This window comes from Lactuca saligna, chromosome 5, assembly GCF_052625555.1.
Source record: "Lactuca saligna cultivar CGN05327 chromosome 5, ASM5262555v1, whole genome shotgun sequence".
Classification (NCBI taxonomy): Eukaryota; Viridiplantae; Streptophyta; class Magnoliopsida; order Asterales; family Asteraceae; genus Lactuca; species Lactuca saligna.
In genome coordinates, this window is record NC_136421.1 from 103875261 (window position 1) to 103947349 (window position 72089).

The 72089-nt window shown below is 37.9% G+C and overlaps 3 protein-coding genes across 3 annotated transcripts; all 3 read right to left on the reverse strand.

Moving 5' to 3' along the window:
• Positions 1-7322: 7322 nt before the first annotated feature.
• On the reverse strand, positions 7323-8330 carry LOC145045558 (uncharacterized). Its single transcript, XM_078993877.1, has one exon. The coding sequence runs from the start codon at positions 8328-8330 to the stop codon at positions 7323-7325; it is 1008 nt and encodes a 335-aa protein (XP_078850003.1).
• Positions 8331-31167: 22837 nt separating this feature from the next.
• On the reverse strand, positions 31168-33583 carry LOC145045559 (uncharacterized). The gene is made up of 9 exons (XM_078993879.1): positions 33430-33583; positions 32912-33375; positions 32602-32808; positions 32361-32513; positions 32054-32283; positions 31687-31980; positions 31551-31644; positions 31348-31469; positions 31168-31306 (listed from the first exon to the last, which is right to left on the reverse strand). Exons 1-9 carry the CDS (start codon positions 33581-33583, stop codon positions 31168-31170), a joined length of 1857 nt encoding a protein of 618 aa, XP_078850005.1.
• A 2547-nt stretch (positions 33584-36130) lies between these two features.
• Positions 36131-41126, reverse strand: LOC145047731 (Mitochondrial substrate carrier family protein). Its single transcript, XM_078996068.1, has 7 exons — positions 40149-41126; positions 39128-39213; positions 38532-38742; positions 38243-38375; positions 37886-38070; positions 36849-36971; positions 36131-36558 (listed from the first exon to the last, which is right to left on the reverse strand). The coding sequence occupies exons 1-7, from the start codon at positions 40338-40340 to the stop codon at positions 36457-36459; spliced, it is 1032 nt and encodes a 343-aa protein (XP_078852194.1). The 5' UTR covers positions 40341-41126; the 3' UTR covers positions 36131-36456.
• Between the last annotated feature and the right edge of the window lie 30963 nt (positions 41127-72089).

Below are 72089 nucleotides of genomic sequence, written 5' to 3' on the forward strand. Positions count from 1 at the left end.
AATTATAAAGTAGAATGCTATAAAAAGATGGAAATAAACATGCAAAATAGGTGCATAAAATGCACCTATCAAACCTCCCCAAGCTTAGACCTTTCTTGTCCTCAAGAAAGAACAAAATGGAGAATTGGTCTAGAGAAGACGATAGGCGACTAAAAAGAAACTAAGATGAAAAGAATGGAAGGAACGAAAATGACTAAATGGAATTAAGAATGCATGCATGCAATAAAAGAAGAACTAAAGAAAATAACATATGTACAAAAAGATATTTTATTTTTATACATTAATGCAATAAACAAAACAAAACGAACATATTCAATCCAATTAACCTCATTATGTCATACAGTCGAAGGTGTACCTGTCGGGTCTTGAGATGACTTGAGATTAACCCCACAAAGATATATAACAAGTAAAACAAGGTTTTTAGCCATTCCTTAACGCAACTCAACAAAATCAAAAGTTACAACACTTGTTCACTTTTACAGGTATTGGGTTAGCACATGGAACAGATTATGGTCTTACTCTCGTGAAAACATGTGATGCAAAATATGCTCATTTTCATTTTTCAAATCATGACAATGACCGACTCCAGCTATTTGTTGACTGGCAACAATCTTTTTCTAAAAATTCCCTAATATTTACCCAGATTGGTTACATGTTTCAAACCACTTACACCAGTCAAAGTAGTTACGGTCAGTCCCAATGTTTACAACCAAACATTTTTCAAACATATTATTAAATTGAACTATAAGCATAAATATATACAAACTATCTAATTATATTTTTTTGCAAATAAAGCTCATGGCTTCCTTTGAAGTCCGTGTAACGGGCTTCCAACCAACACATCCAAATCAGATGACCTTAGTGTGCTAGATTTAAAGAGATCCCTCGGGTTTACATGCCCGAACCGCAAAGGCCACAGATTAGCTTTATTTGTTATTATTAAGTTCATGACTTTCTATGGAACCCGTGTAGCGAACTTTCAACCCAATCAGTCCCAAACAATTTTGCTTTAGGCAATTAGGTGTAAAACACCCCTTGGAGTTTACTTGTTCGAATCCCAAAGGTCACAGATTAACTTAATAATATTTTTATTTATTTATTTTTATTATTTTTTATTATATATATTTTTTATTTTTTATTTTTTTTATTTTTTAATTTTTATTTATTTATTTATTTATTATTATTATTATTATTATTATTATTATTATTTTTATTTATTTATTTATTTTTTGGGGGGACTGATGTAAACGCACAAAGACCCGTAAGTATAGTCGGAAACAATGTCCCTAAGCAGGGTATTTAGAAGGGAATAGGTAGAAAAGACTTTTTAGAGCGCTGGAGAATTCGAGTCACTGAAATTTTATATTCATTTTATGACTCTTTGAAATTGGAGTTTGGATATGAATGAGCAATAACTCATAAGACCGAACGTGTGTTCCAAGGGCTAAACTATATATGTCTTTATGATGCGGTGTTGATAACTTTATCATTTTTTATTTTGCACGAGTAGCTTCGGGAGATGTGTTCGTGTGAGATTGGTTTGCTTCAAGAGTTTTAATGAAAAACGAACAAGTTCTAATCTCAAGCCACAACTAATCTACCACTTCAACTTATTCAAGAAGATTAGGTTTCTTTAGATTGATTTTTTTTACATGCATGTTGAAACTAAAACCTAGTACAAAGACCCCTCCCCAAGCTTAAGATCAAGCATCGTCCTCGAAGCTCGGAGAGGTTAGGGCAATCTACTAGCCGCAAGGGGCCCAACGCTGCATGAACTGCATGGCTTGTTGTACCGTTTGGGTTAATTGTTGCACGTCATTTCTTAAGACCTTGATCGATTTTTTTTAAGGGACTTGATCAATTCGACGACGTCATTTCTACATCCTGCAGATTTTTTTTTTTTTTTTTTTTTTTTTTTTTTTTTTTTACATGCATGTTGAAACTAAAACCTAGTACAAAGACCCCTCCCCAAGCTTAAGATCAAGCATCGTCCTCGATGCTCGGAGAGGGTAGGGCAATCTACTAGCTGCGAGGGGCCCAACGCTGCATGAACTGCATGGCTTGTTGTACCGTTTGGGTTAATTGTTTCACGTCAGCGCGAATGTCAGCAACAGCTTGATCAAGGTGGTCAAAACGCCTCATGTATATGTCGCGGTACTGAGTTGCCCGCCGGGTGTAGAAATGATGTGCAGTCTCTACTGGGGCAGCAGAAGTGGACCCCCTTGCAGTGGGAGCAGTGGAGTGAGCGGGAGGAATAGGGGTGCTGTCGCTCGGGATGGGCGCGGGAGCGCGTGGGATGGAATTTGCAGAAGTGTTCTTTGGTAGACACCACCGAGTCTTAGTGATGTCCTGCTGGAGTTGGAGAGAGCTGAAATCCCCAGCAGGAACTCGGAGGTGTGGCTCACCTTGCACCAACCATGTGATACTACCATCACCTTCTTTACGGAAGAAAGATGAGGCTACAAGGACATTGGATGTGATGGTATTAGTGCCATGCGTGATTTTCTCGAGGTCCGGGCGCTTGCTCTCAAAAAGCTCGGCACAAACAAGGCGGGTGGCAAGATAGGTGATAATCCCGCCACAATGAATAGAGCCTGAATCGCTAGTAGAGACCTTAAGGAGTTTGGAAGCAAGGAAGGCGCCAAAATGAGGTCTCTTCAAGCTGGTGACCATGCACCAAAGAATTTCTAACTCCATCTTACCGGCTCTGCTAATGTCCTCTTGGGGGGAAGACAAGGTGGGCAATAATTTGGAGAGCCACCCTTAAGACTGGATGGATGATATGAGATGCTTTGGCGGATCGAGCCTCATACACATCAAGTCCTGTGATTTCCTTCCAAAAGGCTTTGGCTTGGGCTTTAAAAAGATTATTCTTCTCTCGCATGTTGCCTAATTTAGGACCATATGTATTGAATTTAGAAATCCCAACAAACCCACTAAGATCGTCTAGACTCGGTTTAAATTGCATACGCATGAGACGAAAAGAGAGACCTTTTGCATTGTCATTGAATTCCAAAGATTGTAAGAATTCAATGGTGGTGTTTTTATATGATTCCATCGGTGCCAAAGTGAGAAGTCTCTCCCAACTGATGTTGCTAAACAATCTATGGACACCATCATAAACGCCTAGTTCTTGGAGAGTGGGAATATCTACAAACCGTTGTTGAGAATATTCGCGGCCCTTGAGGTGAAGGAATCGCTCACGTTGCTCAAGAGAGTCGTGAATGATGGTGGTGACACCATATTTGGATTCCCATTGTTCTTTTGGTTGTGGTTTTTTTCGTTTTGGCATGATGACCAACCGGATTTCTGACAAATGGGTGGCGCCCAAAGATGATAACACAACTAGACAAGCACGAATGAACAATTATATGAAGCACAAGAACGGATTCACAATTATTCCAACCAAAAAGATTTTAAATTCAACGCGTAAAACTTGAGATATGGAAGGAATTTACCGTTTAAGCGATTGGATTTGAGGTGTTGGCTTGTATTATTCACTTCATCTTCAACCTCAAGAAGGCTTGAACTCTTCAATGGTGGAATGTCTAATTGGAGATGAAATCTTCTAATCTTCCTTCCAAAAGCACTTCCCCAAGCTTGGTCTTGAACCCTATACAAGAATTTTTGAAACCCGATACAAGAATTAATTCAAATTATACAAATCAAGAACTAGGGTTTATAGGGTTTATGAAGGAAAATTCGATCTTTTACCCACTAATTGAAGAAATCAATCTTGATAATGAAGATCATGAAGTTAGGAATTGATAGTAACATACCTTTGTGTCTCAATCTTGGATTAATTGGAGAGAAAAAAAATCAAACCCTAGCCTAGGGTTGTGGGGATCGGTCGAGAATTCAGAGGAGAGGGAAGGAGGGAAATACGACCGTGAGAAGAAAGGGAAAAGAAGAATGCACGACTGATTGAAAATCGAATGGCGATGTGTTTACCGCGTCGCACGACCCAAGCTGTCGATCAAGCCAATTGGTTTCGTCCGTGAGTTCTAGCCGTGCCTTTTCTAATGAAGGTTTAGGGTTGTGCGTTTTCTTAAGACCTTGATCGATTTTTTTTAAGGGACTTGATCAATTCACACGGGCCATGTGTTTAGGCCGTGCGTTTTTTTTTTCTGTTTGCAACAATATTCGACGACACGCATGGTCTAGAACCTAGGCCGTGCGTTTTGGCCCTTTACCCATGCGATTTGGAGCCAGCCCGTGCCAAAAAAAAAAATTCTTAAAAACCTCAAAGTGGCAGCATGGGCAAAAATTATGACCATGCGTTTTAGCATAAGACCGTGTGTTTTTGGCTTACCCCGTGCGTTTTCTTTCTGTTAACATGAAATTCACGATTTTTTTTTTGTTTTTTTGTAAACAAAAACATATTTTCTTTGAGCATTAAATAGAAAAGTTATTTGCGTGGAACCCTCGAAAAGACGTAAAAACATTTCAACACGGATGAAATAAATCAAAATAAAGAAAATAGAGAGAAATACTCCCGAGTTGCCTCTCGGTTAGCCGCCCTTGTTTCAAGTCTTTGGCTCGACTTTGCCCTTTAGATTCACTCAGTGTAGTCCGGGCGTTCCAAGCTATCAACCTCCATATCTTTCTCTTGGAAACCTTCATAGAAAACCTTTAACCTATGGCCATTAACTTTGAACACTTTTCCAGTTTTGTTACTCTTAATCTCAACTGCACCATGATCAAATATATTAGTAACAATGAACGGTCCTACCCACCGGGACCGTAACTTACCAGAAAACCATTTAAGTCGAGAGTCATAGAGTAATACCTTTTGACCAATCTCAAAGGTCTTACGGGAGAGGTACTTATCATGGAATGCTTTGGTCTTGTCTTTGTAGATGCGTGAACTCTCGAATGCTTCATTTCTTATCTCCTCCAGCTCTTGGATCTCTAACTTTCGTTGAACACCCGCTTCATCCATCTTCATGTTTAGCTTTTTGACAGCCCAGAAAGCTTTGTGTTCCAGTTCAACAGGGAGGTGGCAAGCTTTTCCAAACACAAGTCTATAAGGTGACATCCCAATTGGAGTTTTATACGCAGTTCGGTATGCCCAAAGTGCATCTTCTAATCTCAAACTCCAATCTTTGCGGTTTGTGTTCACTGTTTTCTCAAGTATGGACTTGATTTCTCTGTTTGACACTTCAGCTTGTCCATTTATTTGCGGGTGATAAGCTGTGGACACCCGATGTTGGACTCCATACTTCTTGAGAACTGATCCAAGAGTTTTGTTGCAGAAGTGTGTGCCCCTGTCACTAATCAAGGCTTTTGGAGTTCCAAACCTACATAAAATGTTAGCCTTGACAAAATCTACAACAACTTTTGCATCATCAGTTCTTGTTGCCTTTGCTTCTACCCATTTGGAAACATAGTCAACAGCCAAAAGGATGTATAAATTCCCAAAGGATGAAGGAAAAGGACCCATAAAGTCAATACCCCATATATCAAATATTTCACAAACCAAGATGGGGGTCAAGGGCATTTGGTTTCGGGAACTCAAAGAACCTGTCATTTGACATCTCTCACAACTTTTACAAAAAGTGTAAGAGTCATGAAAAAGTTGGGGCCAATAAAATCCAGAGTCTAAAATTTTCCTGGCAGTTCTTTGAGGACCAAAATGCCCTCCACAAGCATAACTATGTCAAAAGTTAAGAATAGATTGTACCTCATGTTCTTCAACACATCTTCTTATTACCTAATCTGCACAATGTTTCCAAAGGTACGGCTCATCCCAAATGTACCTTCTCGCTTCTTTTTTGATCTTATCTCTCTGTGACCTTGTGAGCTCGGGTGGGAACTTTCCCGTGACCATGAAGTTACATATATCCGTATACCAAGGTGGTGTTTGGATAGCAAACAAATGCTCGTCCGGGAATGTGTCATGGATGGGAATCGCATCTTCGGGTTGAACTATTCGGCTCAAATGGTCGGTGACTAGGTTCTCTTTCCCGCTTTTATCTTTGATCTCAATATCGAACTCTTGCAAAAGCAGCATCCACCGTATTAACCTCGGCTTCGAATCTTTCTTGGTAAGTAAGTGCTTTATGGCTGCATGGTCCGAGTATATGATCACTTTAGTTACAAGGAGGTATTGCCGGAACTTCTCTAGTGCAAAAACAATAGCGAGCAACTCTTTTTCTGTTGTGGTGTAGTTGCATTGTGCACTATCAAGGGTCTTTGATGCATAGTAGATGACATGGTGTGCTCGACCCACCTTTTGACCCAATACTGCCCCTACAGCCGTGTTGCTCGCGTCACACATGATCTCAAACGGGAGATCCCAACTAGGTGGTTGGATGATTGGAGCAGAGGTGAGTAAATCCTTCAAACAATCGAAGGCATCCTTGCATGGCTGAGTGAACTCAAATTCAGCATCTTTTTGGAGTAGTTGACACATTGGCACTGTAATCTTTGAAAAATCTTTAATGAACCACCGATAGAAACCTGCGTGGCCAAGAAACGAACGAACTTCCCGAACATTTGTCGGGTAAGGAAGACTTTTGATAACATCTATCTTGGCTTTGTCAACTTCCAAGCCTTTTCGAGACACAATATGACCTAGAATCAATCCTTTGTCCACCATGAAATGGCATTTTTCATAGTTAAGTACAAGATCTGTGTCAATGCACCTTTGCAAAATATTTTTTAGATTGCTCAAACATTCATCAAAGGAGTTCCCATAGACTGTGAAGTCATCCATGAAAACTTCAATGATGTTTTCAACATATTCAGAAAAAATGCTCATCATGCATCTCTGAAATGTTGCAGGTGCATTGCATAGACCAAGAGGCATACGCCTATAAGAAAATGTGCCAAAGGGACAAGTGAAGGTGGTTTTCTCTTGGTCTTCCGGGGCTACCGGAATTTGATGAAAACCTGCGAAACCATCCAAGCAACAGTAATGAGATTTACCCGCCAATATCTCTAGCATTTGGTCAATAAATGGCAAAGGAAAATGGTCTTTTCTCGTTGAGGCATTCAACTTTCTATAGTCAATACAAACCCTCCACCCGTTTTGCACACGGGTTGGCACCAAATCTCCCTCAGAATTCTTGACAACTGTGACCCCTGCTTTTTTCGGGACTACTTGAACGGGGCTCACCCATTTACTATCTGAGATAGGGTAAATCATACCTGCATCCAAAAGCTTCATGATTTCTTTCTTTACCACCTCCATCATGGGTGGATTCAGTCTTCTCTGTGCTTCTCGAGTTGGTTTGAAGTCCTCCTCCATGAGGATCTTATGCATGCACAAGGAAGGGCTCAACCCATTTATGTCAGCAATTATCCACCCAATAGCTTTCTTATACTTTTTTCAGCAAAGTCACCAACTCATGTTCTTCTACAATGGACAGCTTGTTGGAGATAATGACAGGCAAAGTATTCTCTTCCCCAAGGTACGCATACTTCAAATGATCTGGAAGAGTCTTCAATTCTAGCTTAGGTGCCTGTACAACAGAAGGAAGAAGTTTTGTGTCAGAAATGGGCAATTTCACATTGCTATTATCATACCTTATTTTCTTCTTTTCTTCCATGCTCTCCACAATTTCCAGCAACTCTTCATCTAACTTGAAATTTTCTGCAATCTCTTTGACTGACTTGCTATCAATATTCCTACTCAAAACTAACTCCAACAAATCATGGTTAGTCAACTCAAAACACTTTTCAGTCAAAGGTTGGATTATATCAACAAAATTTATGCAATGAACATCACTTGGGTACCTCATTGCTTCATAGATATTGAAGTTGATGACCTCCCCATCGAATTCCATGGACAATGTACCATTGTAGACATCAATTTTTGTTCTTGCTGTTTTCATGAATGGTCTACCTAAAAGTATGGAACTCGAGGATGGATGGTCATCATCTCCCATATCAAGCACATAAAAATCTGCAGGAAAGACAAGCTCATTAACTTGCACCAAAACATCCTCTAATACACCTTTTGGGTGTACTATAGAACGATCTGCAAGTTGGATGATTACCCCTGTTTTTGTTAAAGTGCCTATGCCAATAGATTTATAAACAGAATATGGTAAAACATTAATTGAAGCTCCTAAATCTAGCATAGCACGGGGGACATACAAGTTTCCCAATTTGCAAGGAACGGTAAAAACACCTGGATCCTTGCACTTTGGGGGCATCCTTTTCTGCAAAACTGTAGACACATTTTCACTTACTTTCACTGTCTCATTACCTCGCAGTTTATTTTTAGATGTGCAAAGTTCCTTAAGAAACTTAGCATACCTAGGTACCTGTTTGATCGCATCTAAGAGAGGAATGTTGACTTCAACTTTCCGGAACATTGCCATGATTGCACTATCTTCTCTCTTTTTTGTTGCTGCTCAATCTTGATGGAAAAGGTGGTGGTGTGATCTTTGCTTCTTTCTCTTCCGGCTTCTTTTGCTCCACCATTTCTGCTTTCTTTTCATCCTTCTTTGGTGGTTCTTCTATCACCAACTCCTCTTCTTCTTCTTCGGGTATCTTCGGGCCGTCATATTTCTTTCCATTCCTCAAGCTAATTGCACAAGCATTGTGCTTTGGGTTCTTTTCAGTTTGAGGGGGTAGCTTTCCTTGATTCTCCATTTTGCTCACCGATTGAGCAAGTTGTGCCATTTGTTGCTCAAGATTCTTGATGCTTGCCTTGGTCTCTTGCTGAAAACTTTGGGTGCTGGTGGCTAGGCTTTTGACTATGTCTTCTAAGGACATACTTGAGGATCCAGCTTGTTGAGGAAGAGGAGGTTGTTGTTGCCTCGGTTAGTAATTTTGTTGTGGGAATGGAGGCCTTACTTGGTAATGGGGTGGGGGTCTTTGTTGATAACCCATGTTTTGGTTGTTGTTCCACCCTTGATTGCCTCGGGGCTGATCATAAGTTCTTTGATTATGCCCGGAATAGCCTCTTATAACATTTTCTTCTTCATATTCTTCTTCTTGCAATTGAGGACACATATCAGTCGGATGTCCCACTTGAGTGCAAATGCCACAGGGATGGGGTGTGGATTGCACACCTTTGTCCTTAGCAAGCATCATTACCACCTTAGTCAATTCGGATAGTTGAGCTTCAATTTGAGGAGTGTGCACCTCTTTTACACCTCGAGGTGCATCTGTGTACCAATCTTCATCTTGACTAGTATGCTTTGAATCCTCTGCCATGTTTTTTATGAGATCCCGAATCTCCGTTGGGGTCTTGTCAGTCAAAGATCCTCCACTTGAAGCATTAAGAAGTCTTCTTTCCCAAGGAGTCATGCCTTCAATGAATTATTGAAGGATTTGATACTCACTAATACCATGCTTTGGGCAACGGGCACAAAGTTTTTTGAACCTCTCCCAATATGTATGAAAGGCTTCTCTTTTGTGTTGTTTGATCCCAATTATCTCTCTTCTTAGGGCTGAGGCTTTCATTTCTGGGAAGTATTTGTCTAAGAAGAGGCGTGCAAGATCTACCCATGTGTTGACCGTCCCCGGTGGAAGGTCATAAAGCCAATCTTTTGCTGAGTCTTGCACTGCAAAGGGGAATGCCCTAAGCTTGATTTGGTCTTCAGTGACATTGTGCGGTTTCATGCCAACACACACAACATGGAACTCTGTGAGGAACTTGTGGGGATCTTCATTTTCTAAGCCTCTAAAGGTTGGGAGTAAGTGAATGAGACCGGATTTTAATTCAAGGTTTGTGGCTGCCAGATAGGTGATGCAAAGAGGTTGTTGAGTAACCTCTTACCTCGCCCATTGGCGAAGGGTTTGTTCGGGTGGTGGATTTGGAGGTGGATTCCCTCCATGGTTGTCTCCCATGGTATGAGTAGTGGTTGAAGTTTCTGTGGGTGTAGTGTTTGGGTTGTGATGAGTAGGTGAAGAAGGTGGGGTGGTATTTCTAGATGAGGATGGTTGAGGTGAAGGTAATGGACTTTCTGTTTCGGATGCAGACACACTTGAGAGGGTAATATCCTCCAAAATGTTAATGACCGGGGGATTGGAGGATGAAGAAGTACCGGAAACCGATTGCCTCTTACGAAGCTTGGCTTGCTTCCTTAACTTCTTTGCAGTCTTCTCTATCTCCGAGTCAATTGGCAGTGGTATACCTGTATGAAAAGATCTAGGCATAAACAATTAGTAACACCGTGTCCCCGGCAACGGCGCTAATTTGTTAGGTGTGTCAGACCCAACAAATAAAAGGGGTACAATAGACTCCAAATACACTGCTTTAATGCACTAAAAAGTAGTACAAGGCAAGCAGGGTCGAACCACAGAGACACGGGACAAAAGTCTATACCTTTTTGCACAAGGTACTTTGGTCACAAAGAGGGGGTTTGTTTGCAAAAGTAAATAACTAAATAACAATCTACTTTAAAAGCATGCACAAAATGAAATAGATTTGTAAACAAATTGATTGAATGGTTCTAGTTCTAGTTCTCAATGTTGTTGTTCAACTTGATTATGACTTGATGTAATTCAAGATTGCTATTCTATGTTGGTACTGAAAGATATTAACACGCTCTAATAACTCTCGCTTGCCAAATTATCTAACCAAAACACGCTCTTTGATTAGACCTAGCTTTACTAATTCAACCTAAACACGCTCTTAGATTGTATTGAAAAACTGCATTAAGTTTTGTACAAGCTTCCCAACAATGTTCATTTCTTCTCATACGCTCGGAAGTGTGAAAACATGTGATATATGTTTTACAGTAAGAAAACTTATTGCTTGTTACCAATTATTAACTCAATAGAACGATTAGGTGCCCTAAAAGTTAATTAACTGCACAAAAATTCAATTCATGAAAGTGGCCAATCAAACACAAATCAAATTCAAGGATTCTAGTTTAAACAAAAACATAATCACTAGAATAGAATCACAAATCAAACATCAAATCATATGCTTAAAGTCAAGCAATCAACATTTTTTTGAACAAGAACTAGAACTAGGGTTTCTTAGCCACACATGGCTAAGAACAAATCAAACAAGAATAAGATGGAATTGGAATGTTTAATCCTTACAAAAGTGAAATCCAAATGTTTGCAATGATTAAGTCTTCTCCAAAGCTCCAAGAATTCTCCCAAAATTGGCCTAGATCGCCAATAACTGCTCCCAAAACCGTTCTATCCTTCAAAATGACGTCTCCTCCTCTTTTATTAAAGTTCACGTGACATGCCATGAGGCCATGCGTTTTTAGCATGGCCGTGCCTCTTGACCATGTGTTTTTTTTGGCATGGCCCATGCTTTTTGCTAAAATTCCAAAGAGTCTTCATAGTTGGCTCCATCTTCATGTTTTCTGCCATGGAATGACGGGTTCATCTTCTCTTCATGTTCCAAAGCTCTACGCTCCAAACATCCAAGCATCCATGCATCCAAGCTCCACGTTCCATGTTCCATAGTGCCTACAAAATAAATCAGAAATAGTGAAGTACCAGACATACTTAATGAAATATGCAATTACCCTAATAATCAACTAAATGCAAGAATTATAAAGTAGAATGCTATAAAAAGATGGAAATAAACATGCAAAATAGGTGCATAAAATGCACCTATCAGACAACTTTTGTTGTCTCTGATGTATCCCGACTATGAGGACGTTTCCCCTTGTATTTATGAATGATCTTCATGATGAATTAATAGTTGGGGATTTTTAGACGGGGAGTATGGTAGTCTATTTTTTTCTAGATAGGAAGTCGGTGTTATGAATGGACTGTCAAAATTATTGTCTGTGCATCAGCATGGGATTCTTGATGTTAGAGGTGTTTATGATTGGGAGGTTTTCGAGGTATCCATCTGAGGTTCAGCATCTCTTTGAATTTACTTGGCCGTTATCTGGTAGATTATCTTGCATTGTATTATACATTCAAAGGGTCAGGAATGCTATGTATCTGGTTGAGAAAATTTGGATTTTGGTCAGTTTGTTATGTTTGTTGGTAGTAGTTCGAATCCTAAGTAGGGGAGAACTTGGTATTCTGCTTGAAAGATCACCGAACTATTCGAACAGTTGGTTTCGTAATAATAGGTCATATGAATTGGCAGTTCGGTTATGCGAGACTTTGGTTCAAGATTTGGTCAAGTCAGGGTGAAAAATAAGTCTCCATCGTGTATATGCGCTCAAGAAAGCATGGGTTATCTTTGTGTCAAGAAGACTTTGTTCAGGGCACTTGTTGTAGTTAGTGGTTCCTTTCAGGAATGTCGATGTATAGATCGAGAGGCGTTTGGGTCGCTCAAGTTGAGAATCGGTTACTGAAGGATTTGTTATCTCATTGTATAGATTGATATCTATAGTCTAGGATGGGAAGTTGTTGATCTGTAAATCAACTTCATAGTTTGGTATGTTTAGTTTTACATGGGTTTTGTCCAATAGTGACTTGGATCATGGATTAGTTGTCAATGCATTCTTAATCATTGGTAATTTCATTCATCGCCAATATTTAAGGTTCTTTGAAATTTTTGAGCTTTATCATTTGAAGTTCAATGGATACGTCAATCTATTGTCAAAATCTATACATTGTACATTTGATTTTTGGGTTTAGATACCCTCAAATGTTAGTTATGGAATTATTATTCATAGTGGGCTCGGGTTTGGCAGATGTCCTTGGTTATTAGAAGTTTGGATGTTGAGGTAGGTTTGTTTAGTTTTTCATGTGTGGCTTTAGATTTTACGTAGAATTCAATGTTTGCATGTCGTGACGGAAAGGGTGGTATTTTGGATTAATCCGACCAGAGTTGATAGCATTTATATTGGCTTTGGAATTTTTATCGAGCTATGTACGTACTCGCAGGATTTGTTTGGTTTCAATCAAGGTATGGGATCATAGTATTCGGCTATTCATGATGATATTTCAATTAGCGGTTGAGGTTTGTCATTTCGGTTAGATCTACTTGTACCAAACCCGATGGGTAAGGGTAGTGAGGAAGAAGGAGTGAAGTAGGCCTAGGGTTGGTTATGTGTTTTCCCTTGGGGATATTTATGGGTTAAATAAGTTAGCCTAAGAAATCTTGGTTCGAATTACTGTATGGTTCTTTTTAATTGGTTTCCAACCCTTAAATTGGAATAAGAGTGCAACCTCCTATCTCATTCTCTAGTTGTGTGCGACCATGTCTTCACCTAAAATAATTGGACATGTAGTGACTATACCCTTAGCCTTATGGGGCCATTTGTACCTTGATATTTCTACCTTGGTATTATTAATTATACATTGATTAAAATTATTGGGCTTTAGTCATCATATAGTATGGACTTTTCTATCCGATTCACTAAATTAGTAAAAAGATCACTAATTAAATAAGAGGGGGATTAGGGTCTAAAGTAAGGGAGTGATAGAACTCTTACCATGTCATGTAAGATTTTTTTTTAGTTTTTATGGAGTCACTTAAGTGGAGCTTGCCTAGCACAAAAAAGTTAGGGAATGATAATGTGCCATATTAATAGCTTTAATTTTTAGGGGGAAAATTAGAGTCAGTTACATGAATTGTCCCTGTGGTTTGTGGTAATTTGCACGTTTGGTTCCTAACTTTTTTTTTTTTAACTCGGAAGGTCCTTACTTTTTGTTTTTGTTACGAGCTTGATCCTTATCTTAACTAAAGAGACTATTATTTAAATAGGAAAAAATTATGGGATAAATAAGGTAATGTGCGGGGGTGAGGTTGGGGTGTGTGTTTATTTAAATAAATTAAAAAATCAATGGAAAATAGTCTTTTAGGTAAGACAGGGACCAAACGCGTAACAAAAACAAACAATAGGGACCATCCAAGTTAAAAAGAATAAGTTAGGGACCAAACATCCAAATCAACATAAACCATAGGGACCATTCGTGTAATTTACTCTTAAAATTAAGAAATCTAACAAAATAAAAATAAGCAATCATAGCTCACAAACTTTCTCTCTCATATCTCTTCTCACTAGCTGCTTAGCGTGCTCTTCCTGGCACACCCCTTAGCACAAGGCGATGTTGGTGTAGAGCATGCTTAGCATGTCGGGTGATGACGCTTAACACCTCCACTCCTTGAAGACTAATCATTGGTCTACCCTCATATTGTTTCCCAATTTATTAGAAAGATGAGTTAAATGGTTCAGACCAATTTAATGGGATGTTGCATATCTTAATTTGACATAAATCAAACCATTTCAGATTTGATTTAAATAATTTATTTTTTTCTCTTCTTGTTGTCTTTTTGTTGTTGTTTTTGTCTATTAAACTTCTTTTGATTTTGATTTTCTTTTTATCTTTTATTGTTTGTTGTTGTTGTTGTTGTTGTTGTTGTTATTATTATTATTATTATTATTATTATTATTATATGTAGAAAATCGGTACCAATTATACACACACACACACACACACACACACACATATATATATATATATATATATATATATATATATATACCCTTATATTATTTTTATGTTTAAAACAACTCTTATATTATTATTTACGTTTCTAATAAAACCAAACTAAAAAATTTTATGAGAAATAACTGACTAAAAGTATGATATGACATACACATCCCTTATATTTCCTTGATTGTATGTGAAAGCATGTCAAAACCTATATTTATTTCGATTACTTTTGCTCGATTGTGGTCTCCATATGGAATTATACAGTTCATTTTTCCCTCCTAAACTAATTATTTTTATCATAATTAAAATCAATGTTGTATTTAAAAACAAAAATGTAAGTAACATCATATTTGTAGTCTTCGGTTTTTTTTAAAATCCCATATTTTAGTATTTTTTTAATGGTAACTATTAGTATAAGGGTTTTTTTTGCATATAGCCTTGGTTTGAGAGAATTAGATGAACATTTGCGTGAATCCAGACTCAAACTAGGGAACTGCTTTTCAGAAACAACCAAGGAAGGATGTGATGTGTACGGCTAGCTAAAGCCAGATAGTATACTCTGTTATGATATGGTAGAACAACATGCTAATTGTATGATAGGGATATTCAGGAATTACATGATAGAATTGCCTAATGTATGATGCCTTATTTCCTATAGAGTTTTCTTGCTTATTGTTGTATGACTCTGTAGCGCCTAGTTCCTGGTTTTGAAGAAGAAGGGAAGTAGATCCAGAAGAAGGGAAGCCATCCAAGCACCATGGTGTTCTCTCAGCAGTTCCATTGAGATATATCTCATTTTTCCCTTATTTCCATGCTTATTGCTTCATTTAAGACATTCTTGAACCATTCCCCAAGCTTGTATGTGCATAATGTTTCGAAATAAGCCGATTCGTCTCTTGATCCAAGCATAGTTGAGCTCCAGGAGCTCAGATCCACTACCTTTATGAGCCCATATTGCACATAAACCTTATATCTACTCTTTTGGTGCATTTCAAACCCTAAACGCCCCATAGATGGATATTTACATGTAAAGTTGGAAACTTTACGTGTTATTCCTGCTCTAGGAGCCCAGATCTACAAATGACATGGATTGGATTCGAGCAAAATCGCATTTTTAGCTCTTGCATGGAACGGACTCGGCGAGTCGCTCATCTGACTCGGCGAGTCCAGTCGCGAGTCTCCTGGTTTGCCCCCTTTTTGTTATGTCGAGTCGTGAGGTGAGTCCAGGAGGGACTCGGTGAGTTGGAAGCCAAAACTCACCCATAATGGAACTCGGCGAGTCGATTCCCTAACTCGGCGAGTTCAAGGCAATCTCCTTAGATCAAGATCAGACTCGGCAAGTTGTTCATACAACTCGGCAAGTCGCAGCATAAGTGTTCATCGGATGAAGATGAACTCGCCGAGTTGTTCATACAACTCGGCGAGTAGGATGAAGGACTTGAACATCAGTTTGGATGGGGAACTCGTCGAGTCAACGCCTAACTCGACGAGTAGAAACAGAATCCTGGATAGTCGTTTGGATATAGACTCGACGAGTTGGATAGCCAACTCGGTGAGTCGGGTCAACTGGAAGTTGACTCTGACTTTGACTTAGGGCATGGTCGGGGGTAAAAGGGTTATTTCACCCAAAAGGCAGTAAATATTGATTGGTTGAGTATGTTGTGAGAATTACAGCCGGAGGATTTCCAGAGTAGCAATAGCAGCAGACAGTCAGTTCCCACACACACCAGCAGCTATTTCGAGGTGAGTTTCCTTTCAGTAGTAATGGGTCTAAGGCACCAAGGCCGGCCCGTATAGACGAGACGTTAGTATTAGAGTGTGGGTCGAGCCCGTATCTCTTAATTGAGTGATTGCGATATATGCTAGTAGGATAGAGATGTCTATACTTGTTGTCTGTGTGATACTTGTATGATATAAGTTGGCGGTTGAGTGTGGGCTAGGCCCGTATCTCTCCGAGAGTGGAGTGTGGGCTAGTCCAGTATCTCCCAGATAGCAAAGTATGGGCAAGGCCCGTATCTTCACGAGTGTGGGCATGGCTCGTATCTCCCAGAAAGTGAAGTGTGGGCAGGGCCCGTATCTTCACGAGTGTGAGAAAGGGCCCGTATCTCATAGTTGAATGTTGTTGTTGTATGCTTGCATGGGTTGGGGTATTATGGGGGAACTCACTAAGCTTTGTGCTTACGGTTTGCAGTTTGATTTCAGGTACCTCTTCAGCTAAGGGAAAGGAGCCGGCGCGGTAGCAGCACATCACACATACGCCTTTTGTTTTCCGCATTGTAGATTTTCTGGGATGTACTCTGAATTCTGATTATGATGTCACCGATTTTTCAGACATGGATTTTTATCATGAATGTTTGTAATGATGTTTTATGTTTTCACCTAAATTAAAAATGAAATTTTTAACCGGAAATTTTGGGGTGTTACAAGTTGGTATCAGAGCCCTGGTTTGAGGGATTCGGACACACCTTCGGGGGTGTTTGAACTCAAATCGAGGGATTAAAAGATTTTGGAAAGAGAAAATGTTTCTAAAAGGGTTAAGTAAAGGGTTTTAAGAAAGAATAATGTGTGTGATGTGCGCAACCGGCCGAGCTCAAGTAAGTATTCCCCAAAATACCCATACAAGTTTATGTTATGTTTATCAGCTTTTGTAGAACAGCATGCTAGAATAGGAATAAAGATCTAGGAGTGATGCCTTATGTGCCTGCTTTATGTTCTTAAGTATATGAAAAAATTGTATGCTAGTTTAGTGCTCTCTGCGAGGATAGAGTTGCTTGAGATTGTTTTCCTTGTGTCCAAATGTTGTTTGCTTTGTGCTATGTGGGCTTTGAAGTGATGGGAGTGAACTGTTAGGTGAATACGCTAAAGTCACATGTGATCAGGGTCGTATAAACTCAGAGTGTTGGATTTGACCCTATTGCGTAGCTCTTGTTTGAGTCTTAACCGTTGTAGGGATGATTCCCTTACTCGAAGGATTATCCGAGCCTCATCACATGTGATTGTATTCAGGTAATAGTTAATTGGCATCACCAAGAGGCCTTCAAAAGTTGAGGACTGGGTTGGGTGAAGTCAGTGATTAGTGGAAGTGGAAGGGACCTGGTGGAGTTAAGGCAGTCCTTAAAGAAGGTACGGATAGATGTGGAAGGTAGTATGGGCCCATACTACTGAAAGCAGAGGATCCGTACCCGAATCAAGGAAGGCCAAGATAAGACCGGGGAACTTGTAGTGAGTAGGATCCCTCCATGGGTATTAGTATCGCTAATAATTGTTATTTCTTGTATTTCAGAATGGTGGTACTACACCCGAGGCCAGCAGTTGGCAGTTCAGGAGAGGGGTCGGGTTCGGGATCAGGTTCCGAGCCAGTAGATGAGAGGCAGCATGAGTTCATTGCGTTTGAGATCACCAGGGGTATCCTTGAGTCGACCCCCATTATCTTCGGGTCGATCAAGGAAGGGATCATCGAGTTGATGGAGGATCGCCTCAGGGCGTTTAGGAGCGACATGGCATCCGGCCAGTCAGGATCTCGCACATTGTCCTTTAAGGACTTCAGGGGCAGTGGTGCACCGGATTTCCACGGGGTGAAAGACCCCATTGCCACCAGACGATGGATTGCAGACATCGAGTCTGCACAGCTGACTAGCTTCTGCCCCGAGGGGTCGAAGGTGAGGTATGCAATAGGGTGTTTGCGGGATCGAGCTCGAGACTGGTGGGAGTCAGTGGGTGACTCGTTGGGAGCCTCAGCTATCGAGGCTATGACCTGGTCGGACTTTGTGACCAGGTTCAGGGCAGAGTTTGCGCCGGCTGTCGAGCTTCAACAGCTAACCAAGGAGTTTTTGAATATGAGGCAGACGACTGAGACCGTGGCGGAGATCACCGCCAAGTTCCGGGAGAGGGCCTTGTTGGTGCCCCAGTATGCAGGTGACGAGTATATGAGGAGGACCTGTTATCATGATATGATTCGGGCTGACATCCGGGAGCATGTTAGCTTTTCAGCTTGCCCTACCCTGGAGTCCATGATCGCCAGGGCGAGGGAGAGGGAGATTGATTTAGAGCACATTCGGAAGAGGAAACCAGAGGCGGGTCAGGTGATTGGGACTTCAGGAAAGAAGTCCCGGGGATCAGATGGGAGGCCGAAAGGCCAAGGGGGACCGGGCCGCTGCGGGAAATGCGGCAGGACACATGAGGGAGCATGTCAGCGGGGATCAAAAGGCTGCTACAAGTGCGGCAAGGCAGGGCACTTTAGCAGGGATTGTACTACTCCCGTTGCAGCGATACGGACATTTGATTTACTGTGTTTCCACTGCAGCCAGAGGGGCCACAAGAAGGCCAATTGCCCCCAGTTGACAGGTTCAGCGCCAGTAAAGGCGCCAGCCCCAGTGACCCTGCGGATCACCAATGGCCGACAGGGCAAGGCAGAGGCTCCAATGGTGAGGAGCCGAGCATTCCAGCTGACCACCGAGGAGGCACGCGCAGCACCCGATGTGGTGACGGGTATGATTCTTTTCCTTCTTGTTTATTTATATGATGTTATGATATTGAGATGTGCCCGGTATATGTATATGTGTTAGGATCGTTCCATGTGAATGGTATCCCAGTCCAAGTGTTATTTGACTCGGGTGCATCCCGATCATTTGTGTCCCTTGCGCTTAGCAAGAAGTTTCCTGAGTCTTCGGGCATGCTGGATTGCCCTTTGGAAGTAGAGATTGCTGATGATCGATCGGTGCGAGCATCGATGGTATTTCGAGACTGCGTATTGCGGTTGTTCGAGGAGCGCTACTTGGTGGATTTGGTTCCCATTCCGTTGCATGGGAACAAGGTGATCATAGGCATGGACTGGTTGAGCCCTAATGGGGAGGTGATAGATTGTGCGCAGCAGCTAGTGCGAGTCAGGACCCCAGGTGGGGGAGAGTTAGTGATTCATGGCGAGAAGCCACAGCGCGGAACCCGTTGTATGTTTAGCAGCGAGGACTAGACGTTATCTTCAGCAGGGATGTGCAGGATACGTTACGTACGTGATGGATACCCGGGAGGCGGGTAATTCAACCATGAGCGAGGTTCCGGTGGTGCAAGATTTCGCAAATGTTTTCCCAGAGGAGCTTCCTGGGATACCTCCTGAGCGACAGGTGGAGTTCAGGATTGACCTCATTCCTGGTGCGGCCCCGATAGCCAAGGCACCATATCGGTTGGCTCCTCCTGATATGCAGGAGTTGTCTACACAGCTGCAGGAGCTGCTAGACAAGGGATTCATTAAGCCGAGCAGTTCACCCTGGGGAGCCCCGATTCTGTTTGTGAAAGAAAAGGACGGGTCACACCGGATGTGTATAGATTATCGGGAGTTGAATAAGGTAACGGTGAAGAACTATTACCCACTCCTGAGGATTGACCTTTTTGACCAGCTTCAGGGAGCATCTTGGTTCTCCAAGATTGATTTGCGTTCGGGTTATCATCAGATGAGGGTCAAGGAGGAGGATACGCAGAAGACCGCGTTTCGAACGCGCTATAGCCACTATGAGTTCGTGGTGATGCCGTTTGGGCTCACCAATGCTCCTGCCGCGTTCATAGACCTCATGAACCGCGTATGCAGACCGATGTTGGATCGGTCTGTGATAGTCTTTATCGATGACATCTTGGTTTATTCCAAGACGCACAAGGAGCATGAGGAGCATCTGAGGGATGTTTTGGAGACCCTGAGGAGGGAGAGCTTGTATGCCAAGTTCTCCAAGTGTGAGTTTTGGTTACGCGAGGTGCAATTTCTCGGACACCTTGTCAACCAGAACGGGATTCTGGTCGATCCGGCCAAGGTCGAGACCATGATGAGATGGGAGGTTCCGAAGTCTCCATCTGAGATTCGGAGTTTCCTAGGATTGGCGGGCTATTATCGGAGGTTCATTCAGGATTTCTCCAAGATAGTTGTACCCCTGACGCGGTTGATGAAGAAAGCCGTGGTCTTTCGGTGGGGACCCGAGCAGCAGGCAGCATTCGAGACACTGAGACAGAGATTGTTCCAAGCGGAAATCTTAGCCCTGCCAGAGGGCATGGAGGACTTTGTGGTTTATTTTGACGCGTCTATTTCAGGGTTGGGCGCGGTATTGATGCAGAGAGGGCATGTCATTGCCTACGCTTCGAGGCAGCTCAAGCCTCACGAGGCGAACTACTCGATGCATGATTTGGAGTTGGGGGCAGTGGTTTTCGCCCTCAAGATTTGGTGGCATTACCTCTACGGGGTTCAATGTACCATTTACACGGACCACAAGAGTTTGAGGTACCTTATGGATCAGCCGAATCTAAACATGAGGCAGCGTCGATGGTTGGACGTGGTGAAGGATTATGATTGTGAGATTCTTTACCACCCGGGAAAGGCCAACGTGGTGGCCGATGCACTTAGCCACAAGGCGGCGCCGATCAAGGGTATGTGCATGAGGTTGACTATGGTGACTCCCATGTTGGAGCAGATCCGAGAGGCTCAACAGGAGGCTATCAAGGAGGAACATCGGAAGAGCGAACGTGTGGTGGGTCAGGTTTCCTCCTTCGATTATGATAGTCGAGGACTATTGACACTGCACCGCAGGGTGTGGGTGCCGTATCACGGAGGCGTACGCCAGATCTTGATGGAGGAGGCGCACAAGTCCCGATTCTCTATTCATCCTGGGGCGACGAAGATGTATAGGGATCTTCGTCTAGATTATTGGTGTCCCTGCATGAAGCGGGATGTGGCATGGTACGTCGAGCGGTGCTTGACCTGCAGGAAGGTCAAGGCCGAACATCAGAGACCGCATGGGAAGATGCAGCCGTTGGACATCCCGTTGTGGAAATGGGAAGACATCACGATGGATTTTATCACAAAACTTCCCAGGACTGCGCGCGGAGTAGATTCGATTTGGGTCATCGTGGATCGATTGACCAAGAGCGCCCATTTTATTCCGATCCAGGAGAGCATCTCGGCCGAGAAGTTGGCCGATATCTACATCAGAGAGATAGTATCGCGGCACGGGGTGCCGGTGTCAGTGATATCAGATCAAGATGTGCGATTCACTTCCAGATTTTGGAAGAAGTTTCATGATGAGTTGGGCACTCGTTTGCATTTTAGCACCTCCTTTCACCCGCAGAAGGATGGTCAGAGCAAGCGGACCATCCAGACTTTGGAGGATATGTTACGGGCATGTGTGTTAGATTTCGGTGGTAGTTGGGATACCTATCTTCCCTTGGCTGAGTTCTCATACAACAACAGCTACCACACGAGTATTGACCGATCCCCATTCGAGATGTTGTACGGGCGGAGGTGCAGAACCCCGATATGTTGGGGTGAAGTTGGCCAGAGAGTCATGGGGAGCACCGAGGTGGTGCTCGAGACGACCGAGAGGATTCAGCAGGTTCAGAGCAGGCTTCAGACTGCTCAGAGTCGGCAAAAAAGTTATGCCGACAAGCGTCGATCTGACTTGGAGTTCCAAGTCGGGGATATGGTTCTCCTGAAGGTGTCGCCTTGGAAAGGAGTCATTTGATTCAGGAAGCGGGGCAAGCTGGGCCCGAGATTTATCGGACCGTTCAGGGTGGTAGCCCGGGTGGGCAAAGTGGCGTATAGATTGGAGCTGCCAGTCAAGCTCAACCAGATCCACAACACTTTCTATGTCTCTCAGTTGCGGAAGTGTTTAGTGGATGATTCGGCAGTGGTGCCGTTGGAGGATATTCAGGTTGACGACAGCCTGAATTACATTGAGCGCCCAGTCGCGATCCATGAAAGGAAGTCGAAGGATTTGAGGAACAAAAGGGTGGAGTTAGTGAAGGTGCAATGGCAGCACCGAAAGGGTTCGGAGTGGATTTGGGAGCCGGTGGATGAAATGATGGAGCATTACCCCGAGCTGTTCCAGGATCGAGCAGTAGACTTTGAGGACGAAGTCTAAAATAAGTGGGGGAGATTTGTAGCGCCTAGTTCCTGGTTTTGAAGAGGAAGGGAAGTAGATCCAGAAGACGGGAAGTCATCCAAGCACCATTGTGTTCTCTCAGCAGTTCCATTGAGGTATATCTCGTTTTTCCCTTGTTTCCATGCTTATTGCTTCATTTAAGACATTCTTGAGCCATTCCCCAAGCTTGTATGTGCATAATGTTCCGAAATAATCCGATTGGTCTCTTGATCTAAGCATAGTTGAGCTCCAGGAGCTCAGATCCACTACCTTTATGAGCCCATATTGCACATAAACCTTAGATCTACACTTTTGGTGCATTTCAAACCCTAAAAGCCCCATAGATGGATATTTACACATAAAGTTGGAAACTTTACATGTTATTAATGCTCTAGGAGCCCAGATCTACAAATGACATGGATTGGATTCGAGCAAAATCGCATTTTTAGCTCTTGCGTGGAACGGACTCAACAAGTCGCTCATCTGACTTGGCGAGTCCAGTCGTGAGTCTCCGGGTTTGCCCCCTTTTTGTTATGTCGAGTCGTGAGGTGGGTCCAGGAGGAACTCGGTGAGTTGGAAGCCAAAACTCACCCATAATGGAACTCGGCGAGTCGATGCCCTGACTCGGCGAGTTCAAGGCAATTTCCTTAGATCAAGATCAGACTCGGCGAGTTGTTCATACAACTCGGTGAGTCGCAGCATAAGTGTTCATCGGATGAAGATGAACTCGCCGAGTTGTTCATACAACTCGGCGAGTAGGATGAACGACTTGAACATCAGTTTGGATGGGGAACTCGTCGAGTTGGGTCAACTGGAAGTTGACTCTGACTTTGACTTAGGGCATGGTCGGGGGTAAAAGGGTCATTTCACCCAAAAGGCAGTAAATATTGATTGGTTGAGTATGTTGTGGGAATTACAGCCGGAGGATTTCCGGAGTAGCAACAGCAGCAGACAGTCGGTTCCCACACACACCAGCATCTATTTCGAGGTGAGTTTCCTTTCAGTAGTAACGGGTCTAAGGCACCAAGGCCGGCCCATATAGACGAGACGTTAGTATTAAAGTGTGGGTCGAGCCCGTATCTCTTAATTGAGTGATTACGATATATGCTAGCAGGATAGAGCTGTCTATACTTGTTGTCTGTGTGATACTTGTATGATATGAGTTGGCGGTTGAGTGTGGGCTAGGCCCGTATCTCTCCGAGAGTGGAGTGTGGGCTAGGCTCGTATCTCCTAGATAGCAAAGTGTGGGCAAGGCCCGTATCTTCACGAGTGTGGGCATGGCCCGTATCTCCCAGAAAGCAAAGTGTGGGCAGGGCCCGTATCTTCACGAGTGTGGGCAAGGGCCCGTATCTCATAGTTGAATGTTGTTGTTATATGCTTGCATAGTATGGGGTATTATGGGGGAACTCACTAAGCTTTGTGCTTACGGTTTGCAGTTTGATTTCAGGTACCTCTTCAGCTAAGGGAAAGGAGTTGGCGCGGTAGCAGCACATCACACATACGCCTTTTGTTTTCCGCATTGTAGATTTTCTGGGATGTACTCTGAATTCTAATTATGATGTCACCGGTTTTTCAAACATGGATTTTTATCATGAATGTTTGTAATGATGTTTTATGTTTTCACCTAAATTAAAAATGAAATTTTTAACCGGAAATTTTGGGGTGTTACAGACTCTTTCGGGTGTGAATTAACTACTAATTGAATACATAAAGTCTTATGTTGCATGGGTTAAATAATTTTAGAGTGAAGGATTTGGTCATATTGGGCAGCTGTTGTCTGAGTCCAACAGTTGTAGGGTTGAATATTTTAATCTAAGATTATTTAAGTTATTGTCACACCCCCGAACCGGGACGGCGGAAATGTCCGAGGGCGGATGACTTCATCTTGTAATTTCATAAAAAATGTATATAAATGAAACATAGCTGCCATCATCATCATACATTCAAGATAATAACATACATGGTTTACAACATTGTGTTTGTTTATAAAAATTACATCCCAAAATAACAAATGTATAATGAAATTTCAAGAATACATGAGCCCAATAAGAATTTTTTACCCATTAAGGCCCATATATGGGTTTTCGGCCCAAATGATATTAAGTGGAAGGGTTTTCGGCCCAAATAAGGCCCAATGTTGATTGTCGATTCAATGAGCTCAAAAAAATGATTTTCGGCCCAACTATGGCCCAAATATTAGTTCTCGGTTCGTATGAAATTCGGCTAGGGATTTTGGCCCAAAAAGAAGCCCAATAGTGATTTTCGGCCTTACAAAGCTCATTAGGTATTATTTTCGGCCGAAAATAATACCTAATGGAGGTATTTGGCCCACTATGGTCTAAAAGAGATGTCTACGGTTCAATAAGGCCCAATAAGGGTACGGTCCAAAACAATGTTACATACTAGTTTTTAGCCCGTAAGGATCATGTTGAGTGGTTATTGGACCAATAAGGCCCACTAAGATGTTCTTGGTCCATTAAGAGGTTTGGATCGAGAAAACTTGGGTTAAGGCCCAAAGTTGAGTGGATGTAGCTTATTGGGTTAGGTTTTGGGCTTACACGAGGAAGTTTCGAATTGATTCAAAATTTTGGGATGTATAAACTTGTATAGTATTGAAGTTTGGTTTACACAAAAAGTAAGGTTACAAGATTATAAAAAGATAGAAATCCTAACCCTAATTTGCTAGTTGTGACAGTTATGTTGCATATGATTGTATTCATGTAGTAGTTAACTGGCACCAATGTAGGTTGTTTAACAGTTGATGGTAAGGTGAGGTGTGGATTCTATGATAGCCTAGGGTGTATGTAGTGCTCATGATAAGCTTTTAGCAAGTGTTCAAAGTTCCAAGGATGGGTTATGTGTAAGCAGCCGACCGGTTACGGATTGTCTAGCCTTTCTCTAGGGAGTGAGAATAGGATGTATGTGTATTATAGTGTGTGTTGATAGGGTAGTTGTGATGATCTTCTGATACAAATATAGGTAGGTGTGGAAGGTAATATGGCCCCGTACTACCAGAAGCACAGGACTCGTACGCATAACAGGGAAGTCACAATCCCTAGGGTTTCATTATTTATTACAGTTCATATGGTATGAAATGTGCTTTATCTGATTTTTTTGGTTTATTTTTAGTATGGTGTTCACGAAGGAGCTGCAGCGAGTGACCAGGATAGGTCGTGGTTGACTGACGATAAGATTAGGGCCTTGATTTCTTATGAGGTTGTGATTGTTATCCAGGGACAGATACCAGAGCTGTTCGGGTCAATCAAGACCGCCATGATTGAGTAATTTGATGACCGTTACGCCACACTTTATGAGGCTACGTTTGCTGCAGCTACCATGGCCTTTGTGGCCGCTGGGATTCGTGGAGAGATAGCCTTCCAGTACTTGGACTTTAACAATACGAAGCCCCCGATGTTCGATGGGGTTTAGGATCTGATCATTGCTATGAGCGGTTTGTTCGATGTTGAGGGATCTTTCTATACTTGCTCCTGCGCAACTGACCAAAAGGTCAAGTGCGCCCTGAACGTTCTCTAGTTGGGGGTGAAGGATTGGTGGAGGTTAGTTACTAGCTCCTACACTTTGGAGCAGAGGACTGTTGTTTTGTGGGAGCAGTTCTATGAGATGTTTCGCACGAGATATGTTCCATTGGTTGAGATGAAGAGATTGGCCTAGGAGTATCCGGACTTGAGGCAGGGGATTGATTCGGTGACGAAGATCACCAAGATGTTTGCTGAGAGAGCATTGTTTTGTCCTGAATTTGTTGCTTCCGAGCAAGCTCAGATGACCCAGTACTTGAGCATGCTCAAGACAGATATCTGCCAGTTTGTGTCTACTTAACATTATGGTACACTTGCGGAGCTACAGGAAGCCACTAGGATGTGGGAGATTGATTTGGAGATCTAGGTGAGGGAGTAGAGGCAAGCTCTGGTGCAAATGCAGCCTACGACGAAGTGGTTCAAGGCCGCTGATGCGAGATCTGGGAGTCAAAGGGACCGTACTTGTGGCAAGTGCGACAAGGTTCATGAGGGTCCTTGTCGATCTACTTTTGGGTGCCACAAATGTGGCAAGGATGGTTATTATGCCAAGGACTTTCGCCAATAGGTTCTCGCACCGACCACCAGGATCTATTATCATTGTGAGCAGGTTGGTAATATTAAGGCCTACTGTCCTTTGCTCATTGTGGGACCGGTGTAGGCTACAATGCCAATTACTTTGAGGAACACCGATAGGCACCAGGGTAGGGAAGAGCCCCCAAGGGCTCGAGGTCGAGCTTTTCAGCTCACGACAGAGGAGGCCAGGGCAGCGCCAGATGTCGTTAGTGGTATGTTTACATTTATCATTCTGTCAATTATTTTATGGTATGCTTATGTTTATGTTTCTAATATGTACATTCTTAGTGAATTCTTTGCATGATGTTGTGTTATTCGACTCGGGCGCGAGTCGGTCATTTGTATCTTAGTCTTTTAGTAGGGATTTCGATATGACACTTGGCGAACTGGAGTGTCCGTTGTGGGTTTCTATCGCCAACAAACATGGGATTTGTGCATCCAAAGTGTATCAGGGTTGTGTCTTGGAGATCTTGGCGGTTCCTTGTCCGATTGATTTGATTCCTATCCCTATGGGTGATGTATGCGTGATAGTAGGAAAGGATTGTCTGAGTAGGTTTGGTGTTATGATATACTGTGAGGGTCAGCGAGTGGTAGTTCGAACCCCAAGTGAGGGAGAATTGGTCATCTATGGATATGGTACTAGGATTGGGTCAGAGTTTTATTCAGCGTGTTGGATTAGATGTCTAAGCCCATAACTATTATTGGTATGTACTCGACCCGAGAGTAGCATGGTCCATTTGGGTTGCATATCATCAGGATAATTTGTTATGATTGACTCTTGAGAAAAGGTTATATAGGATTTATTAATATATTATAAGTTATAATATATTAATATGAAATCATATGTTTTAATTAGTATTGATCAAGAATTAATTTAGTGATCAAAAGAGACTAATTAAATCTATGGGGACTAATTATGGTAATTAGTTATATTTATATGTGTTGGGCTCATGATCCATGTTGGACCAAGTTTATGTATGGATACATAAAGAGTTGGGCCACATGAACCATGGATCATAACACCCATGGGTATGGGTTTGGGTTAACCCATGACCTTTGGAATTCCACATATAAGTATGTTACTTCATAGCCAAAATCACCACTAATGTATTCTTGGAGGATATGGACGGTTTGGTGTGTATGAAGTCTCTCTCAAGTTTCATCCTTTGTCCATGATGTATTGTGACTTCATTTGAGGCTTCCACACTATTGGGGCTAAGCTCTTAAGGCCAAATACATCAAGACTTCAAGCTACATAAAAGGTATGTTACCCTAACTAGTATCTTATATGGTTTATGTCAAATGCATGTTAGTTATAAGGTTGATGCCTTGGAAACCATTTGTATGTATAATTTGTGAAAACATAGATCCAAGGTATTTAGGGTTGTATATGCACCATAGGATGTTGTAGTATACAAAACCCAACATGGCGGCCAAGGCTCGACAGCATATTCATTATGCTTGTATGGGTTATCTTGCCTATGTGGTTGATACATGGGTTGGGGAGCAGACATCGGTTTCAGATGTGTCAGTTGTTAGGAATTTTGTTGATGTATTTCCGGAGGAGTTACTCGGTGTGCCTCCCAAGAGGCGGGTTGGGTTTAGAATTGACTTAGTGTCAGGTGCAGCTCTGATTGCTAAAGCGTCATACCGTTTTCAAGTCTAAATTATCTCCAATCCTTCCACCATCCCTAAATCGCTATTCTTTGTAGAGTAAATTACACGAATAGTCCCTATGGTTTAGGGTAATTTGCACGTTTGGTCCCTAACTTATTTTTTTAACTTGGAAAGTCCTTACTGTTTGTTTTTGTTACATGCTTGGTCGCTGTCTTACCTAAAAAGACTATTTTTCGCTTGATTTTTTTATTTATTTAAATAAACATACCTTAATCCCACCCACTCACCTTACCTTACTTATCTCACTATTTTTTCTTATTTAACTAATAGTCTTTTTAGGAAAGATAAGGATCAAACGTGAAACAAAAATTAACAGTAGGGTCCAAGCGCATAACAAAAACAAACAGTATGGACCTTTCGAGTTAAAAAAATTAGTTAGGGACCAAGCGTGCAAATTACCCCAAACCATAAGGAGCATTCATGTAATTTACTCTATTTTTTTTAATTTAGAAGGTCGCTACTATTTGTTTTTGTTACGCGTTTGGTCTCTATTTTACCTAAATAGACTATTTTTCCCTTGATTTTTTAATTTATTTAAATAAATAGACCCCATCCCCACCCCTCACCTTACCTATCCTACTATTTTTCCCTATTTATATAATACTCCTTTTAGGCAAGACATTAATGGGTATTTGAAGCGGGGTTTTTTTTGGGTATTTATTGCGGATTTTGAAGACCGGTATTACTTCGAGGGGGAGTTTGGTCTTGATCGTGCGAGCTCGTTGGATATTGAAGCCTGGCCTCCTGTCCTGAATTTGAGGGGGATAATGTTAGGGTGCAAAGTCATGCTTGGATGTATTTGTGCTTTACCCACTTTCTACAACTTCAACTTTTTGAATTTGAATCAAATCTTTTGGAGTTTAATACTTGTGAATTTCTTGGATCACCGGCTTCCGATAAGGAATCATTCCTTCAAACAAATCACAAGAACACAAAATATCATTGGTTTGAACTCCAATCGAGCAAAAAACTTTTTCATCATGAGAATCAACTTGAACTCCCTTTTCTTGAACATCATGAACATCCAGGTATGAAGCAAGAATATTATCATCATATATGCAATCATCAAGAAAAATTCCTTCAACTATTTCATCATCTTTCTTCTTCTTCCTTCTTTCATGAAAAGTTGTTACCAAACGATCAAGCAACGCCTTATGGTAATAAAGATCAATAGGATAGCCATTGAACTTTCCACTTTCGCATTTCTGCTTAGAAATAAGTAAATTTCTTCTGAAATACCCAATTACAAAACAATTGAGAATTTCTTCAAGATTGAATGGCCATGAAAAACCTTCTACAAACCAAACATCATGAACTGTTTCTTCCATCATTGATCAATCAATAGGATATTGAGTTTTTGTAGAGAAAGAAAGTGATTTTTAATGGGTTTTCTAGAGAGAGAAAGTAAAAATCAAGGAGATCTCTAGAGAGAGAAAGTGAATATGAACCAAGTTCTAGTAAGAGAAAGTGGTACAAACAAGTATTCTAGAGAGAGAAAATCAAAAATGGATCAAATCAAGGAAAATTTTGATTTCTAGAACACCAAACACTCTAAACACGAAGCTCAATAATAACATGAAGAATCACCAAATCAAGATTACCATTATGGATCAATTCTTGATTGAATCAAGAACACCTGCTCTGATACCAAATGTAGTGATGTTGATTATGATGACATGTGCGGAATTAGAAAAAATCTAGTGAATCATCATGTAAACTATAAATACATGGAGTAAATAAATATTGTTAAGCTTTCATTAGATCTAGAAAGAACATACAAATGGGTATTGTAAAAATTCTCTCTCTAGTCTAACACTCCAGAATGATTATTACATAAATGAGTGTCATTCACTTCCTATTTATAGGAAAGACAATTATTACACAATACAATTGGGTAAAGCACAAATACATCCAATCGTGACTTTGCACCCTAACAGAATTGGACCAAGCGCATAACAAAAACAAACAGTAGGGACCAAGTACGTAACAAAAACAAATTGTAGGGACCTTTCGAGATAAAAAAAATAAGTTAGGGACCAAGTGCGCAAATTACCTCAAACCATAAGGACCATTCGTGTATTTTACTCTTGGGTAAATTACACCGTTGGTCCCTCGTGCACATGCCATAAAGCATGTTTAGTCCCTATTTCCAAAATTTAACTCGTGTAGTCCCTCGTTGTTATTTATCTTGCACGCTTAGTCCCTATGCACGTTAACTGTTAAATTCTTCCGTTTAAGCTACCCACTTGCCTTGCACGCAGGGGCATTTTTGTCTTTTCAGGGTTTGTGTCCATTCTTAATGCCGTTACACCTTAAATCTTATAAAACACTGCAACCCTCTTTTCCTCTGCTATCCTCTCGTTCATCTCTTCCCCTCGTTCGATCGATTTCTTCCAAATAGATAACAATGATCGATATTAAATGCAATTGTGGAGCCACTGCAGTGATTCACACATCTTATAGCAAAAGAAACCCTGGGAAACTCTATTATGCTTGTACAGTAAAGGTAAGGTTAATGATTTCAATTTCGTTCTTCATCTTCTCTAATTTTGCCCTAATTCTTCATCTACTTTAATTGGTTCAGGGACCATTATGCAAGTTCATAGGATGGGTGAATGATTATGATCAGGATTGTGATTGTATGGCGTTTAGGATGAAACTTGAAGAACAAAATCACAAATTGAAGCTTTACCTAGTTATTAGCTGGGGTTTTTTTGTTTCAGTCCTTATATATAAAGTGTAGGTTTAGTAATGAAGTTGTTAGTATTTTGGTATGTGTATTTTGTAATGTTATTTGTATTAAGAAAAAAACTTCAATTTTATTTACAATATGTTGTGTAATCATAATGTGGTGTTATAGTTGGTGTTCAAATTTAATGAAAATGTGGTATTTGCAACATATGCAATATACCATTCAATACATGTAGCATCCAATATAACAATAAAAATGACAAAAATTTTAATATCCAAGATAACCATTAACCATTAACATAAAGGACATCCAAAATAACAACATAGTGTTATGGCACACAAATAGTTATCCTAGACAGGAACAAAGTATCAAAATACAAAACATAACAACAAAGTAATATGGCAATAAATGCCTAAAAAAAACATAGTTATCCTTCATGATCATGATACCAAACTACAAATTCTCAAAGCATGGGGCTTTTTCCTTTGTTCCCAACTCCATTTTGTACACCACCACTGCTACCTGCTGCACCTTCTTCTGTTGTATTCCCTGCTGCACCTTCTCCTGTTCCATTCCCAGTCTGTGATTTTCCCTTGCAGGTCCTTCCATTATGGCCCACATTTCCACATTTTGTGCATGTTACAGATTTCCATTTTGTGGACAGTCCATCATCTTCTGTTGCAGATCTTCTTCTCTTTTTTTTGGTCTGCCAATAGGGACACGATACTTTGGTGGTATCAACGTGGTAGGACATGTGCTTTTTTCCTACAAAAACCTCCCATTAATAGGTTCAACTTTGAAGACATACATTTCTTTCCAAGTCTTGAGCCAATAAGTTGGGTGTACCCGTGTCTCAGGTATTCCAACATTTTCATTGTTGAGCCTCATATCCCATATAGCTGTTATACTATGTTTGCAGGGTATGCCAGTCAGTTCCCACCTGTTACATGAACAAGTTTGTTGGTCCACATTAACCACATACTGATTAGTACCTTCACTTGTAACCTGGTACTTCCCATTGCCACAGAACACTACCCTACACTGTACCGCCCTTTCTTTAATTTTTTCAAGGGTCTTAGTGGATGTAGGAGTTAATGGGCCATTAGCTTTGTCAATTTCTTTTTGAACCATGACAATTTTCCTCATGATATACTCCCTAATAAACTCCAAGCAACTGATAATTGGCTTATCACGACCCTTCACTATCTTGTTATTCAAACTCTCACACATATTATTCAACAAAGCATCACAATGTGCCCTCCCTAATAAAACACAACTGTATTAGATTATATTTAAAAATTATACACTTATAAACATAATAGTATATACCTGAGAATTAGGATCTGGACCAGTGCTTAGATGGAATAGAATTAAGCCAGTCATATGCTTCACTGTTAAGTTTCTTTAGTTCTTCCATGGCACTGTTGAATTGTGGTATGGTGGTACATGTTGCACATTTCCAAAGACAATCCTTGAATTCCTTTCCCCTCCATTTACGTTTCATGTTCTCATGAAGATGCCTTAGGCAATATCTATGCTCTGCTGCTGGGAAAAGTTTCTCAAGTGCAGGCAATAACCCCTAAATCATCAAAACAGTGAAGTTGCTTATTGAATTGTAAAACATGCAGGTGAAAATGAATGGAGAAATTTATTTACCTTCTGTCTATCTGATATGAAAGTGAAGTTGGATTTTGCATACAAACCAAGATCATCTCCTAAGTTAGTTAAAAACCAAGTCCATGAATTAAAGTTTTCTTCTTCAACAACTGCATATGCCAAAGGGTATGTGTAATTGTTCCCATCTAAACCCTGAATTATCATGTCAAACATAGTAATAAGCAAACAATTAACTATGGTCAAACATTAATCAAATACTAAAATATGATTATGCACATACCACTGTTGTTAGGATCATACCATGGTATGGACCCTTCATGAATGCACCATCAAGCCCTAGTAAATCTCTTTTCCCTGCTGCAAATCCACTTTTCAGTGGACCAAGACAAATGTATACTCGTTCAAATACCCTGGTCTCAGATGCATAACATGGTTCACTTTGCACTTGAAGTTTGACTGTGGTGTTTGGATTTCTACTCTGCACCTCCTGTAAGTAGTCTCTTAGACATGAGTACTGAGCAGCAAAATCTCCCCTAATTGATTCCAGGGCTTTCGTTTTCGCCCTATGCTTTCATGTCTGACAATCCAACTTGGTATTTCTTCTCAAGCATCTCACGTAATGCTCTAAGTGGTATTTCTGGGTTTGCCTCCACTGTGTCAACAATCTGTTCAGAGAGAAACTTGTAGTTGCATGCCCTAATTTTCCTTGTTTGAAGGCATGTATGTTGCTTTTCATAGGTCTTAACAGTCCAGTTAATGTCTTTTTTCCATTTACTCACTAGTAGGACCCATGGGCATTTATGAATAGAACCATCTTTCACTTTCTTTTTCTTTTGACCGGGTTCCACTTTGTCATTACTTTTGTTGGTCCCACCTGTTTCTAATATCCCAAGGTTTGGTATTTTCCCTTTGCAAACCACTCTAATCCTGTTTTTTTCATTCTTGATGAAGTCTAACTCCCTTCTACTCTGTATGGAATGAAGATAAATTTGTTGTTTAACTTCCTTGGCTGTGCTAAAAGTCTGGTGGATGTAAAATGGATCTTTGACAGCAGCTGATTCATTCTTATGTGCTCTTTGTAAATCTTATATCTTCTTCCTTTTTTTACTAGCTTCACCCTCATCTGATGAAGATGCAGATACAAATTCTTTAGTGTTTATAACCTCTAATTCTTCATCACCTTCTACTGGTTCATCTCGATCATTAGGAAAACTTCCAACCCACTCCACTTCTTTGTCAATGTTGAGGTGAAAGTTCTTCATATCAACCTCTGGATCATCTTACAAATTATCTTCATCAACTATGTAATCACTATCTTGATTGTCTTCACTATCTTCATTGTCATCACTATCATGACTGTCTTTACTAGCTTGACTGTCTTCACCTGCTTTTTCACTATTTGGTTCATCTTGTTCCATAGGAGTCCCACCAAAAGGTTCACACCATTCAAATGTATCATCCCAACCATCAACATTAGGATATGTGCTTCCTATCATTGGTTCAGTCAAAGGGCTTTCAATTCTTGGTATATAGGCAGGGGTTGACTCAACTGTTTCACTCAATGTAACAAGGGGTTGTTCCAAGGTTGTTTCAAGTAATGTACTAGGGGGTTCGTCCATAGTTTCTACATTCTCAAAAACAGGGGCTTCTTCACTAGGACAATCCCCTGAATTTGACCATGTCAATAACAAGCTTTTACGACAAAGGGACTCAGGAATTTCGTGTATCTTTATCTTTTCAGGGTTTGGGGACATTTGATACGTATGCAGCTTGGTTTCCCAAAACTCTGTATATACTTCTATCACCTTGTGTTCATAAACGTATGACCTAAAGTGGTTTATATCTTCGTCACAGCCCAAAGCATACAACCCAAAATCTAAATCCCAGGTTGGTCGTTTGAAATGATAGTAAATACTTTTACCTCGTTCCACACAATCAAGCAATTCCATTATCTCGTCCATATCATGCACCGAGAACAAGTCACTATCAATGCCATCAATATATTTCATCTTCCCCTTTATGTATTTGCAGCCTGGAAACTTCGTAAAAACTCCACCATAGTTCAATCGTATCGAGAACATAGATGGATTGTCAGCTGCGAACCCAAAAAAAATATTACATTTTAGGAACTTATAATGGATGATCAACTGAAAATGTAGAAAATTTTACCGTATGAGCTTTGGAGATCATATTCCTCCCATTCTTGCCTAATCCTCCAGTTCACCATCGTAGAAAACTAGGGTTTTCTTGTGCAATGCTAAGGGTCGACGGAGGATGAAATGAGAAATGATCGGTTATCGAAGTCGCGCCATACTGGTTCATGTATACAAACCCTGAAAAGATGAAAATGCCCCTGCGTACAAGGCACGTGGGTAGCTTAAATGGAAGGATTTAACAGTTAACGTGCATAGGGACTAACCGTGCAAGATAAATAACAACGAGGGACTGCACGAGTTAAATTTTGGAAATAGGGACTAAACATGCTTTATGACATATGCACAAGGGACCAATGGTGTAATTTACCCTTTACTCTTTTACTCTTCTTTATATTACTTTTCACCATTCTAACGACTTCAGTCCACTTCCTCTAATCAACAAGATAGTTAAGAGTGCACCACCAAATAAAGTGATACTTACATACCAATGGCAGTCAATTATATCCATTCACACACACAACTTCACCTATAACAATCCAAAACAAACCACCATGGATCGAAATGAAGAAGATATGAAATTTGTTGGTTCTTCGGCATCTTCAAACAATCATTCAAAACCATCTTCTCACCTTAGTCCTACCTCTCACAACCGTCTTCGTAATTTATAGGGAAATCTCCCATAATCTATTCAGGAAAATTGAGAGCAATTCGTTCTTGAATATCGACACCAATTCTTTCCTGCAGAACAGTCCAAAAATGCCTCTTGAGCTTTGTTTTGCAATTGGTTTAAAATATTTTATTTGGTAGTACATTTTACATATATTTTTGTACTTTAACGGTGTTACGATGGTGGAAGTGGGAAGTAGCAATCAAGTTGTAAAAGTACAGTGATTTCGTTCCTCCTCCGTCTTCACCCCCAATTGCCAGAGTAAATTGTTCAAAACCTCAAGCTCAAAGTCAAAATTAAAATCATTCAAAATTGTTTCAAACCTAAAACTCAAAATGTAACCTAAAACCTAAAACTTAAAATGTAAGTTGATATCAAACTTAAAATCGAACCCGAAATCAAACCCTCAATCTACCCTGAAAATTCATACCCACAATCAATACAAAGAGAGTGAGAGGAAATAGATAAGCGGAGAAAGAAGGGAAGCAGTGCTACTGGTGGTGCGGCAGCACTGCCCACGATGGTGATCAAAGGCGCAAGGTACGTTTCCGACGGAGGTACGTTGCCAAATAATGTTGCGAGAAGAAAGGAAGGAGAAGGCGAGAAGCTTGTGCATTTGCTGTGTCAAATTGGAGGGTACCACCATTCCACCCCAATACATTAATGTTTTTAGTATTTTACAACTTGGTCTTTCAGTTATTCACTTAAACAACAACCACTAACAGCTAAATGAACTAACCATGCAAGAAAATGTGAGACAATCCAAATTATTTTTTGAAAATAATGACTAGACATGGTTTCTAACACTTGCACGAGAGACGATTCGTGTAAGTTACTCAAATATTAAATTATTCATTTACATGCTATTGTGTAATTTTATCTTTTTCGGTTAAATTATCAGCTAGTTTTCACCGATAAAGCTTCTAGCTGCTAACTTAACAAACATGGCAAAAAGCTCAAAAATAATAATAATAACAATAATAAAATAATAAAAAACTTTTTGATTTCGAAGTCTAACTTGTGTTCATTTCATCCATAAAAAACTATTTACAAATGGGAACAATTTCCCTAAACACAGATTGTAAGAAGAAACATTCTACACATCGAGTCAACTCCCAAAGCAGCCTTCACCACATAATCAGTCAATTCTGTGTCTCAATCTCTCTCTTTCTTTCAAAGCTTTCAACAGATATCTTCTAATGGAACTTTAAAAGCTTAACTAAGTATAGGCTTCTCATTAAGAAAATATTTTTTTAAATTTCAATAACTGCCTTTTATCAGTCTAAACTTTGCATAAAATGCGTTTGGAAATTTATGCAGCAGAGACAGATTGCGTTTTTTGTCGAGGAGGAATGCGAAGCCATGACTTCATCATGTCATATGCTGTGAAACCAATTGCAACCGAAGGAACAATCTGCCAACAATTGTGCATCTCTGTTAGTGCTTTTTTTAAGCATATTGTTTATTGAGACAGATAAAACTTAAGAGGAAAACCAAAGGCATAAACCAAATCACTTCTTGCTATATATGTACACTCTGAAAAACTAATATTACCACCTGTTTTCCATTTTGAGATGCTGAATATTAGTTGCAATAATTCTTTTTTTGAAAAAATTCTCAAACAAAATGACAATTTCTCATGAGTGAATTAACATTTTCTAGTAAGTATTATAATAGTAATAATAATAAAAGCTCAGTTAAGACCTTGATGTAATTTATGCTGAGGCCAGCAAATAATTGCCTCCATCCTTGTTCAGAGACAATAGTGGTGATCCCCTGCCATGTATTCTTATGTCTACCACCACCAAGGGCTTGCATATTTTCAACCTACAATTAATTATCAAAATCAATCACACACTTTCATTTCTTTTTCTTATTAAGATATTGTACTATAATCATTGATCACTTCTTTTGTTTATTATAGCATCCTACTTTCATTTCTTTCTATTAGGACATTGTAATTTCAAAAAAAAAATGCACTTTGAAAAATCTTCTCATAAAAGACCTTATATTTTGTGTTTTTTCTAGATTAAACCTAATCTTTATTTTTATAATGAAAAAGACCTATTTTTTCATTTTTTCCGAAAAAAAACCCTTAAATTTGTGTTTTTTTTTCAGAAAAAGCCATCAACCTTCTAAATGTTTCCAAATAAATCCTCAACCTTTTTAGTTTTTCCTGAAAAACTCACATTTTACTACTTTTCTTAGAGAAAAATGACTAAAAGGGCAAGATTGGAGAAAAGGAAAAAATGCAAGGTCTTTTTCATAAAAAAAGAATAAAGTTGATGCTTAATCCGGAAAAAAGAAAACCAAAATATAAGGTTTGTTATAAGATTAACCTCCAAAAAAATTGTAAAATGTAAGGTTTTTTTAGAGAAAAACTAAAAAGTTGAGGGTTTTTTTCGAAAAAAAGAAAAGAAGTGTTTTTTGGGAAAAAAAAATGAAAAATTAAAAGGTCTTTTTTAGGCAAAAAATAAACTTGAGGTTTAATCCGGAAAAAACACAAAATATAAGAAAAAATCTACTCAACTAAAACAGTGAAAATTGCTTTGTATTTGGATGAAACTACTATAATCAGGTAGATTATTCATAAGTACAATGCTATCATAGGAAGAAAAGAAAGTAAGATGCTATAATAAAAGAAATTAGATCTTGAAAAATGTAACAAATAAATAATTCCAAGTACATTGCTATTTCATGCATTTAAGTAGGCAAAACAATATATAAAACATAAGTAGTACCTGCATCTGCCTTCTAACAACATCTAAAGGGTACGTGAAGGTTTGTCCAAACAAACCAGCCAAAGCACCACAACACAATCGCATCATGATTGATCTCTGATGCTCTTCAGAAACATGTCTTTTCAGCTTCTCATAAATGTAAAACTTCAATCCAGCATATGGCAGAATACCAATAAGTGTTGGACCTGATTTGCACATACATAATAATAAAAAAAAAAATTTAAAACAAAGATATATAAATGTAAAACATGTCCACATTTTGAAAACTAAAGGAATATTATTCTTTCAAGACTAGTCCATTTCATTCAATCAGACACAACAGATAATCATTTTTTTTTCATTCCATACACAACATACCTACACCTCGATACAACCCACGCATACCACCCTCTGTATACACACTTTGTAAAACATTTCTAATGCCACTGTAGCGAGGCTGTGTAACAACACTTTTACAACCATTTCCCAAACTTGCTTTTTCATCCACAACCTATAATAAAACCATATACAAAAAATATGAAATACATTCCATAACTAGATAAGCCCTTTCAAATAATCCCTATTGTCAAAACGCTTTTTCAATTCGATAACTTCCCAAAAACCAAAAGAAAATACAAAAAGGTTTGATGAAAAAGAAAAAGCTGACTTGATAAGCGAGTTTAGTGCGAGCCAAATCGAGAGGATAAGTGCATAAAACCGCAGTGCCTCCAGCTGCTGAGCCGGCTAAAAGATCTACAACGGGCCCCGTTCCTAATAATCCGGTGTAGTTGTCCAACACCCAACATCTGTACTGCTCGTATGTCATGAAATGCAATGCTGCATATGGAACTATTCGAAGAACACTTGCTCCATTTCCTCTGAAACACACACACACACACACACCAAACATTTACATAATTACATACATTCATGATATAGCATTTTACTTTCATTTCTGTTTTCTACTTTGAAATTTCTACCGAATTATATTTATAGCAATGTAATCCAAATACAAAGCAACTTTTCAAAGTATAATCTATTATGCTTGGGTATATTTTTTTTCAAGTGCAATGTGATAATAAGAAAAAAATTAATAAGGTGTAACGTTATAAGTGGATATATATTTTTCAAAGTACAATGGCTTAAGAAGAAAAAGATTGGAAGTGCGATGTCTTGATAGGAAGAAAATGAGGTGTGATGCTGGATATAGAAATAAATAAATGAATGAAAGAAATGGAAGCAATAATGTGATGCTAGATGTACTTGTAAAATCCTGGAAGCCCTTCATGCTTTAGTAGTCTTTTCAGTGATTGGTAGACTCCAAGAGACTGAAAGCCTTGAGTTCGAGTCTGAATATAGAAATAGAAAAGTTATAATAATATAACAAATACAACAAAATCATGTATGGAAATTTATATTGATGCAATGATGTGTGATTCATCCCTTCTTTCTGTTACTGTTTTTACTGAATCGTAACTTTTTTACTATTAAATTCATGAAGAGTGCAACGAGTGCCAGTTTTCATGATCATCTTATTATGTACTTATGAATTGAAGCTCTAACATGTCATATCAAATTCTGGAGCATAAATTGCAAAGATCACATAAAAAACTCAAGCATGTTACTGGTTAATCAATTTAGGATTTTAACATTGACTCTTTCCAGATAAATACTACCTTTCAAGGTTCAAAAATTGATATCATAAACTTAATGTTTTACATCAGAATTGCCTATGGAATCCAGTTGATCTAATCTGATAAAATTCTGCATCAAATAATCTTCCAAATCTTAAATCCCTTATGCATTTATAGACATTGTAAACTGCTTAATTTTAACATTCAATGAAAGCAAACAGCAAGAGAAAAAATAAAGCCAAAGTGACAAATAGAGATACAAAACAAGTAAATAAACAAAACATAAATCAAGACTACCCTTATATGGAAAGTTGAATCATATCATTCTTGTTTTTTATTTAATAAAACAAGATAATGATTGAAATGGTATTAATGCCATTCAATATATGGTAAAACACATATGCAGCTCCAACATGCCATATTGGATTATAACCTCATTGAACTCAAATACAAACCAGCTTCTACATCTGATAAAATCACAAGTTCCTTATACTAATATGCTACATTGTGAACTTCTCAATTTAACAATCAATGAAAGCAAGCAACTACAGTAAAAATCAAAGAAACACCATTGTAAAAATGAAACTAAAGTGTCATGGAGATTATTAAAAAGAAAAGGTAAACAAACAAAGTATTAATCAAAACCCCACCTGCAATAAGATCTTAATCCTTTCGAGTGGAGCAACAGCAGTTTTAGCAAATGCTCCTGCAGCACCTCCAGCTATTAGTTCCTTGACATACACAGGCAATGTATCTAAATAAGCAACCTCTCTCCCATTAGAAGAACCCTCAACCAATCCTGTCACATTTGTGGATAGTGAAGAACCTTGGGAAGAACCCATCTTGAAGAAATACTCCTAAAATCACAATCTAAAAACCAAACGACCTTTTCTTTTCAAACACTATGAATGTCCCTATTCCCTATCCACCCTGCAATTTGAAATAATCCTTATCCCATCTATCTCTAGCAGTTGGCTCAACCCAATGTAGAGACAACCGCCTGAGCACACACAGAGATATGTTCGCCAGACAATTGTTGTAACCGACGAAAACAACCATATGCATCAAACAGAAAAAAGTAAAAGTAGAATATCAAACCGATCGAATTACCCTAAGACAGAATCAATATTCCATATTGATCTCTGTTGATCTACTTCCCGTAAATCTCTTGCGTGCAATTTAAGAACCAAAAACAACCTTCGGAATAACAAGAAATCGCAATACTCAATTCAGGTTTCTCGACATAAACCTTAGAAACTGAAAATCCTCCAGCTAAAATCGAAATGATCAATAAACAAGAGTCGGCGGAGATAACAAGAGATCCGCAATACCCAATTCAGATTCCTTGATATATAACCTAAGATGTCGATTGATTCTAAGCTGTAGTTGCGTAGGAGAGCAGGTATCTTGATGCATTTAATTTCTTTCAGTTGAGGTGAAATAAGAATCAGATACCCGTTCTCCTTTGGAATGGGAAAGTTGTTACCTTCCTTGAGCCTTCTCTTTACCTTCCTTGAGCCTTCTCTCAAATTGGGAGAGATTTCTTCGTAGATCTACTAGTTTCTGGGAAATTGCATTGGAATTTAGGGTTTAAATAATAAATGTCAATTGGTCAAAATCGTGAGCCCTGTTTTTGAACAGGACGTTTGGATTGTTGACCATTATCTGCCAATCATGTGAACTCTGCCGCAAAAGGGTTTAGCAAATGGACGTCTTTGTTTTTTCTTAGCACAATCTAACCTTTTTTTTTCCTCTTAGATTCATATTTTTCTACTTATTATTCAACTATTTTTTCTACTTATTATTCAACCATGTAGAAACAAGGTACCTATGTTTGAAATTATTAGATAGAAAAAAGAAAAATATTAAATGTCCTTATAGAAAATGCAATGTATTTCGGAATGTAAGTAAAGTTGAATTAATATCATAAGTAAATAAGCATAATACTCTAACATAGATTTTGAATGACTTTTTTTAATACAATATTGAAGTTTTTTGAATGATTTTTTGTATACAACATTGAAGTTTTATTCGTCAGATTATCATCTTTATTTAAAATCAATAATTTTAATCATTATTTATTTTTTACTTTGGATAAAATAACATATAACTAAGCATATGTGCAAAGTGATTCTCGTAAAAACAAACCAGCCTTTGGCAATGATTGGCTTTAGAGATTGCAACAGGGGGCGGGTATTACAAGGGACCCCAATCCCCATTCGCATCCCCGAATTCTCATTCTAATCCTCATCCTCATCCTCATCCCCGTCGGGAAATATAAATAAACCCACATCACCACTCCCAACAGGGATCGGCGATTTCTTTTCTCTTTTAATATGAAAACTTTTACGTAACGATAAACTCTAAATTTCAATTTTACCATCATAAGTTTAAAGATTTTACTAAATATAAAAATATCCACAGATTGCATAAAAAAAATATAAACAAAATTTCTACCAAATTTAAATATATACATGAAAATCAAGTAAAAAAAAATTATCAGAGTTGTATTTGAAGTAAATAGGTAAACAAAATACAAAAAATATATAGGAGTTTAAATTGGATAAAAGAAAAAAAAAGTATAATTTCAACCAACTAATTACTAATGAGTTAGATTATTTGGATCAAATTTTATGTACTGTAAATTGTACTATAAATATATGTTTTGTATAATATATCGGGGGTGGGTCCAGGGTCGGGTATTAGGGGTATTCCCATCCCCACTTTTTTATTCGGGGATTCCTCGGTCAAAATGGGTGCAGGTTTTAAGTTCCCCATCGGGTATGGGGTTTTTTTGTCATCCCTAATTGGTTTTGACTTTTATTTATGAAAAAAAAACAGCTAGAGGATATTTTTATCTTTTGAAATTCAATAGAATTTTGATGTCTAGAGGTGTTAAAGATAATCTTGAAATAAAGGTTCGATATCCGGTATTACTTTCGGTTATGACCACTATTTCTATGATGTGATTACCCAATGATAGCACATGAAGTCTAGTCCAATTATATAAGCAATTTTTCAATCGATGTTTCTTAGTAACATAACCGAAACACTGACTTTTAAAATTAACTTATGGTTTAGCAAACTAGAAATTTTAAGTCCATTTCGAACATCAGGCGAGTATAAAGTCTCATCGAATAGATCGTGAAGAAACTTTGATTGGCAGATCTATATGAATTGGTTTATTCTTTTTCATCTCCAAGGAACAATGAAAGATGACAAACATTTATTATAACGCCCTATTTCTGGTATGTGATTTAAATATCCGTATTTTCCTTCCTTAAGAGGAACTCGACGAGTCTGTAACCCGACTCGTCGAGTAGAGACGGGATTCTCGCATATTCTTAGTTGGCGACTCCACAAGTCCATATTCCAGACTCGGCGAGTCCGCTTGTTTGGATGAAACCCTAAATCCCAGGGTTTGTACCTATTTAAATGTCATTATAGCCTCCCACCCCAACCTTGAGCACCTTTAGAGCATTCCTCTGTAAAACCCTAGTCCCCCTTTGTTGAGCTTAAGTGTTTTGTGATAGTTTGGGAATTGTTGAAGAGAATGAAGGAAAGAAGGTCCAGAGAAGAGAAAGGAGATCCAAGAGCTAGTTTCCATCTGTTTCTCATTCAAGTAATAAAGTTATTACCTTGTGTATTCCTCCATTAAACCTTTTTGTATGCTTGTTATGTCTCTTTTGGGGCCTTTTATGATTCAAACTTGAGATGTGAGCTCTACTTAGGATGGAGACCATAGATCTGGATGTTATTGAGCTCTAGGAACTCTATGTAGCTACCTTTATGCGGAAATAGCCTTGTTCTAAACCCTAAGTGCTTAGTATTGGATGATTTTGGTATTTTAGCCTCATTCTTGTATGCATGCACGTAAAGTTGGAAACTTTACGTGCAAAACCATCCCTAGAAGCCCAGATCTATGAATTCAATGCACTTAAATCTACTAGAATTGGTTGTATTGTAATGGCATGCAGAGGACTTGGCAAGTCGGCGCCGTGACTCAGCGAGTCCATGGAAATCTTCTTGGCCCCAAGATCAGACTCGACGAGTTGTTCATACAACTCGGTGAGTCATAGACAGGCTTGTTCATATGATGAAGGATCACTCGATGAGTTTTTCATACAACTCGGCGAGTCGGATGAAGTTAGACTCGATGTTAGTATCGAAGAAGAACTCGTTGAGTCTTTGCTAAAATCGACGAGTGGAAGCGGGTAGATGTGACAACCGTCAATTTCCGGTCAAGTCAAAGTCAACCGAAGTCAACAAGTCAAACCGTTCGACTCATTTTTCCTGTGGGTACTAGAGTTTATGTTAGGTAAATACTAAACAACTCGCTATTCTAATGAGAGATCATAAATCAAAAAGTGTGAACATCTAGATCTCCTTAACCTAAAACTGTGGTACGTGGCGAGCCAAACCGATAAAACAATGTTGCATACTCATCGGGAGTGTGTAAGATCCTTAAACAATGATTAACAGGGTTTACGGACCTTGCGTGGCGAAGCCGGACACTCATAAATGCCACACACGAAACCTCTCTCAATCGTATTCACTCTATCTCTCTCTATTTAGAATCTCTCCCAAATATCTCTCTGTATGAGAAATCTCTCCAAGAATGTCAAATCTCTCCCAAATCTCTCTAAGTATGTGAAATCTCTCCCAAAACTCTCTTTGTATGAAAAATCTCTCCACGTATGTCAAATCTCTCCCAAATCTCTCTAAGTATGTGAAATCTCTCCCAAAACTCTCTTTGTATGAGAAATCTCTCCAAGAATGTGAAATCTCTCCCAAATCTCTCTGTGTATGAGAAATCTCTCCAAGAATGTGAAATCTCTCCCAAATCTCTCTGTGTATGAGAAATCTCTCCAAGAATGTGAAATCTCTCCCAAATCTCTCTTTGTATGAGAAATCTCTCCAAGAATGTGAAATCTCTCTCAAATCTCTCTTTGTATGAGAAATCTCTCCAAGAATGTGAAATCTCTCCCAAATCTCTCTCAAAAGTTTCCGTAACTTTTTAGAGTCATTCGGGTCATTCCGACCCTTAACCGGGTCAAAAACAGCTTGAAACGGGGTGAAATCGAGTAAAATAGACTTAAGGGCCCGAAACCCCTCTTAGGGACCGAAACCCCTCTTAGGACCGAAACCCTAAGCAGCCGAGACTCAGTAGCCGCATCTGAGAAGAGAAACCTCTCGGACCGAACCTGGGAAGAGAAGCCTCTTGGGTCGAAACTGAGAAGAGAAGCCTCTCGGGCCGAAACTCGCGAGACCGAGTCTATCCTCTCGGTTCCTTCTTCTTCGCACTCTCGGTCTCTCCTCTCGCACTCTCGGTCTCTTCTCTCCACCTCTCGGTCTTCACTTCTAGTCTCGGTTCCAAGCATCAGAGGCGGAGACCTCGACCAGACTTCGGAAATGCGACACTTTTCACCCATTTTGATATTTTTAGCATTTTAAGCTCGTTTCTCGAGATTTTAACGCGGGATTTTCACCCAAACTCGTATTTTAACATAATAAACCCTAAATATTCATAATTAAATCATATTTTCATGAAAATCCTTATTTAAATAATAAAATCTAGTGGATGAATAATTAAGGTGGAATGTTGACTTTGCTTTACCTTATAACACAAGCAACCACTCCCATACCCACTCCATGTCACTATTCACCATCAGCCCATCCCTAGTCACTTCATAAGTCCTTTCTCATTATTTCCAACCATTTCCCACGTTCTAAGAGATGGAGCATCCATCATCTCTCCTCACTTCTCTCATTTGCTCTCATTTCACCAAGGATCCAACTCCACTTTTCTCTCAAACTTTCTCTATCAAATTCAAGATTCAAGGCTGATTATCAAGCTTTCTCACACTCTTGGTAAGTATAATTCATCCTCTCTATGATTATTTCACTTCCTTCTACTCCAATTATAGATTGCTTACACAAATTACATCATTTTGGTGTTAGACTCTCGAAAATCTTCAAGGCATCTTCAAGTGTTCTTGAGTTGAACACTTCCCTAATCCAACATTCATCCACTAAAATCACTCCAGTTGATTTCATACCCCTACATTTTCATGTTTTCTCAAGTTTTCAGGGGGTGGGGGATACAAGTTAAAACACCAAGAACATAACTAAACTTTTCTAACAGCCTTCATCAGAAAAGTTCAACTCCATTCACAGACTGTTTTGGGCAACTTAAACATTTTTGTTTTCAAAACTGTACAAGGTGAAAGTAGTTAAAGTTCTTAGCTTTAAAATGACTACTTGCACATCTCCAGACAATTTTTCTACAATTTATGGTGATTTTTACAAAACTGCCTATCATTTCAAACACCAATCCGGACCAGTCTGTGATTATGGAATTTTTCACCCAACTTGAAAGTCATTAAAAATCATGATAAAAATTATGAGTAAACTAGACACATTTTGGGAACTCTCAGAATTTACGGATTTAGTTTTCGACTTCGTATGATTTTTCTATGACTTTTCTAAAATAGCGCAGAAAGGTTAAAGTTAGTTAACAACATATAAATTTCATAACACTTTGTATTATGTTGAGCAAAGTGTATAACAATAAGTTCTAAATATTGAATGTGTTTCCTTGTTAGTTTATCATCATAAACTGAAACTTAGTCATTCATGATAAGATTATTCATTCATTTAGAACACGAATATTAAGCTAGAATAAGCGGAGTTTAATGGATTCATAGCACTAATGCATTTTCATAAAAGAGTTCTTATATATTACGAACGTTTTGGATAAACTATAATAGGTATAGTTTATGATTCATCACATAACACACTCGTACAAAAAGGGTACATCCATACAAAAAGGTTTCACACTCAAGCACACCACACGTAAACTTGTTAACCCAAAATTGTGAGACAATCTCTTTCCGTACGTCCGAGTGCGGGATCAAAATCCTGGTAGTTATAATCAGAGTCTCCTGGAGGGAGAACGTGATAGTTGTGTACAGATCTATATTGGGTTTGACACCCCACACCTTGCTGCTAGCTACAGTGGGACCTGCAGGTCTACGGGTGACAAATGTCATTTCAGTTTCACGACGCCTGAGAAACGTCTTGGCAGGTTCATTCAGTCATAGTATGATTATAGCGACTCACATAGGGAGATAACAATACATAAAGTTTACGGGATTTTTATAAAACCTAAATGGGTTTTATGTCAATTTAAAATCACTTTTTATGTCAATAAGTACAGATATTACTGTACACTTTCGGTTTTGGTATTTATGACTACACATCATTTGAAACCACATTTATATCTTTAAGTATGGCCAATACTTGTTATTTCTCGGTCCTGGGATTTAGGACTACATATACATAAAGTATTAACAAACATAAGAATTTACGGGGATTTCATTTAATTCAAGCGTGTTTATGTCGATTTAAACACATATCATTTTCTATCAGTAAGAGAGGTTACGTATACATTTTGGTCTTCGGTTATAAGACTACATTACACAGATTTTAAAGAAAATATTGGATTTTTCTGGATACATATTCTAACGCTTTTACAAGGAAAACGGTTTACTTCTCTAACGAAATCTCTTATGAACTCACCAACCTTTGTGTTGACACTTTTTTTCAAAACTACTTGTATTCTCAGGAATTCAGTGAAACAGGAAATCAACAACGTTTTGAGGATGGGACAATAATTCGTCAAACAATTCATTTTGTATCATAATGTAATTGATGTGAATCATGTAAACATATACTTTGATGTAACTTTTTCAATTATATTTGTGATGGTTGTATATACTGTGAGCACTATTATACTCGTTGTTGTGATACTCTACATGAAGTCCTCCACCCCCGGACGTTTCCACCATCCTTGGTTTGGGGGTGTGACAGTAGAGGATTAGAATGGATGTTAGAGGATTACAAAACACTTCCAAACCATAATTTCCAAATAGAAATTTTGAAATTTTGGAAGAAAAAGGCAAGAAAGATGCTTGTTGTAACCAACCGATTTTTGAGTAACAACCTTTTGTCCTCGTGGAAAACATCTTTTACCTTGAAATTGATTGAAATTTCTTTGTTCATTACGTTGAACAACATTTCCTTGAAATTTGTTTTGAGATAACCTTTCATTTTGAGGATTTGGAGCAAAATTCCTTGGATGTTGGTTTTGAACAAAATTCTCATTTCTTTGTGTTTGAACAATTGGTGTTCGAACTGGTTTGTGAACATTAGATTGACCCTTTTGAAAATCATTTTGTTTTGAGTGGACTTATTTGGAACAAAAGTCTTACTTTTAGAAAACTTCTTAACTTGTTTAGTTGGTTTTTGCTTAATTTTTTTTTCTGAAAAGCCTTGACATTTTTCCAATAGACTTTGTTTCGTGCTGTTGGCATCGAAACACCTTCCTATTTTTCAACGTTTTGAATATTCTCATTGAAAATTTGTGCTTTTGTTTTCCGAGTTTTTGAAATAAGTTCATTTTTTTTATTATCAACTTTTGATTTTTCAGATTTAACTTCCCAAACTCTTTTCGGTTTTTGTATTTGAAAAGTCATTGAATTTTTATTTAGGGTATTTCCGACCATGCTTTGATTAGAAAATAACCCTTCTTTTGTTATTGGTTTGTTGTCTTCCTCAATACTTTTGTTGTTTTTAGGATGCACTTTTGTCACTATGTCCAGTGGTAATGAACACATGATTGGGGAACATAACTTTATCAGCGCACTTGAAATTCGGATAGATGACTGAGCTAGATTCAAGAAAATGAGAACCTTTTTCTTTCATCACCTTTTCAAATTATTATGTTTGCTCATAAATCTGTTCGGCAACAACTCGGGGAATACTTGTTTCAATCGAAGCTTCATCTTCATCACTATCAGTCTCTCAGTCTTCGACCACCAGATAGTTATATTCATGAATTCTCGATGTAGAGGGTTGGTCAATTGAGAGAACCACTACTTCTCTAATACCTTTACAATAATATTACCCCAAACATGATACATGCATATTTATAATATAATTTATAGAAGTCTGAATATTTACAAAAGACTTGGTACAAACCAACTATTAAAAAATTTTACAAAGTTTTATATATTACATAATTTCCCGGGAATTTATACACTAAGTACAAACGCGATAATATTAACTAATCTATATCTTCTACCATTACATGACTATACTGGATGCTTATCACATGCATTAGTTTGAACATTAAAAGGGATAAGTGGTTGACGCTTAGTGAGTTCAATAACAGTTACAATAGAACGTTATGCTATATATATATATATATATATATATATATATATATATATATATCAATATGATAGAAGCAAAGAGGGACAAAGAACAACAAAGGTAAATGATTATCATATGACAGGCTTTCCATATCAACAAATGATCTTATTCAAAGATTTACAATCAATGAGATACAACAATTTCAATTTGATATACATCAATAAAACTTCAGCCCAAATGGCATAGAAAATACAATTTTGAATTATCATTTTGCTAGAATATACAGGCTTTCAGCCCTATCTAGCATTCTGCCAATACCAAAGTGATGCTTAGTCATTCACTTCATGGTCAAAGGCTACATACTAGTACCAAAGTGATGCTTAATCATTCACTTCATGGTTAAAGGTATAGCTCCATTGTCATAATAACACGGGAAAGCACATTACACATATAACACATAACATACAATTATCCCTATATTGAACTCACCGTGAAATATCTGATTGATAAAATGATAATTTGGACAGCACTTCGTTTCTAAAAATGACTTTCTATGATGAAACCGGGGATTTTTGTTGAAAATCGGGCCTTGTGTGGGCAGAGTTTCAACTTGAAAATATTATTTTCTCGGGTGTTCGGTGCGTTGGGACTTGCTTTGAGTGTCGGGGATGTTTCCTAAGCTTCGGGGGGTGTTAGGGTAAATTAAGAGATGAAATAGGGTGTGAAAGTGTTAATATTGTAAACAAAAATCAAAAGGTCTCACTTTCTATTTATAGTATCCAAAGCTCGGCATTACACTAGGTGTAATTGTTGGGTTTAATACAAACAATCCTATGTGTGCATGCAACCCTAGTATTGGATCTATGTTTTCACTATTAGTTATACAGCTTTATGAACACAAAAAGAAACCTGGCATGCTACTATAATTTTCGAAATTCATATATAAAGCTAGAATACATACCTTTTGTTGTTATATAGTAATAACAACTAGTTCCTTGAATTTCCTTAGCTCTTGAAAGCAAGTACCACAAGTGTAGTACCTCTAATAGAGTCACAAACACCATATGCAACTTGGATGAAGAGGAGAAGAAAAGGAGGCACCAAAAACGGCTAGAAACCCTAATGGAAGTGTTCTTTTTCGTTTTTGGGGCCTAAGGGGTCCTTTATATACTAGTGTGGGCTTCTAGGGTTTCAGTCAAAACCCTAATGGACAGCTTAAACTCTAAGCAGCCCATGGAACCTTCTGGACAAGGCTATGGACGAAAATATGATGGGCTTCCATCATAATTTCGTTCACCCCTTATTCCTATAGCATTCCTTAGCCCAATAACTCAATTATCCAATAATTGCAGTCCAGTCCCCTATATTTAATTAATCTCTTTTAGCCACAAAATTAATTCTTAATTAATTCTTGACTAATATTAATTAAACAATATAGGGGACTGGACTGCAATTATTGGATAATTGAGTTATTGGGGCTAAGGAATGCTATAGGAATAAGGGGTGAACGAAATTATGATGGAAGCCCATCATATTTTCGTCCATAGCCTTGTCCAGAAGGTTCCATGGGTTGCTTAGAGTTTAAGCTGTCCATTAGGGTTTTGACTGAAACCCTAGAAGCCCACACTAGTATATAAAGGACCCCTTAGGCCCCAAAAACGAAAAAGAACACTTCCATTAGGGTTTCTAGCCGTTTTTGGTGCCTCCTTTTCTTCTCCTCTTCATCCAAGTTGCATATGGTGTTTGTGACTCCATTAGAGGTACTACACTTGTGGTACTTGCTTTCAAGAGCTAAGGAAATTCAAGGAACTAGTTGTTATTGCTATATAACAACAAAAGGTATGTATTCTAGCTTTATATATGAATTTCGAAAATTATAGTAGCATGCCAGGTTTCTTTTTGTGTTCATAAAGCTGTATAACTAATAGTGAAAACATAGATCCAATACTAGGGTTGCATGCACACATAGGATTGTTTGTATTAAACCCAACAATTAATTAAACAATATGATTTCTCTTTTAATATATTATTCTCATAATATATTAATAAATCATATTTAAACCTTTATCTCCTTAAATCATCCTACATATTGCTATGGTGAAGGCAACCCAAAAGGACCATGCTCATAATCGGGTCAAGTACATACCAAAATAGTTATGGACTTAGACACTAATCCAACAGTCTCCCACTTGGATAAGTCTAATAACTATTTTCCGTATGACTTCAGAACCTGATCAGCAATCGTAGCTTTCAAAAGCCGTTGTCAACTCTGATCTTATCAGATAACGTGTCCTCTAGATAAGGGATTATATATTCCTCCATTCTCAAGATATCGTATAGACATAAGACATGAATTTCAATCATTCTCTCTATACTGTTTCCCGACTTCCGATTTATGACGACTGACAACAGACTACAATTGAACACATCAACTTAGTCCCGGCTTGGCCAAGCGCTTAGGTGTCATCACTAAATCATCGAGAGGCCCATAGATATCGCTTTTATCCCACTTTGGGTAAAAGGAATGGATAAACTTCGACTCAAATGCTCGCTTGTATTTACTGATCGAATCACACACAACAATAAGTTTTATAACACCAAGTTACTGGTGCGTTTACTTATTATCAATGTGTAACCGATTAACAAATAACAACTCACACGTCTTGGTTTCAAGAATATACAATATTATCATCTCACTAATCACTCGTGATAAATCCATGAAGTGATCCAAGTGAGCGTGGGTTTAATCCAATACTCTAATCTTATCAAAGCACTCATGAACTCTGCAGCAAACTTGTGCCATGTCTAAACACTTCAGACAATCTACAGACACATTCATGACAGTCTTTCTTCATACCTACTCCCAACGTATAATCGACTGTGGATGTTTGAATAACCTAGTTATTCTGGAAGTCAAAACATGCAAATTGAAACATGACAACAATACTTAATCCTATATGGCCCCAAACTTGTGAGAGTAAATAAAACCCTTCTATTTATCCACCATATTGATTACTCATTATTTATCATTTAATGTTTCGGATAATCAACTCATTGCTTGAATTACAACAACAATTGTCCCATGCTCTAAGCATGCACACCGTGTTTCCTATGGTCCATGCTTTGTGAAATAGATCACCTGAAAACTTTTCCAATGATGCTCATTTCACAATTCCTTAATCCTAATTATTAGTGTAAGAACACAAGGTTCTTGCCACTACTAGAATATGCTAGATTCTAACATTTTACGCAACGATCCTTTCGTAAAGTCATAGCACAAAAGTCACTAAGACTTGGCTAATGAAATCACAAAGTACTTTCTTAGAAATTGTTGCAAGACAATTCCATAGATGTGAAGTCTCATATTCAAAGTACATTCCTTTGAACATCCTTCTTGCATAAAGTTTCTAATCTAGACATAGATTCTCAATATCCAACTCCCAATATGGAAACATTTCCACATTTGCCATATGACAACTCATTCTTAATAGAATCTTATCTATTCATAATAATGTCGATATGGTCCATCCAATACCATACTCCCAACTACTCATAAGCAACCAATCCTCATCGAACTTTGGATCGTCCTTTGATAGTTTAATTATTTTAGTCAAGACCAATTCTAGTCCTTTTTCCCTCTTAATGCGCTAGACATTTGGAAAAGTTTTAGAATGGTAAATATTATAGCATTTGCAACGATCCTATACCCGAAGCGTATGAAACACGATGCATAATGTCTTACATAAAGATATGATACTTTACCAATCTTTTGCCATAATATTTTATGTGTCATGTTCTCACAATACGAACTATGAAGAGGGATGCCGTAATCATAATCGAATTTTAAGAACACACAATGTACCATTTGACTGAAAATATTAAAATTTCTTAATCTAAGCTTTAGATTTTGAAACAAAGTATAATATTCTCTCCCTTAATTATAGCAAAACAACTTTTCAACCCATGCAACTTTGCAAATTTGAATCTTTGTTTTTCTATAATTAATATTGCTAACTTGCAATACTCGCCATAATAATCATACAATCATAACACTTATGCTCCCACTATCATGATGATTATCATATAAGCACAACACTTATGCTCCCACTAGCCTTGACATGTATTCAGAAAACAAATGAACTTCCAGAAAACAATGCCTATTGAATTTCTGAAATTCATATTTCTAATACCAGATGCTTTGATAAGCCTTTATCTAAGCTTCTTAAACTTATACACATTCACCTTAGATAGCTCATATGTGTGTTTAAGCAATTTAGAATTTATGTTACTAAGTTCCAAATGTTCAAACTAATTGCCAAATCTCACAATTCGAACTATGGAAAGGGATGCCGTAACCATAATCGAATTTGAGAATGCAATTTTCACAATTGCTATCTTCTTAAAATCTCTCTTAGTGAAAGCATTTCCTCACAGTCATTTTCATGAAGGATGGAATCTTATGACACTTAGATTTTATGGTGTATGAGTTCCTATCCATGTGAATTTTCCAAAACCAAGGTTTGCGACAAATCCAAACTCATATGGACTGAACTTTCTTAATCTTGATTTCTTGCCCTATGGTAACACGAGTGCCCACCATGTCTTCCAAGTAGTTTAGTAACTTATCCTTATATATCAATGTACTATCCATTGATCAAGTTACTTTGTCTTTATGCATTCAAATGAGAACTCATAGAACTCACATGCACAATTAACTCAATTGGAACGGCACAGAAAAAAAATAATGTCAACACGATAGGTTGTAAACCTCAAGTCGTGTGCTAGTGATGATATGGTTTATTCTTGATTTGTTCTTGAAACCTTTCAAGACCATTAAGACTCCCACTGACTCTTTGACATATAAGATTCTCTTGTCAAGAAACATTTCTTCACAAACCAAATATTCAAGAGTTAGTGTAGTTCTTATCAAGACAAAACACTTCACACAATTGGTCCTAGTTGGTCTTTGTCTTATCCAAGATAGCACAACTTACCAATTTCAAATGTGCAAGAATAAGAAAACTTTTCCAAATTCCACATTTGATGAGTGTTATAAACCTACTTAAGACTTTTCACTCAATGTCACAATCTTGACTCTAAGACTTGATATTGGAACGAAGTATGATTGACTTATTGATTTAACCATTTCTACAATACTTGATACCTCTTCTTAGACATGCAATTGCACTAAGACTCACTTAGAGGATCTATTGAGACACGGTTCTTAATCTTTAGGACTTATCATAAAACACAATAAAAGGTACTCTCCCTTCTTCTTAGAATAGAGAAACTTTTATCTTTCTGCCTACTTGATTCTTCTTTATCCGTTCTACTATTCATTGAAACTTTTTCAATCAACTCAGAATTATACTTAATCTTATAAGTATAATCATATTTACTAAGCTTTAGTAAATCATGACGAATATCTTTGTCACTTTTGTGGTGGACTTGATCAACACACGACCTAGTGTACTTGATCTCCTAGTCCTTCAATTGACACTTTGTCAAAGAATTAATCTAAGTTTCCCAAACGTGAAAGTTTTTCATTCATCATACAATACACATTGCATGATTCCAAGTTTCTGCCAATTGAAACTTGGGTGATGAGAAACTCTCCCTATTTGGTAAACTTTTGATATTTCCACAAACAATATAATTAAGAATCAAATCCATTATTGCTAATAATAGAAACCTTCAAACATCAATTTTTCATACATGCCATTGCAAGGATAAATAAATAAGATAAAATCAAAATTCATTTTATTGCGGAAAACTTTTTGTCCTTACAATGCAATTCAATTGAAAAAAACTATGTTATTACATATTTCTTAACAATCTATTCTAACTCCAAGTAGTAGCTCAAGAATCCATTCTTCAAGTAATGCGATCGAAATCCATTTCTTCATGATTGGATTCAGCTCACTTCTTTTCTCAAGCTTCCTCTCTTTTCTTTGATCTTACAAAACATCAAAATGTAATCCTATCACATCATGTATTAAGAATCTAGAATAGGAACTCAAAAGAGTTAGATAATGGATTTTACCTGTAGTAGAGCCATACGTCTTGACTCTCCCATCTCTTAGATCTTTCAGGTAGTTAGGGCAGCTTCGTCTCCAATGCCCCTTCTCTTGGCAATAAAAGCAAATGGACTCCTTGGCACAGCACATCGGACAATCACAGACTTAGTTCTTTCTAGACTTCCAATGTTGCCAGTGTCCATTAAAGTTTGGGAGTTTGATTCACTAGACAAATTTGCTTGACCATCATGCCAAACCATTGCTGATTCAGCAGCTATAAGCAAATAGGTGAGATCAATTAGGGTCACATCGTGGTCCATCATATAGTACTCTCTAACGAACTCACTATATGATTCAGGAAGTGACTGAAGAACCCAGTTAACAGTCAACTCACTTGAAATCTTGACACCCAACATGTTTAACCTATCAATGTGTGACTTCATCTCTAACACGTGCGCACACACAGGTTTCCCATCTTCGTGTTTATTTGCCAAAAGGGCTTGAGTGAGCTTGAACTTTTCAAGCCTTTGAACTTGTGGGTTAGGGAGAATAGTTGGAGGAGGTGGAGGAAGTTAAGCATGACTCTCATTTCCTTGATCGTATCTTGGAACGTCATCTTTATTTGGAAAGCTTGTTCTAAAGGATTTGGGAAGACCATTGTAAGATGTAGACATTTACAAACCGGGAGAAAAATCAAGTTAAGTTGATTAGAACTCTTGATGCAACACCCAAATGAAACATCAAGCTAGGATCCAACACAATACTCTACAACCTAGAAGAGGGATGCCGTAATCTAGTTGCAGAATATTTGAAGGTAGGTAAATGACGATTTACCAATTTCCACCATGAAAAACAAAAAGGAAGATTAAGTTTTAAATGAATTGAAACTCCTAGATCTTTTGAGATTCATTGAAATTTTCAATGGCATGTTTAATCTCGATTATGCCCTACTATTTGTGACTGGGATGCCGAGGATCACAAACAAGGTGTGAATAACCATACGAATCACGTGGTGCACCCAATGCTACAATCACCTAATCAATGTGCCGGTTAGCCACACACGCTCCATTGATCTATGATAAGCATCGAGCCACCCTTCCCCACCAATGTCATCCCCAAATTAGTGTGCCGGTTAACCACACACGCTCCACTAACGTTTGACAAGGGTACGAAGTGTAATTCCATGGGTTAGCATACAATTTCACATTTTGCCTAAAGTAACTATGATTTGGGAATTTGAAAAAGCATTTAGTTACTTTGTACTTCATTATACTTATAATGGAAGGTTTCTGTCCTATCCTACCCGTTCGGCTAACGACCCTCCACTAGTCAAGAGTGCGGTGGGTAAGAGTGGATACCCATTCAATCGCCATTTTATAGGCAATTTCCTTAAACACCCCTTATAGACTAGTTTCGTGAATGAAGCCTACTAACGGTAAGACTGACTTTTTAGTTATACATATATAATATTAAACTTTTAATGTTATATATAGTATAAGGGTGTATTTTACACTTTTAAAATACCAGGTGATTTAAATTATACTTTTAATTAACCAAAATCATTATGGATTTATTAAATCTCTTTTAATTATACACTTAATTAATTTAATAGAACCATAAGGGTTTAATTTGAACTTTTCAAGATCAGGGTTTTGGAATTTAGACTTTCAAAATTAACTTTTAATCAACAATTTAAATTCCAAAACTTGAGGGCAAGTTTTGAAACTCTTCAAAACAATTAGGTTTTAATCTCACTTAAAATTTTCGAATTTAAGACATTTAAATTAAAATTTTAAATATTAAAACTCTTGATTTAATAATTACCATAAATTAAACAATTAATTTAAATTATTAAATCACAAGGGATTATCTAGATCATGAGGATAATTACCAATTATACATCTAAGATATCCTAATCCCTTGAATCCCTCTCTAAATCTCGAAAATAAGGGATGAGATAATTCAAGATCTTTAATTACCATATTTAACAATTAAAAGATAATTACAAGATATGGGATTATCCAAATCCCTAAAATTTAGGATCTAACCTTGGGGAAGGAGGTAATTTCGAAATCCAAGGGTTGGATAACCCTAGATTTCAAAATCTTGGAGGCTAAGGAAAGGATTTGGGAAACCCTAGCAAAAATCGCCATCTAGGGTTTTGCAACCCTAATTGCGAAAATTACCTAGCCTTTAGGGTTTATTAGCCATAAACCCTAATATGTCAAGTTCACAAATTTGAATAAAAGCTAATTGAAAACAAAAACCAATGGCTCTGATACCACTGTTGGGTTTTATACAAACAATCCTATGTGTGCATGCAACCCTAGTATTGGATCTATGTTTTCACTATTAGTTATACAGCTTTATGAACACAAAAAGAAACCTGGCATGCTACTATAATTTTCGAAATTCATATATAAAGCTAGAATACATACCTTTTGTTGTTATATAGCAATAACAACTAGTTCCTTGAATTTCCTTAGCTCTTGAAAGCAAGTACCACAAGTGTAGTACCTCTAATGGAGTCACAAACACCATATGCAACTTGGATGAAGAGGAGAAGTAAAAGAGGCACCAAAAACGGCTGGAAACCCTAATGGAAGTGTTGTCCAAGTTTTTGGGGCTTAAGGGTCCCTTTTATACATGTAGGCTATTAGGGTTTACAACTAGGAAACCCTAATCTGACTGCTTAGGCCCTAAGCAGCCCATGGACTCCTTAAACATATCCCTTGGACGATTTCTAATGGGCTTCCCATAGAATTCGTTCAACCTATATATTTTAGGTGATCCATAGCCCAATTATAATTATCTTATAATTACAACTTCAGTCCCCTAAGTTTAATTAATCTCTTTTAGCCACAAAATTAATTCTTAATTAATTCTTGACCAATATTAATTAAACAATATGATTTCTCCTTTAATATATTATTCTCATAATATATTAATAAATCATATTTAAACCTTTCTCTCCTTAAATCATCCTACATATTGCTATTGTGAAGGCAACCCAAAAGGACCATGCTCATAATCGGGTCAAGTACATACCAAAACAGTTATGGACTTAGACACTAATCCAACAGTCTCCCACTTGGATAAGTCTAATAACTATTTTTCGTATGACTTCAGAACCTGATCAGCAATCGTAGCTTTCAAAAGCCGATGTCAACTCTGATCTTGTCAGATAGTGTGTCCTCTAGATAAGGGATTATATATTCCTCCATTCTCAAGATATCGTATAGACAAAAGACATGAATTTCAATCATTCTCTCTATACTATTTCCCGACTTCCGATTCATGACGACTGATAACAGACTACAATTGAACACATCAACTTAGTCCCGGCTTGGCCAAGCGCTTAGGTGTCATCACTAAATCATCGAGAGGCCCACATATATCGCTTTTATCCCACTTTGGGTAAAAGGAATGGATAAACTTCGACTCAAATGCTCGCTTGCATTTACTGATCGAATCACACACAACAATAAGTTTTATAACACCAAGTTACTGGTGCGTTTACTTATTATCAATGTGTAACCGACCAACAAATAACAACTCACATGTCTCGGTTTCAAGAATATACAATATTATCGTCTCACTAATCACTCGTGATAAAACCATGAAGTGATCCAAGTGAGCGTGGGTTTAATCCAATACTCTAATCTTATCAAAGCACTCATGAACTCTGCAGCAAACTTGTGCCATGTCTAAACACTTCAGACAATCTACAGACACATTCATGACAGTCTTTCTTCATACCTACTCCCAACGTATAACCGACTGTGGATGTTTGAATAACCTAGTTATTCTGGAAGTCAAAACATGCAAATTGAAACATGACAACAATACTTAATCCTATATGGCCCCAAACTTGTGAGAGTAAATAAAACCCTTCTATTTATCCACCATATTGATTACTCATTATTTATCATTTAATGTTTCGGATAATTAACTCATTACTTGAATTATACCAACAATTGTCCCATGCTCTAAACATGCACACTTTGTTTCCTATGGTCCATGCTTTGTGAAATAGATCACCTGAAAACTTTTCCAATGATGCTCATTTCACAATTCCTTAATCCTAATTATTAGTGTAAGAACACAAGGTTCTTGCCACTACTAGAATATGCTAGATTCTAACATTTTATGCAACGATCCCTTTGCAAAATCATAGCACAAAAGTCACCAAGACGTAGCTAATGAAATTACAAAGTACTTTCTTAGAAATTGTTACAAGATAATTCCATAGATGTGAAGTCTCACATTCAAAGTACATTCCTTTGAGCATCCTTCTTGCATAAAAGTTTCTAATCTAGGCATAGACTCTCAATATCCAACTCCCAATATGGAAACATTTCCACATTTGCCATATGACAACTCATTCTTAATAGAATCTTATCTATTCATAATAATGTCGATATGGTCCATCCAATACCATACTTCCAACTACTTACAAGCGATCAATCCTCAGCGAACTTTGGATCATCCTTTGATAGTTGTTAAATTCTTTCAGTCAAAATCAATTCTAGTCCTTTTTCCCTCTTAATGCGCTAGACATTTTGAAAATTTTAGAATGGTAAAATACTATAGCATTTACAATCGATCCTATACCCGAATCGTATGGGACACGATGCATAATGTCTTACATAAAGATATGATACTTTATCAATCTTTTGCGATAATATTTTATGTGTCATGTTCTCACAATTCGAACTATGAAGAGGGATGCCGTGATCATAATCGAATTTTAAGAACACACAATGTATCCTTTGACTGAAATTATTAAAATTTCTTAATCTAAGCTTTAGATTTTGAAACAGAGTATGATATTCTCTCCCTTAATTATAGCAAAACAACTTTTCAACCCATGCAACTTTGCAAATGGAATCTTTGTTTTTCTATAATTAATATTGCTAACTTGCAATACTTGCCATAACAATCATACAAGCATAACACTTATGCTCCCACTATCATGATGATTATCATATAAGCATAACATTTATGCTCCCACTAGCTTTGACATGTATTCAGAAAACAAATGAACTTCCAGAAAACAATGCCTATTGAATTTCTGAAATTCATATTTCTAATACTAGATGCTTCGATAAGCCTTTATCTAAGCTTCTTAACCTTATACACCTTTGCCTTAGATGGCTCATATGTGTGTTTAAACAATTCATAACTTATGTTACTAAGTTCCAAATGTTGAAACTAATTGCCAAATCTCACAATTCGAACTATGGAAAGGGATGTCGTAACCATAATCGAATTTGAGAATACAATTTTTCACAATTGCTATCTTCTTAAAATCTCTCTTAGTGAAAGCATTTCCTCACAGTCATTTTCATGAAGGAGGGAATCTTATAACACTTAGATTTTATGGTGTATGAGTTCCTATCCATGTGAATTTGCCAAAAACAAGGTTTGCGACAAATCCAAACTCATATGGACTGAACTTTCTTAATCTTGATTTCTTGCCCTATGGTAGCACAGCTGCCCACCACGTCATCCAAGTAGTTAAGCAGCTCACCCTTTCTTATCAATGTACTTTCATTGATCAAGGTCCTTGCTTTTTATGCATTCAAATGAGAATTCATAGAACTCACATGCATAATTAACTCGATTGGATTGGCACAGAATCAAAATAATGTCAACACGATAGGTTGTAAACCTCAACTCGTGCGCTAGTGATGATCGATAAGGTTTATTTGATTTTTTCTTGAAATTTTTCAAAACATTAAAACTCCCACTGACCTCTGGACATATATGATTCTCTTTGTCAAGAAACATTTCTTGACAATCAAATATTCAAGAGTCAGTGCAGTTATTATCAAGACAAGAACACTTCACAAGTTGGTCCTAGTTGGTCTTTGTCTTATCCAAGACATCACAACTTACTAATCTCAAATGTACAAGAATGAGAAAGCTTTTCCAAGTTCCATATTTGATGAGTGTTATAAACCTACTTAAAACTTTTCACTCAATGTCACAATCTTGACTTTAAGACTTGATATTGGAACGAAGTATGATTGACTTATTGATTTAACCATTTCTACAATACTTGATACCTCTTCTTAGACATGCAATTGCACTAAGACTCACTTAGAGGATCTATTGAGACACGGTTCTTAATCTTTAAGACTTATCATAAAACACAATAAAAGGTACTCTCCCTTCTTCTTAGAATAGAGAAACTTTTATCTTTCTGCCTACTTGATTCTTCTTTATTCGTTCTACTATTCATTGAAACTTTTTCAATCAACTCAGAATTATACTTAATCTTATAAGTATAATCACATTTACTAAGCTTTAGTAAATCATGACGAATATCTTTGTCACTCTTGTGGTGGACTTGATCAACACACAACCTTGTGTACTTGATCTCCTTGTCCTTCAATTGACACTTTGCCAAAGAATTAGTCTAAGTTTCCCAAATGTGAAAGTTTTCCATTCATCATACAATACACATTGCATGATTCCAAGTTTTTGTCCAATTGAAACTTGGGCGATGAGAAGCTCTCCTTACTTGGTAAACTCTTGACACTTCCACAAATAATACAATTAAGAATCAAATCCATTATTTCTAATAATAGAAACATTCAAACATCAATTTTTCATACATGCCATTGCAAGGATAAATAAATAAGATAAAATCAAAATTTATTTTATTGCGGAAAAATTTGTCCTTACAATGTAATTCAATTGAAAAACTATGTTATTACATATTTCTGAACGATCTATTCTAACTCCAAGTAGTAGCTCAAGAATCCATTCTTCAAGTAATGCGATCGAAATCCATTTCTTCATGATTAGATTCAGCTCACTTCTTTTCTCAAGCTTCCTTTCTTTTCTTCGATCCTACAAAACATCAGAATCTAGAATAGGAACTTAAAAGAGTTAGTTAATGGATTTTACCTGAAGCAGAGCCATACGTCTTGACTCTCCCATCTCTTAGATCTCTCAGGTAATTAGGGCAGCTTCGTCTCCAATGCCCCTTCTCTTGGCAATAAAAGCAAATGGACTCCTTTGGCACAACACATCGGACAATCACAGACTTAGTTCTTTCTGGACTTCCAATGTTGCCAGTGTCCATTGAAGTTTGGGAGTTTGATTCACTAGACAAATTTGCTTGACCAGCACGCCAAATCATTGCTGATTCAGCAGCTATAAGCAAATAGGCGAGATCAATTAGGGTCACGTCGTGGTCCATCATATAGTACTCTCTAACGAACTCACTATATGATTCAGGAAGTGACTAAAGAACCCAGTCAACAGCCAACTCACTTGAAATCTTGACACCCAACATGTTTAACCTATCAATGTATGACTTCATCTCTAACACGTGCGCACACACAGGTTTCCCATCTTCGTGTTTACTTGCCAAAAGGGCTTGAGTGAGCTTGAACTTTTCAAGCCTTTGAACTTGTGGGTCAGGGAGAATAATTGGAGGAGGTGGAGGAAGTGAAGCATGACTCTCATTTCCTTGATCGTATCTTGGAACGTCATCTTTATTTGGAAAGCTTGTTCTAAAGGATTTGGGAAGACCATTGTAAGATGTAGACATTTACAAACCGGGAGAAAAATCAAGTTAAGTTGATTAGAACTCTTGATGCAACACCCAAATGAAACATCAAGCTAGGATCCAACACAATACTCTACAACCTAGAAGAGGGATGCCGTAATCTAGTTGCAGAATATTTGAAGGTAGGTAAATGACGATTTACCAATTTCCACCATGAAAAACAAAAAGGAAGATTAAGTTTTAAATGAATTGAAACTCCTAGATCTTTTGAGATTCATTGAACTTTTCAATGGCATGTTTAATCTCGATTATGCCCTACTATTTGTGACTGGGATGCCGAGGATCACAAACAAGGTGTGAATAACCATACGAATCACGTGGTGCACCCAATGCTACAATCACCTAATCAATGTGCCGGTTAGCCACACACGCTCCATTGATCTATGATAAGCATCGAGCCACCCTTCCCCACCAATGTCATCCCCAAATTAGTGTGCCGGTTAACCACACACGCTCCACTAACGTTTGACAAGGGTACGAAGTGTAATTCCATGGGTTAGCATACAATTTCACATTTTGCCTAAAGTAACTATGATTTGGGAATTTGAAAAAGCATTTAGTTACTTTGTACTTCATTATACTTATAATGGAAGGTTTCTGTCCTATCCTACCCGTTCGGCTAACGACCCTCCACTAGTCAAGAGTGCGGTGGGTAAGAGTGGATACCCATTCAATCGCCATTTTATAGGCAATTTCCTTAAACACCCCTTATAGACTAGTTTCGTGAATGAAGCCTACTAACGGTAAGACTGACTTTTTAGTTATACATATATAATATTAAACTTTTAATGTTATATATAGTATAAGGGTGTATTTTACACTTTTAAAATACCAGGTGATTTAAATTATACTTTTAATTAACCAAAATCATTATGGATTTATTAAATCTCTTTTAATTATACACTTAATTAATTTAATAGAACCATAAGGGTTTAATTTGAACTTTTCAAGATCAGGGTTTTGGAATTTAGACTTTCAAAATTAACTTTTAATCAACAATTTAAATTCCAAAACTTGAGGGCAAGTTTTGAAACTCTTCAAAACAATTAGGTTTTAATCTCACTTAAAATTTTCGAATTTAAGACATTTAAATTAAAATTTTAAATATTAAAACTCTTGATTTAATAATTACCATAAATTAAACAATTAATTTAAATTATTAAATCACAAGGGATTATCTAGATCATGAGGATAATTACCAATTATACATCTAAGATATCCTAATCCCTTGAATCCCTCTCTAAATCTCGAAAATAAGGGATGGGATAATTCAAGATCTTTAATTACCATATTTAACAATTAAAAGATAATTACAAGATATGGGATTATCCAAATCCCTAAAATTTAGGATCTAACCTTGGGGAAGGAGGTAATTTCGAAATCCAAGGGTTGGATAACCCTAGATTTCAAAATCTTGGAGGCTAAGGAAAGGATTTGGGAAACCCTAGCAAAAATCGCCATCTAGGGTTTTGCAACCCTAATTGCGAAAATTACCTAGCCTTTAGGGTTTATTAGCCATAAACCCTAATATGTCAAGTTCACAAATTTGGGGCCTAAGGGGTCCTTTATATACTAGTGTGAGCTTCTAGGGTTTCAGTCAAAACCCTAATGGGCTTCCATCATAATTTTGTTCACCCCTTATTCCTATAGCATTCCTTAGCCCAATAACTCAATTATCCAATAATTGCAGTCGAGTCCCCTATATTTAATTAATCTCTTTTAGCCACAAAATTAATTCTTAATTAATTCTTGACTAATATTAATTAAACAATATAGGGGACTGGACTGCAATTATTGGATAATTGAGTTATTGGGCTAAGGAATGCTATAGGAATAAGGGGTGAACGAAATTATGATGGAAGCCCATCATATTTTCATCCATAGCCTTGTCCAGAAGGTTCCATGGGCTGCTTAGAGTTTAAGCTGTCCATTAGGGTTTTGACTGAAACCCTAGAAGCCCACACTAGTATATAAAGGACCCCTTAGGCCCCCAAAACGAAAAAGAACACTTCCATTAGGGTTTCTAGCCGTTTTTGGTGCCTCCTTTTCTTCTCCTCTTCATCCAAGTTGCATATGGTGTTTGTGACTCCAGTAGAGGTACTACACTTGTGGTACTTGCTTTCAAGAGCTAAGGAAATTCAAGGAACTAGTTGTTATTGCTATATAACAACAAAAGGTATGTATTCTAGCTTTATATATGAATTTCGAAAATTATAGTAGCATGCCAGGTTTCTTTTTGTGTTCATAAAGCTGTATAACTAATAGTGAAAACATAGATCCAATACTAGGGTTGCATGCACACATAGGATTGTTTGTATTAAACCCAACAGTTAATTAAACAATATGATTTCTCTTTTAATATATTATTCTCATAATATATTAATAAATCATATTTAAACCTTTATCTCCTTAAATCATCCTACATATTGCTATGGTGAAGGCAACCCAAAAGGACCATGCTCATAATCGGGTCAAGTACATACCAAAATAGTTATGGACTTAGACACTAATCCAACAGTAATTTGGTGTATGCGGGGTGTACTGCTTTGAGTGACTCTATGCTGGGCGTAAGCCTTCTTATGTTGGGCGTACGAGGCGATTAGTTCGGACGTCTCAAGGCTATTACACATGGATCTCAAGTAAAGGAGTAGTGAAGGTGACAGACTTCGGATCACTTACACAAGTACGCTGGGTGTAACTTCGATACGTTGGGCGTATACCTTTGGACTAGCCTAGAAGTGTGTGCCCAAAACTTCAAAAATTCGTAACTTTCGCATATGAATTCTGCTTTTGACGTTCTTTATATCTACGCATAGGTGAAATTATGCTCTACAACTTTCATTTAGACTCCGTCGACTAATTTTGAATTCATTTTTAATATTATATTTTTAACAGGTTGGGACATGATAAGTCTGTTAAAAATTCATAACTTCTTCATCCGAAGTCCGTTTTCATCTTTCTTTTTAACGTTGAACTATTATTGACGAGATATTCGATTCTCATTTAGGTTGTATCAGCTAAAAATTGCTCAATCTAAAATTTGAATTTTGACCTGTACACTCATATGCCGAATTTTAAAAAAATCATAACTTCCTCATACGAAGTCAGATTTGAAGGTTCTTTTTATGAAAGTTCTCAGTTTAATGAATACTAAAACTTTCATTTAGATCACTAAAGCTAAAAAGTAGTATGTCGTAAACTCACTTTTTACGTCATACGGTGTCGTACTGGTTTTGTCGCGAAACTTCAATAAGTCATAACTTCGTCATTATAATTCGGATTGCGATGAGGTTTTCACCTAAATGTTTCTAATGAGATAATTTCCGACTTTCAATAACATTATTTTTACTTATTTCCAACTTAAATTTTACATTTTCGTTAATTTCAATATTTGACTTTTGAATGGAATCGTATAAGACTTCCCATCACTTTTCCGAATGATTCTAAATATAGTTTTACTTCAATTTTTCATATAACTATCTTGTTAGAACTCAATACTCAAAGTCATATATTATTAATAATATTTAATTTTAAACAAAACACGATAACTGAACGTGTATGTTACAATTACCTCCTCCTTTTGAGGATTTCGTCCCCGAAATTACAACAATTTAAACAAATGGGGGATATTTCGCTCTTATCTCATTATTATTTTCCCAAGTATAATTTGGGTCTCGATGGTGTTTCCACTTGACAAGCACCAACTCCACTTCTTTATTATGCAATTCAGTCATTCTTTCGTTTACGATCTATTCAAGCTCTTCTACATATCTTAATTTATTATCTAGTTTCACCTCGGATAGCGGAACCGTTTCATAATATATGCTTAAAAATTTATGCAGATAACTCACATGAAACACATCATGAATACCTGCCAAATCTTCCGACAATTCCAAATAGTATGCTTGCTTACCAATTCTATGGATAAACTCGAAATGACCTACAAATCTAGGACTCAATTTTCATTTCTTCCCAAATCGCATAATGCCTTTCCATGAGGATACCTTCAGCATTACGAAATCACCCAACTGGAATTCTATGGGTCGTCTCCTCTTTTTTGCATAGGAATTTTGTCGATCCTAGGCTGCTTTCATTCTTTCTCGTACAATTTGAATATTGTTAGTGGTGTCTTGAATCATTTCAGGGCCTCCAAGGATTTTTTTTTGTCCTATATCACGCCAATATAATGGGGTACAGTATTTACGACCATATAATGTTTTATATGGTGGCATTTTGATTGAAGTGTGGTAACTGTTGTTATATGAATATTCGACAAGAGCTAAGTTCTTGTCTCAGTTACCACCAAATTCCAGGACATATGCACGAAACATATCTTCCACTGTTTGGATTGTTCTCTCTGTTTGACCATCTTTCTGGGGTTGATAAGCTATGTTGAGAGCAATCCAAGATCCCGATTCACGTTGCATACTCACCCAAAAATGAGAAGTGAAGCGAGTATGACGATCGTAAATAATCTTTAGTGGCAAATCATGTCTTGCAACAATTTCATCCAAATATACGTGTGTGTATTTCTCCATTGGAGTTGTTTCACGCATGGTAAGAAACTGTTCACTTTTAGTCAGTCGGTCGACAATTACCCAAATGCTATCATTCTGCCTCGCAGTCTTTGGTAATTTGGTAATAAAATCCATGGATAGCTCCTCCTATCTCCACATGGTGACATTAATACTTTCTGGACTCCTGTATGGCTTTTGGTGTTCTGCTTTGACTTGTAAGCATAATAAGCATTCCTACACATATCTTCCAATGTCTCTTTTTAATCCAGGATGTATTGACAGCTTAGACTTATGGGCTTCATCCAAAATCTTCTGTCTTAATCCGCCAATCTCTGGAATCCATAGCCTATTCTTAAATACTTTAGTCCACATGGATCATCAAGTAAAATATCAGCATAATGTACCATCCCTTCCTTCTTCACAATTTCTGGCTTTAAGGCCTCTACATGCCATTTTTCTAGTTCATCAAGAATAGCAAACTTTACTGTAGTGTGAGTAATAACATAGCACACACTATTATGATAAACCTTCCTGCTAAGTGCATCGACAACTACATTGGCCTTTCCAGGATGATACAATATTTCACAGTTATAGTCTTTGATCAACTCCATGGCTAGCTGTTGTCTCATATTCAAAGTTTACTGACTGAATATATACTTGAAACTTTTATGGTCAGTAAACAATTGGCATTTTGTACCAAAAAGATAATGCCTCTAGAATTTTAGAGCAAATACTATTGCAGCGAGTTCGAGGTCATGGGTGGGATAATTCTTTTCATACTCTTTCAGTTGTCTTGAGGCATAGACTATTACTCTACCACGCTGCATCAACACACAACCGAGTTCCAACCTTGAAGCATCGCTATATACGGAAAAATCATTATCACCTTCTGGGAGTGATAAGATCGGAGCATGAGTCCAAAGATCTTTTAGAGTTGAGAAAGCTTTTTCTTGGGCTTCACCCCATTCAAACTTTACTTATTTTCGTGTAAGACTTGTGAGAGGTACAACTATACGTGAAAAATCTTTAATGAATCTCCAGTAATACCTTGCGAGGCCCAAGAAACTACGAATTTCAGAAGCATTACGGGGCGCTTCCCAATTCTGAATGGCATTAATTTTGATAGGATCTACTGATATACCATCACCAGAAATCACATGGCCGAGATATTGAATTTGACGAAGCCAAAATTCACATTTCGAGAATTTAGCATATACTTTGTCCTTTTGAAGATGTTCTAATATTTCACAAATATGAATGGCATGATCAGATTCAGACTTGGAATAAATTAGAATATTATCAATGAATACGATGACAGATTTATCGAGCATTGGACGATACTTGCTCTTGATAGTTACCTTATTTAGCTCGTGATAATAAATACACATTCGCATCGATCCGTCTTTATTCTTGACAAAAAATATTGGAGCACCCCAGGGAGAGGTACTCGATCAAATAAAGCCTTGGTCAAGTAACTCCTGCAGTTGAATCATCATTTCCTTCATCTCAGTCGGCGCAAGACGATAAGGAGTCTTTGCAATTGGAGCAGCACCAGGTAGAAGATCAATTCGGAATTCCACTTTCCTATGTGGAGGTAGTCCAGGCAATTTATCATGGAAAACATCAGGATATTCATTAACAACGGGAACATCATTTACAGCTTTCTTCTCCTCTGTGACAACCCGATATTTTTCCAAAGCAATGTAACACGTAAAAGTCTAATACAACGAAAATATTTGGAATAAACGGGATTAGCCTCAAAAATAAATGTTCAAAATCTAAAGTTGGGATGCATCAAATGATAGATATCATGTCAAGGTTTCCAAAAACACAAACTCAAAACCGAGTTATAATGAAAAGATTCGACTACTCAAATATTCACGACACACTCGGTAAGACATTATTAAACGTAAAATAAGAAATTTCAATAAAATGCATTTTAGCCTTAAGTATCTAAACAAAAGTTGTAGATTTCGTTAAACGGTGAACGTGCATAAAAAGCTAGCCCAAATTGGACCTCGTATGAAGAAGTTACGAATTTTCAAAGTTTTGTAACGGTAGTAGAAAGCTAAAAACTCGAATTGAAGATCGAACGATATTTAGCTAACGCGACCTAAACGAGAGTTGAAGGTCTCCACACCGGGAGTAAGATGATAAAAATACAAACGAAAACAGACGTCGGATAAAGAAACTATGAATTTTTAACGGACTTTAGCAGTCCCGGCCTATTAAAAACATAGTATTAAAAATAAAGTCAAAACTAGCCGACGGAGCCTAAATGAAAGTTGTAGATCATATTCTCACCTACGCCGTGGATATAAAGAACGGAAAAAACAGAGCTCGTACGCAAAACTTACGGAATTTAGAAGATTGAAGTTGGGATTACGCCCAACGTAATTCAGGAGTACGCCCAGCGTACTCAGGTGCAGGGTCGAGTCCCATCTGCAGCTCTACGCCTAGCTAGACCGGATTCGTAATCCATGACGCAAAGTTACGCCCAGCGTAACCGAAGTACGCCCAACGTAACGCGTACCCCAGTGTTCTCGCGCCCTCAACTCTATAAATAGAAGGCATAAGCTCCGGATTTTAGCACACATTTCTCAAACTCACACTTACTCTCACACACTTGCAAGAAACAGAGGCCGTCCCGACACCCTCGATTTCCGCACTCGAGCCCCCAACGAAGGTTCTACGCTACCGAGATCCCTGAGAAGCTCGAAGATGCAACTTTCCGCAGTCGAAGTTCTTCTCGACTCTAGCCCCACTCTCTCCAAACCGAACAAGTGAGTTCATACCCCTACTTTTCAAGTCTTTTCATGTTTTGGGGGGAGGGGGGATACAAGTACAATACAAGAAAACGTATCGTTATAAATAAAACATCTATCCTACTTTACGTATAAAGTTTAGCATTTTACCAAGTTATTTTCATCAAATGGAATATACTTTCTGAAAAACTATAATGGGTATAGTTTGCGAGTTATTCATACATCCTTACGTATACATATTGAAAAACGAAATACTTTTATCTAAAGTAAAACAAAGACTTTCTTATCGTGAATCTGTTTATACTAAGTGATGTGAGATATTCAACTTCAACGTACTTTCTAGTATGCATTTCAAGTCCTGTATTATAAACCATAATCTCTTGGAGGGAGAGCGTGATACTTGTGTATGGATCTATACGAGATTGACAATCCTGCACTTAAACTGTTAGCTACAGTTAGACCGGCAGGTCTGGGGTGACAAATGTCATAACACTACAAGACCTGAAGAATGTTGTTACAGGCAGTCTGTGTCGATAGTATGGTTATAAAACTCACACGAGAGTATAAAAACAACCTTGATTTACGAGACTCATAAATGCATTCGGTATTTACTTTATTTTGAGCACAAGATTTATCTTTATCATTTAAGTACGAAAGATACTAACGCCCTCCAACTTTGGGAACTTTTCGAAAACTATATGTGGAAAATATTGGATTTTCTGGAAACTACATTCATCTACTTTCTTCCAAAATGACATACTTTTCTATACAATAACTCTTATGAACTCACCAACTTTATTGTTGACACTTTTCCGAAACCACTTGTATTTCTCAGGGAATCGTTAATACAGGTAACGACCAGCTTTTGAAGAAAGGAACGCTATGGCATTTATTATCAAACATTTTAAACCATCTTATTGTAATATTCTTTTGGAAACATGTATAACGCAACAATGAATGTTTTTATTATATATATGATGGTGGTGTTACTTTCTTTACAATATTCAATTGTTATGGTACTACGTGAAGTCATCCACCCCCGAATGTTTCCGCCATTCTGGTTTGGGGGTGTGACAGATTGGTATCAGAGCATTGTTTATAGTGAACTAAGTATATCAAACCACATAAAATATACAAAATATAAATGCAAAAGGGGACCAAAAACCCTCTGACAACGCGTTTTCATAAACGACATATTTTCTTTTAAAATATACATTTTTATACGCATGCATCAGTCTCGTATCATAACAAAGTTTTCTAAAAAGTATTAAGGCGAGTTGCGACGCTATGATTGGGCCTCGAGGTATGTAATCAAATAGAGAATAAATGTAGCCTGATCAACTATATTTATCCTGGATCTGACCAACGTACGTCGAGGAATGGTCGTAGTCGACAACGAGTCAAAAACTTACCAAATAAAAATTTCTAAATTCGAAATTCTATAAGAGTATTATTATAAAATATAAGAACTGTAAAAACTTGCACAAAATATAGCTAAACATAGGATGTCGTTAAATAGAAATTTATTTTCTTATAAAATTCTTATACCTCTATCCTAGTACAGACAAAATGGTCGGATTCCATATATTGGGAGATCCCTACTACCCAAACCAAGGTAACGACGGATGGATAGAAGAAGGCTCAAAAAAAGAACCGGAGGAAATCGAAGAGGAAGTCGAAGAAGAATTTGAAATCGAAGAGGAAGTCAAAGAAGAATTCGAAGTCGAAGAGGAAGTTGGAGAAGAATTCGAAGTCGACGAGGAAGTCGAGGAGGAAGAAGAAGCTACTGATGGGACAGACTCCGAGCCGGAAGTAATCGACCCTCCCGATCCTCATCCTCCCAAAGTTAGAAGGGCTTGCCAAACTCCCATTCCCATGTGGGGAAGCCATCTCTACTACTGGAGCCGCCAACTAGGTGTACGCCCTCCTTTCGGCATGTGTCGAGATTTTTACAATGTCAGTGGGGGAGGCTCAGCCGATTGAGCGCTTCCCGTTATTGTGGGCACTATAGCCACCCAGAACTACCATGCGGACATGCAAGCGGCTAGAGTTCGTGATATCAATGCTGCTACACAGGGTAACGCCGTAGACATCCATCGTCTGGAAGGACTACGCGAAGGTACCCAACTCCACACAGGAACGCTTCAAAACCAAATGGAGGCAACACTTGCAGAAATAAGAGAGATGAAGGAATAACAAGTGATTCTTGAGAGGCGTTTAATGGGAGTCAAACAATCGGATGCAAAATCTAGCTCCAAACGCACAACACACCGCAAGTAGGACTTGCCTAACTCCAACAATTTTGATATAGGATAGGACTTCGGATAAAGTTTTTCTTATTTTCCTTGAACTTGTAATCGGAAACGTCTAGATAGGTCAAAATTTTCCTAAAAACATGAAGCATAATGTAACGCACCGTGTGTGTGACATATATATATGAAGTATGTCTTTATATACCTCTCGAAACTCAGCGGATTATTAAAAATTGCTA

Excerpts from the sequence above, each read along its gene's own strand:
- LOC145045558 (XM_078993877.1), bottom strand. The coding sequence starts at position 8,330 with ATGGCAATGTTCCGGAAAGTTGAAGTCAACATTCCTCTCTTAGATGCG.
- LOC145045559 (XM_078993879.1), bottom strand. The coding sequence starts at position 33,583 with ATGAAGAACTTTCACCTCAACATTGACAAAGAAGTGGAGTGGGTTGGA. Across the intron at positions 32,514-32,601 it reads GTATGATCCTAACAACAGTG|GGTTTAGATGGGAACAATTA; the intron begins GTATGTGCATAA and ends ATGATAATTCAG. Across the intron at positions 31,981-32,053 it reads TCTATTCCATCTAAGCACTG|TTGTGTTTTATTAGGGAGGG; the intron begins GTCCAGATCCTA and ends AATCTAATACAG.
- LOC145047731 (XM_078996068.1), bottom strand. The coding sequence starts at position 40,340 with ATGGGTTCTTCCCAAGGTTCTTCACTATCCACAAATGTGACAGGATTG. Across the intron at positions 38,376-38,531 it reads GCACTAAACTCGCTTATCAA|GTTGTGGATGAAAAAGCAAG; the intron begins GTCAGCTTTTTC and ends GTTTTATTATAG. Across the intron at positions 36,559-36,848 it reads TCAGCATAAATTACATCAAG|ATTGTTCCTTCGGTTGCAAT; the intron begins GTCTTAACTGAG and ends AATTGTTGGCAG.